Source organism: Artibeus jamaicensis, unplaced genomic scaffold (assembly GCF_021234435.1).
Source record: "Artibeus jamaicensis isolate MK-2021 breed Jamaican fruit bat unplaced genomic scaffold, CSHL_Jam_final scaffold_2172, whole genome shotgun sequence".
Taxonomy (NCBI): Eukaryota; Metazoa; Chordata; class Mammalia; order Chiroptera; family Phyllostomidae; genus Artibeus; species Artibeus jamaicensis.
The window spans coordinates 3,656,758-3,728,846 of NW_026522031.1; the positions used below are offsets into that span (position 1 = coordinate 3,656,758).

The window sequence follows — 72,089 nt, forward strand, 5'->3', positions numbered from 1 at the left end:
TACAGGAGGCAACCAATGGATGTTTCTCAAATTTATGTTTCTCTGCCTCTCTCCCTCCTGTCCCCTCTCTCTAAAACTTCAACAAGCATGTCCCTGGATGAGGTTTAAAAATAAAATCAATAGTTCAGATGTCCCAATTGGGTTAAAAAAGTTTTTAAATGGATACCAGATGCTGGGGGCTCAAGATTATCAATAAAGAACAAACTTCACATCACTCATACTGAGAGTTTATTAAGAGACAGAACCAAGAATTACTTGAAAAACACTAATGGGAAGGTGAGGTTTAAATGTGATGCACAAAGAAGTTTGCTGATTCCTTACCTTGAAGCAAACGTGCTAGCTACTCACAGGTAGCACTGTGAGCCACAGGCCTTCCCTCTGAGGTCCAGTCTGTGCCACACTGACAGTGCAGATGCAGAGGAAAACGTGTGCTGCTCACTAAGGGTGGATGACGAGAGGGAAGGAAAGCTTGACAGTGAAAGCGACTCAGTAAAAGTCGGATGTTTGCTACTTGCTGGTATGTGCATGCATGAAAAAGACTGATAATGGGACATTCTTCCTGGATTGGTTAGAATGGCTGGATAAGACGTTGCGTGTTGAGTGCTATTGATGTGTAGTGCACAGAACTGGGGGAGGAATTGACAAATATGGTACCTGTTCTGATAAAAGCCCATCTGAGCTTCATATTCAGTGAGCTCTGCTGGCAACAGCAGCTAAGTAAGAGTTGGGTGGCTTTTTAAAAATAATCTCTTATGCTATAGTATTTAAAATAAAGGCAGAAATAAAATTTAAGAGTTTTCTCAATTCTCATAAACTTCAGTAGCTAAATTTACTCCCATTTTTAAATTTTCATATATATTTTAATTTAAGTATAGTTGGTGTATTAACTCATACAGGTTAGATTATTTCAGGTGTAAACATAGTGATCTGACAACTTCAAACTTTCCTACCGCACAAAACACAGTTTTAAAAAGTTAAAAACAGCCATCATCCTACCATGCTACAACCAATACTATACTACTGTATGTCATAGATTTTGCTATTTACTGCATATATGTGTACCATAATTGCAATTACATAACATTTGCAATTATTGGCTCACATTTTTCCTTTAAATCTTATAGTAACTCTTTCCTATGTATCTATAAAATCTACACAGTCATCATTTTAATGACTGTATAAATAGCTCATTGAGTTACAGTGGTAAAATTGATCAATTTATCATTTTGTTAAATATGAGTTTACAACTTTCATATTAAAAATAATTTTAGTGGGGAAAAAGAGAGTTGCACTGAGTAATCATTACTCCCCAAGTGAAGGGCACACACTTACTCTTCTGATCTAGTCTCCTGTTCACTCTCAGTGTCAGATAGAGAAAATCTCTAGAAGTAAGTGGCCACCCTCACCTTGAAGCAGGTTACAAGGTACACTTTATGGTAACATCCTCAGAAGCCACCTAGATGTGTGGGACGCATCCCCCACCACTGAATCTGAGAAGTAGAAGGAATCAGTAAAAGTCAATCTGCCACCAAGGCAGAAAAGCCAGCTATATCCTACTAGTCACCTACAGCTTCTGGTAAAATATCCTACTAGTCACCTACAGCTTCTGGTAAAATGTCCAGAATAAGCATTCTCATGAAAGAAATGACACAGACCTCGACTAACCAGGGTGCAAGTGCTGGTGAAAGACACTGGAGAACATGTAAACAGTCTGTACATCTACATAATTCACAGCTCAAAGTTTCTGGGCACCATATGTGGCCCAAATTGTTTCTCTGAGACCCAATGCCCAGCTACTGGCTCAGCAGTTTGCCCCCAAGGTTGTAAACAGTGAGCTCGGCTCCTGCACTGTCTGCAGGTTTCTCCTTCTCCCCTTTCTCCTACACACCGTGTATTAATTTTGTTCCTTCACTCAGCCTGCTCATTCACTAGGCAATAGGACTCCTTATTTTTCATAGGAAATATCTCTCCAACATGTAACACAACAAACCTGAGCTCCATGAGATGGACTTTAAGTGGCAAGTACAATCTGGGAGAATGGACAAGCAGCCCTTGTCCATTCTCCCAGATTGTACTTGCCACTTAAATGTCCTACCGCTGCAGCTTTTTCTTGCTTCCCAAATTCTGAGTTTACACAGTTAGGATACACAGGGAGAAAGACTGTATTCAACCTTTGACACCAAGAATAGGAATTAATATAATTTAAGTTCACAGATATTCAATTCAATGAGCAATAAAAATATATATAACTGATTTAAATAAATCAGTGAGTATAAACTATGGAAAACTTCCTTCAGAAGAAGAAGGAAAGCCTAATGTCACATCATGAAGGACCAGGAGGTGCAACAAATTTATTTATTTCACATTCTGTTGCAATAAATAAGTTATCACACTCACTAGGCATTGTGACTATATTGATAATAAGTAAATGCATAATTTACACAATAACAAACATGTTAACTGTCCTGAAATGGAAACTCACTCCATAATATACCCCACTGTAATTTCTTTTGGCTAGGGAAATTACTCCATCTAATTCATAAAAATGAAACTTCTTCTTTTATCTTTTCCAAGTAAATCTTTTCACATGAGTGATTCTTCAATTATCCAATAAATTGGATCATTTTATTATTCTATAAAAATTAACCAAATCTTAAATACCTTTAAATAATTGGTGTAGCAAATGTACACCTAGTTTTCCCCTGAAACTATTCATATGAATTGTGAATGATGAGCATGTATGTTTAACATTAATGGGAAGTATTTTTTCCAATACTTAAATGAAAAGAGGCAGTAACAGAGGGAGAGTCAACAGAGAACACGGTGTTACAACCCATGGAATAAATGGTAAAATAAAAGAAGACAACCTAGTTAGAATAGTAAATTCTTTTCTAGGAGCTGGTAGAATTAGATGGTTCTCACATAGAAAGACATGAAGGATAAATTGTGTAACAGCTTCCTCCATTTTAAAAGGAGGCAAGAGTATTAGATGGCTTTTATTCCCCTCTCAGATTGCTACCATGAGACAGGGGCATGTAGTGGAACAAGGCCCTCCTCATAAATGTGACCAGGGATGGGTTTTAACTAAGAAGAGTGAGAAACCTAGGCTCTGACAGCTGGGGTGTCATATTTTACTCTGAGCACCCCCACCCACCAGCATAATGCAAGAAAAGGGTCTTCAGAAAGGTGTCTTTCTCTTCATTCTAGCCCTGAGGACTTCGGCCAACCTTTTGTCCTGCTCTTCTGTTAGTCATTAACCAGTTTATATATAATGCTGTATAGGTTGGAGGGTACAGTTTACAGTATTTCCCTCAAATTGGATAGGAATGCACAGGGAGAGGAAAGGTTGGAGCTGAAGCACTTACTGCTTGAGGTGTGTTTCCTTGGCGATGAGTCACAGATGCCCTTTTTGTCCAGACCACGAGGACAGGACACAGGGGAGCTCAGGAGGCTTCTACATGAGAGGGCTATACTCTCTGCCTACCTATAGCCCACCCATTCCCCAGACACATACCTGTGGAGTCCAGGGAACAAATTACAAAGTGTCTTCCCAACATTCCATGTCTTCCCTACTGAACAGAACAAACCTGACCTTCTGTTCTCAACTCCAGCTTTGTTATCAGAGGGTGTGAGTGCATGTGAGTGTGTGAGTGACTGTATCTGTGGTACTAGTAGAGAAGTGAGAACTCAGGAGAAATGTCAGGGTGGTCCTACTCAGCAGGATCTTGGCATGAAAATGTAACAGGTAGACAAGTCAGATGTTACAGGATGTGTCACAGCACAGTCTCCACATCCTCAAGTATCTGAATTCTGAAGAGCTGATCTGATGTGAAGCCTGCCTCCATACCCAGGAGGAGAATGGTTTAAGCTTCATGATGTGGTGTGTGTGGCCCCCATAGAGCTTGTTAAGGTGAGCACCTCAAAGGACTGGTTCCTCCCAAGGGAGTGAATCATTCTTGTCTGCTGAAAGTGCTATTTTTACTAGGAAACCCATGGATATTGAAGCCTATTTCCTTATATTTAGGGCTCTTTCAGTGACTTCGAGGACACTGAGTTTGCTAACCTGAGGTTGGATACAGTGGGCACTGGTGTTCACACTGATGTGCAATAATAACCAGTGATCTCAAACACTGCAGTTTGGGAAGAGGCCTGGCATGAGAGATTAAGTTCATGTTCTAGGAGCATACAAAATACATTAAGTCACAGGGAGTGATGAGGTCCCATAGAAAGTGCTTGTTCAGGGGAGATGCACAAAACCTCCATAATCTTTAGAGGAGTATAACATAATAGACAACAGTGGAATTCCAGATATATAACAGGCAATAAAAGAAACAAATAAAGACTTCAACATAAACAAAATGAAAGATAAAAATCACATGATCATATCAACAGATGCTGAAAAAGCATTTGATAATGTACAGTACCCATTTATGATAAAAACACACAGCAAAGTGGGAATAGAGGGAGCATACCTCAACATAATAAAGGCCACATATGAAAAATCTATATCCTACGCCACACTCAATGGGCAAAATCTATAAGTTTTCTTCCTAAGATCAACAACAAGACAAAGGTGTCCACTTTCACCAGTTTTATTCAACATATCACGAGTTCAAGACGCAGCGATCAGACAACAAAAAGAAATAACCAGCATCCAAATTAGAAAGGAGGAACTAAAAATGTCATTGTTTGCAGATGACATGATAGTGTACATAGAAAATCCTATAGGCTCCACCAAAAAATACTCAGCCTAATAAGTAAATTTGCAAAATAGCACGATGCAAAGTCAATATTCAGATTAAAAGCATTTTTGTACATCAACAGTGAAATATCAGAAACAAAAACTAGAAAAGAAATCCCCGTGACTATAGCCACAGGAAGAACAAAGTACGTAGGAATAAACAAAACCAAGGCGGTAAAAAAACCTGTCCTCAGAAAACTACACAACACTGAAGAAAGAAATTAAGGAAGATACAAATAAATGGAAGCATATATGGTGTTCATGGATTGGGAGAATTTACATCATTAAAATGTCCACACTACCTGAAGCAAGACATAGATCCAATGCAATCTCTATTAACATACCAATGACATATTTCACAGATTTAAAACAAACATTTCAAAAATATATGTGGAAGCAAACACAACCCCAAAGAGTCTCAGCAATCTTGAGAAAGAGGACCAAGTAGGAAGGATCATAATACCTCATATCAAACTATACTATATGGCTACAGTAATCAAAAAAAGTTTGCATTCACATAAAATGATACATACATCAGTGAAACAGAAGAGAGAGCCTACAAGTTAACCCACGTCGCTTTGGTCAACAATATTTGACAAAGGGGGCAGAAGCATAAAATGGAGTGAAAATAGCCTCTTCAACAAATAGCGTTGGGAGAACTAGAATGTTACATGTAAAAAAAAAAAAAAAGAAAGAAATTAGACCACTAACATAAAACATACACTAGAATTAACTCAAAATGGACCAAACACTGAAAACATAAGCTGTAACATCATAGAAGTCCTAGAGGAAAATGTAGGCAGTAAAACTTCACATATCTATGCAGTAATATTTTTGTCGATATATCCCTTAAGCCTAAAGAAATAAAGGAGAGAATAAACAAATGGCACTACATCAAATTAAAAAGCTTCCGCATGGCTAAAGAAAATATCATCAAAGTGAAAAGGAAACCAACCATATGGGAAAACATAGTTGCCAATACCTGAGACAAGGCTTTGATCACCAAAATATATAAAGAACTCACAGGACTCACCACCAGGAAGGCAAACAATCCAATTAAAACATGGGCAGAGACACGAACAGTAAACAAAAATTCCGCCAAGAGGGAGGCATAGGTAGAGATTCCACTGCCCTTCTCGCACAACCAAGTTTAGAGACAACTAAAGCTATTAGCAACAGAAAACACAGCCAGAACACAGAAAATTGAACTATTCGGAAGTCTGACAACAACGAACCCTTCAGCCAGACCGGTAAGAGGGGCAAAACCACCAGCTGGCGGAGCAGGGTAGCACAGGAAATACTCGGTCAGATGAACTCAGGCACGGGAACCCAGGCGCAGCACCTGGGTGGATCCCAGGTGTGGAGTAGCGAGCGGACCCACTGAGGGAAGCAGGGACACTGAGGCTGACCATGGTCGCACATTTGTGTGCGAATAAACCGAGAGAGTGGGCATTGGACGGACCCAGTGGGCCCCACGGGAGTGGCAGCGGAGGGCACCACCATTTCCCTGCTCTGACCCCACCCCCACATACAGCATCACAAACCAGCGACCTGGGTAGCCCCACCCTGGTGAACACCTAAGGCTCCGCTCCTCATCCTCATCCATAACAGGTGCGAACAGAGCAAAACATAATGGCTCAAGAACTCAAAGCCCCAGAGCCCATAACTCTAAGCGTCAAAGAAGTAGCCAAACTTTCAGATACACGGTTCAAAACACTGGTGATCAGGATGCTCACAGAACTGGTTGATTTTAGTCACAAATTAGAGGAACATACGAAGGCTAAACTAATTGAAATGAAAGGAATTGCATAGGAAACCAATAGTGATGGAAAGGAAACTGGGACTCAAATCAATGGAGTGGACCAGAAGAAAGAAAATAATGGCCAAACAGAAAAGAGTGAAGAAGCAAGAATTCAAAAAAAATGAGGAGAGGCTTAGGAACCTCCAGGACATCTTTAAACGCTCCAACATCCGAATTATAGGGGTACCAGAAGGGGGAAAGGAACAGCCACCAGTGGAAAACTTATTTGAACAAATAATAAAGGAGAATTTCCCCAAGCTGGCAAAGGAAAATAGACTTCCAGGAAATCCAGGAAGCTCAGAGAGTCCCAAAAGTGACCCAAGAAGGAACACACCAAGACACATCATCATTACATTAACCAAGATTAAAATGAAGGAGAGAATCCTAGAAGCAGCAAGAGATAAGGGGACAGTCACCTACAAAGGAGTGCCCATAAGACTGTCAGGAGATTTCTCAAAAGAGACCTTACAGGCAAGAAGGGGCTGGAAAGAGGTATTCCAAGTCATGAAATCCAAAGACCTACAACCAAGATTGCTCTATCCAGCAAAACTTTCATTTAGAATGGAAGGACAGATAAAGTGCTTCTCAAATAAAATCAAATTCAAGGAGTTCATCATCACCAAGCCCTTATTATATGAAATGTTAAAGGGACTTACCTAAGAAAAAGAAGATAAGAAAGATGAACAGTGAAAGGACAGCAAACTCACAGTTATTAAGAACCACACCTAAAACAAAAGCAAACTAAGAGGACAGCTAGATCAGGAGCGGAAACATAGAAATGAAGATCTCAAGGAGGGTTAGCAACAGGGGAGTGGGAGGAGAAGGGGGGAAAAGGTACAGAAAATAAGTAGCATAGACAGTAGATAGAAAATAAGGGGGGTAGATAGAAAAGGGGGGTAGACAGTAGATAGAAAATAAGATAGAGTAAGGGGGGTCAAGAATAGTATGGGAAATATAGAATCTAAAGAACTTGTGACACATGGACATGAACTAAAGGGGGGGAATGGGAGGGGAGTGGGTGTGCAGGGTGGAGGGGAATGAAGGGGGGAAATGGGACAACTGTAATGGCATAATCAATAAAAAATATATATATAATATGGGCAAAGGACCTGAACAGACACTCTCCAAGAACAGAGGGCCTATAGTCATATGAAAGGTATTAAACATCACTAGAAAAGAAATGCAACTTATAACCACTGAAAGATACCACCTCACATCATTCAGAATGGTCATAATTAATAAATCAAAAAATAGAAAGTCCTGGCAAAGATGCGGTGAAAAGGGAACTCTGTAGTACACTGTTGGTAAGAATGCAAATTTGTGTACCTCCTGTGGAAAACAGTATGGAATTTCTTCAAAACATTAAAAAGGAAACTGTCTTTTTATCCAGTGATTCCACTGCTGGGACTATACCCCCAAAATCCTGAAACACCAATTCAAAAGAAGATACGCACCCCAATGTTCATAGCAGCATTATTTGCAATAGCCATGTGCTACAAACAGCCTACTGCCCATCAGTAAATGAGTAGATCAAAAAACTGTGACATTTACATAATGGTATATGATTTAGCTTAAAGAAAGAACAAACTCCTCCTTTTTATGACAACGTGGATGGAACAGAAGACTATTATGCTAACTGAAATAAGCCAGGCAGTGAAAGGCAAATACCATGTGATCTCACCTCCGAAGGGAACCTAAAGAACAAAACAAACGAACAAGCAAATAGAACCAAAGAATGACAACAAGGACCAGACTGACAGGGACAAGAGAGGAAGTGGGAAGGTGATAAGAAGGGAAGGAGGGAAAAGGTCAAGTCAAGGAACAGGTATAAATGACCCATAGACATGGACACCAGGGTGGGGATTGACTGTGGGAGCGACAGGGGTAAACTGAGACAACTCAAATAGAATATCAGTAAAATAAGACTTTAAATAACTGTAGTTTATGTCAAAAAAGGAAACAAAGTTATAAAGAATGAAAATCAAATATTTCAACGAAGTATTAGAATCTACATAAAAATAATTACTCATTTTGAAATGGCAATATGTAATCACTTCAATTAAGAAAACACCAAATACAACACATGGCTACGCCTAACACAGAGCAGGACCAATGAACTCAAACAAAAATTAAGAGAAAATTATCAAATACAGGCATAAAATGAAAAACTGGAGTTGAGTTAGAAACACATCTTTCTGACTAACTGTGCTAAAAAGTGTTCTAACATATACTCAAGAGGAAAGGAAAATTAAATGGGGAAAAAGCAAATTTTGGGGATGTTATTTCTGAAAATTTACCAACTGTGATGAAGGATATGATCTCATGAGAAGAGAAATCTCAGCAAATTACAAGTAGGACACATTTACAACATCACAATCCTGCAATATTATAGTGACATTGCTGAAAACCAACAATAAAGTAAAATATTCTCAAAACTCATACACAATATTTATTCATTACCCATTAATTACCAACAGGAATCATTGCTTTAGCTGGAAAAAAAGACATCCTTTAGTGTCTTTTGCATGCAGCCCTGTTGGCAATGAAAAGCTGGGTTTGGTTGGTTTGGTTGGCTTGGTTGTTTTTTTCTTGACTTGTGTCTCTGTTTGAAAACATGTTTGTTTCATCTTAATTTTGGAAGCATATTTTCCTGTATGTAGACTTTTGAATTGACAGTTGTTTTTTCAACACTTGGCAGGTACTGCTCATTGACCTCTGCCCTCCATAGTTCCCACTGAGCAGTCAGAAATTATTATTATTGCTGTATCCCTCATGATACTACAGGGAGGACTCGGTTCCATTGAGGCACTTGTACTCTAATTCCCAGCCTTGCATAAGGAAAGGCCTGGTCTCATAGGCCATTGCCATCATTTCAACCTGGGACCTTAGGGACAGAAAGTGACTTTAAGCCAGTGCTGGCTTCAGATCTCCTCATTCATTTGCTGATTCTGCCTCATTTTTGTCCGTTGAGAGTTTTACTTACCCTATTCGAAGCCCAGTTATACATTTCAGAGTTATGGTTTTTAAAATGTTCTACCCAGTAGTTTCAGGTGCTTTCTCCTAACATGGTTTTCCGGATGGCCACTCTGCTGTACTGACACTGTTTCTATTCTAGAAATCCCATAAGTAACCTACCTGGGGAGGAAGTCAGACACCTGATACTTCCGTTCACAAATGAGTACTTGATACAAACAGAACTACACTATAAGGATCCAAGCTCTCTTCTCATTACCTGCCCAGAAAAACCAGTTATTCATGTGACACATGTTCTTTACACTTGCCCCTACTTTCCATTCCAATTTCTAGCTTCTGTTATTTCATGGGATGCTTATCACTTCCCTTTTCCAAATGTTTTGTCTTCATCTTTAATGCATGCCTCGATTCCTATTTTCCTCAATTCTCCACTATTCTGTTCCATAGTCTTTTCCTGTCTGTACATGCTCAGATTTATAAACCTCTACTTGTTTCACAGGTTCTCCAGGGAGGAATCTTTGCCCACATAATTATTTTCTTAGATATATTCTTGAAATGGGAATTACTGGATCAAAACTTACTTTCAGTGTTCATCTCTGCTATTATGTACCAGGTTGTCCTGGGCAACAAGAGCACTGTGGGGATTATCTATGTTCTCACACCTTCACCATAGAATAGAAACAAGACTCACAGATAGAGAGCACACTGACCGGTGTCCGAGGAGACGGGGTTAGGGAGCTGGGTGAAAAAGTTGATGGGATTAAGCAAAAATCAATAAATAGATCAAAGCCATAGACACAGACACCAGAATAGTGATTACCAGAGAGAGAGGAGTGAAGGAAGGTAGAAGGGGGTAAAGTGGGAATAAGTGGTGATGAAATGAGACTTGACTCAGCGTGGTGAACACACAATACAATACATGGATGATGTATTACAGAACTGTACAGCTGAAACCTATATAATTTATTTTTTAAATTTATTATTTATTTCTTTTTAGACAGAGGGGAAGGGAGGGAGAAAGAGAGGGACAGAAACATCAATGTGTGGTTCCCTCTCACGTGCCCCCTACTGGAGACCTAACCTGCAAACCAGGAATGTGCCCTGACTGGAAATTGAACCAGTGACCTTTTGGTTCTCAGGCCAGCACTCAATCCACTTAGTCACATCAGCCAGGGCTGAATCCTATATAATTTTATTAACCAATTGTATCTTCTTTTTATTTTAATATGTACTATTATGTTTGTCCTGATAATTCAGGGAATTATTTTTAAAGTGTATGAGAATGCTTACAAAGAACATAAATGTTGTCTTCTGATCATGCTTAGTCTTTTTTTTTTTTCTTTAAACTCTTATAACACTTCAGGAAAAAACTAAGTTGTTAAATACTTCATTCAGAGGAGATATCTAGTTAGAAATGGGAGGCTTAATAAAGAATACTGGACAACAGCTAAGGGGAGTGAAAATGGGGGGGAAGTGGGGAGGTGGACTAGGAGGGGAGTAAAAGACAGAAAACTGTACTTGAAAAAGAAATAAATTTAAAAAAAAGAACACTGAAAGGTGACTGGACTAGCAGTCTTCTTTCTCAGAAAGGTCTCTCTTCCAGTTCCCCACTGTGAATATATCACCAGGTGGTCTTACAGAGCTGATTTGCTACTGGAGCTGGCACTGACTTTCTCTGTGTTTTAAGGCAAACCTACTTATGTACATGGACCAATGTGCATGATGCATCAATAAGTGAATGAGCTAAGTTGCATAACTGTGAATACTTTGACCCCTGAATCACCATATTTACACCTTTGAGTGATCCCATGACTAGAGAACTGTTTTTGCAACTGATTTGGAAAATGAACATGAATTCCTCTGAACACATCTTTTTTAACATTTTTTATTGTTTTTCAAGTACAATTTTCTGCCTTTCCCGCCCCACCCCTCCCCATCACCCCAGCCCTCCCTACTGCCTTCCCCTGTTTTCAACTCCCTTGTTATTGTCCATGTGTCCTTTACAATTGTTCCAGTAAATCCTTTACCCTTTTCCCCCATTATCCTCTCCCCTCACCCCTCGGATGATTATCAGCCTGTTCTCAATTTCAGCGTCTTTGGTTATATTTTGCTTGCTTCTCTTCATTTTGTTGATTAGGTTCCAGATAAAGGTGAGATCATATGGTATTTGTCTTCTACCACCTGCCTTATTTCACTTAGCATAATGCTTTCCAGTTCCATCCATGTTGTCACAAAGGGTAGGAGCTCCTTCTCTCTTTAGGCTGCATAAAATTCCATTGTGTGGCTATATCATAGTTTTTTTATTCATTCATTTACACATGGGCACTTAGGTTGCTTCCAGCATTTGGCTATTGTACATTTTGATGAAATCAATCAACAAAGTTCATATGGAGTCATTTCAATTTCATATCTAAATACTATAGCATGTTATATTTTAAAAAATGACCAGCTTGCAGCAGAGTCCTTCAATCACTCTATGTCTGCTTCTCACAGCTAACATGGAGTTTTTGGGTCCAACCCTCCATATAAGTCATAAGATTCAAACTGTGTCTAAGGAAAGATTTCTACATTCATCATGTTTCTTGAATGCATCAAGACCTATTTTTCTGGGACTTAACCCTTAGGGCAGACACCTCTCCCTCACTTTCTCAGGCCTCATAGTCTCTGAAACCTCTCTGGGGCCAGATGATTACTGCACTTTAGCCTCCTCACTCAAGTCACTTCACACGCCTCTTGCTTCCTGACACAATGTTTCCTTTCTCCCCTGGGGAAAGTATCTCTGGATTACTTGGTGGCCACAGTGTACATACAATTGTCCTATGGGACAATTATCACCATGTGGAATGACACACACCATGTACAGATAAAAAGTAACAGTAAGCTATTAAGTTGTTCACATTATTATTTTTTAGAGAGGGGCAAGGAGTGAGAAAAAGAGGGAGAGAAACATCAATGTGAGAGAGAAACATTGATTAGCTACCTATTGTACATGCCCCAAGCAGGGACAGAACCTACAACTGAGGCACCTTTTCAGGCTAGAAATTGAACCAGTACCTTTTGCTTTGTTGGACAAATACTGAACCACCTGTGCCACACAGCCAGGGCCTAAGTTCTTCCCTTTACTCTTCCCAGTAGTAACTGCCTTAAGGTGCATGTTGCTTAAGGCCTCTAAAAAGGGAATCCTATGAGGTAGAACAGTTCATTGTTTCTACCACCACACAGTGAGCAGCCTCAGTAAGTCGCCCTTGAACCTGCTTTCCCTACTCTTCTGTCATTCCACTTTTTCCTCATTTATGATTAATTGTTGGTACATGAGCTTTTATTCGGGTTTTATTTTGGGAGAACCCAGGTGAAAGAAACCACTGACCTTGCCAATAGCTAGTGGTAGAGAGAACCCAGCCTGAGATGTAAGGGCACTCTCTGCCAATATGGAAAGGTAAAATTTTGTTTCTCTGGTCCCAGTGAAGTGTAAGGGAAAAGGAAGACAGGTAAGAAAGGTAGGTGGTCAGATGCATGTACATGCTGTGTTACCTGCTGTGGTCTGAAAAGACAGAGATGGGTTGGTTAGGTCTGATGAGAATGACCCTGAAAAGCATATGAGTATTTCTCTATATCTCCCTCTGCATGGAGACCCATGTGCAGATCAAGTACATAAAACATCACTGGCCGGGGAGCAAGGAAAGACAAGTGCTGCAGAACTAAGTTGTCTAGACAGACACACCCGAAGTGGTTCTCCTGGCCTCTTGCTGCCTCCATAGTTTCTGGAAGGAAATCAGATAATTCTGCACATCCCCAGTAGTGGTGGTGGATGAAATATTTGAGAAGTAGGGTGACCACTTCCACAGGGAATCACCATGGTGCCAAGGAAATAACCTTGGACCCGAGGGCATCAGGGTGGTCCAATGATGCCTGAAATCAAAAGGAAAGGGCTGGATGAATTTCCCAGAGGTTCCCAGCACCAGGGAAGGGGTAAGTAAGGTGGGGATGACACACCAAGGACATCTAACTGACACTGACTCAATATACAAGAAAATAACTTCCCAAAGCCCATACTTCAGGGTCAGAGACAAGACAGGTCCTGGGACTCTTCCTGAGAGGCCAGATCTCAGCAGGTTACAGCTGCCCTCACCAAGGAACTCAAGTCCACAGAGAGACCGACGTGTGGACAAGAATCACATGCTGGAAATGAGGCTCTTTAAACCAGGCCAGGAAGCCTGAGAGAGCTTCAACAGAAACGTCTACAAAGTCACGTAGTCCTGACACACATACAGAGCTTCATTTTCCCTACTCCCAAAATCAAGGCTGCTAATTAAGAATTAAAGTAATTATAATAGAATAAATGCATTTCTGACTGTTGGTTCAACTATATAGAAGAAAAGCAAAATACACTTGTGACCCAGTAACATACTTATATATACAATATGTTAGAGTAATGCCAATCTCTCTACATATAGATGGACTCTAAACCCACCAGTCAGTAGGTAGAAATTTCATTTACAATTGACCATGAGAAATGAAGGGGTTAGGGGAACCCACCTATATGCAGATGCTAGGGGAATCGACCCCCCATGAATTAAAAAATATGGGACTTCCTAAAAACACAATTACTAATAGCCTAATGTTGGCCTTAGGCTTACCCATGACATAGTCAAAGAATACCCACAAGGACAGAAGACAAACAAACATGGAGTTATCTTCTGGAGGGTGGGCCCCTTATGGTACAGGTTTCCCCCACTAGGTCAGGGTTCTAGAAATTCATCTGTATCAGGGTAACAGCTGGCATGGTTGTGAGAGGCTGCATTCAGCTGCTGTGATTTTTTTCCGGAGACTATTTGCACACATTTGCCCATTACATGATGGCTGATTTCCCAGTGCAACAGCCCACTCGACACTGAGTGTTCAGTTGTTTTTGACCCATCCTCATTATTCACCCAGTCTTGCCCCAAGTGAAATTTTATTTCTTTCCCTAAATGTAAAAGTCCTCAAAAGGTAATGTTTTGCCAATGTAGAAGAGGTGAAAAAAAAGAGGCAGAAGCACTAAAGGGAATGATAATCAATGAGTTAAGATTTTGAGCAGTGGAAAAAATGTCTCAATAAGTGTACTCCATCAGACAGAGAGTACTTCAAACATGATGATGTTTAAGCACATAAGAATAAATGCACAATTTTTATCAATAAATTTCAGGGGTTTGGGAGTCCCTTTCATATTTTTATATGTATTATACACTGTACTTTTACAATAAAGCAATAGACAAATGTTAAGAAAATCATGAGTATAACAAAATACATTTATGATATTTATTGAAAAAAATCTACATAAAAGTGAGCCCATTCAGTCAGTTCCAGCCTGCATTGTTCAAGGTCAGCTGTATTTATTCATTACTGTCTCACCAACGTCCAGCTCAGTGTGAGGAACAGTGTAAATGCTGAGTAAAAAGTAATAATCACGATACCAACAGCCTATTGAATGTTCAAGCCAAAGCAGATCCAAGTCCAGGACATTTGTGACCCAGAATTTGCCTGAGTACGTCTTCAACAGAAATGATCACATATGGTCCCCAAAGCACCTGGGTAATAACATCCATGGACAAATTCTATGTTACAGCCAGAATTGGAGACAACCAGACATGTACCACCAGAAGTATCATCCATGAACTGTGATAGATTTGTAGAATGTAATGCTATAAAACAATTAATTTAATGAAATAGAGCTACCTGTAGCAACCTAACAAATATCATGAACAGTATTGAGTCAAAAAAGAAAAGTAAGAAAGAATGCACATTTTGGGTGTAGACACATACAGATATAAATTTTTGCAATTCTGAATTGTATTTACCCATGTACTTTTAAATATTATTTCTTTAGGGAACAGAGATTCCTAGGAAAGAGTCTATGACTCATATACATCACATGTTAGTTGAAATCTTGGCATTTTGCATCTCAGAAGGGCTACACCGTGTAATATTGGTACTTTTCTCTAGTATAAGAGCAAATTTCTTTCCACATTCTCTTATTTTTAAGTCACAGTCCTTGATATTTAAAAATGATAAATGTATCTAGGCTATGATGTTAAAAATGACAATTTATTGATCTCTTATTAAAATTTGTGGATTCTGCTAAACATTTTGTGTATAGTATTTCCTCTTTAAAAACCTGTGAACTTAATAAACTTATGGCATATAACAAATGTAAATTCCAAATATTTAAGTATAATGAATCAGTATCCTCATCTAGCAACAAGCAGAAGTTGGTAAAATCCCAGCTATATCTAAATCCAAAATCAGTGTCTTTGTTTTTTTTCTGCTAAATAAAATTTTTAAAAAATCCAAAATCATTGATTTCAACCTCTTTCTTTTTTTGGTAGTATAGTAATGTCTATGTACATAGCAGACTTCCTTCTAAAGGAATGCTTTGTAAGAAAGAAATCCTTATTTTTCCTCTTTAAAAACTCTTGAAACACATATTCACACACAAACATTTTAAAAGTAAATATTTCCCTTTGTTCCATTTTAAGTGTTCAGGTTGAAATTCATATATAAGTTGAGGACAGTTTTGAAAAAGTCTCCTTATACATAATTTCCCAAAACCTCTTAAACCGTGTTCTACATTGCATACTTGTGTTGAATTTCATGTTTGACTAATATGGTTATTTAACTCACCTCACATCTCTTACTTTAAAGAGCAAATTATTATTAATAATTTATAGTATCATATCATTGGTCAAACAGTCATCACAGCAATTACACAGTCTGCTCTTATTTGTGAGAATGATCTAAGTTTTGGTCATTTCCCATGGGAGACAAGTGACCAAACCAATGGGAGAAAATGTTAATTTTGCCAAGGACCCTCAGCTATATACATTCTGCCTTCTTCCACTCGTCCCCACCATCCTGGATCTCCACCTACACTGCAAAGGCAGAGAAACACAGTGGCACAGAATATTCCAATGTGTGTGTGTTTCAGCCTCACATTCTTCAGGGTTCTCTCCCTGTTGTTACTTCCATCAGAGTTACAGCCTTAATACTCTTTCCCTTGAAGTCCCTGCTCATGCTCTTCCTAATTTAAGTTCTTGATGCCTGAGGAAACATCACTGTCACAGACATATGCAGAAAAACAACCAAATATTTTAAATGTAGACCAGTTTTTTAAGATGACAGTTGTTAAATTTAATATATTTCAATAATTACTATGTAATCAGTCTCAACTCCTATACTTTACATATTCTGTCAATACCTTGGTTTATTTAATAAAATTTTGTCTACAAATCCTGATTACAGAATATATACATTTATTTCATCTTATTCAGAATATCTCTCATGACAATATCACAAGTGTGTACACCACGCTGAGAGCTGGAAGAAGGGTTCGTTTCCTTGTGCAGCATCCTCAGAGGGAGGGACAAGAATGGGCTTTCTCCAGAAGTAGTAACAGGAGAAGTTCAAGAACAGGCAAAGGATGCCCTAGGCCTAGAGAATCTTTCTGTATCCTGTGTATGTCTCAGGTGAGGTGACTTCTCAGGTCCCTGTAAGCTCAGTTACTTTTTGACTGTGAGGCTCTCAAGAAGCTCTCTACTTTTCCAGCCTCCTTCTAAGAGCAGTTTTTACTTCTCTGTTTCTCAGACTGTAGATCAGGGGATTCAGCATGGGATTGAAAACGCTGTGAAACAGGAGGAGGTATTTATTCCGCTCCTGGGGGTCCCCATGTTGGGGTCCAACATACATGATAATGGCTGTGCCATAAAAGAGCCCCACCACGCACAGGTGGGAGGAGCAGGTGGAGAAAGCTTTCTGGCGTCCCTCTGCTGACTGGATCTTCAGGACAGCACATAGAATATGACCGTAGGAGACCAGAATTGCAGACACTGGTCCCACCAGCCCAAATGTTGCCACAGCTACAACAACAACCTTGTTAAAGTGAATATCTGCACAGGCGAGTTTGAGAACAGCTAGAATTTCACAGAAAAAGTGATTCACTTTCTGGGGCCCACAGAAGGGCAATGGTAAAAGTAACACCATATCTACTAGGGTCAGGAGGACTCCTAAAGTCCAGGATGTCACTGCCAGGGTGAGGCAGACTCTCCAGCTCATGATGGTAGAATACCGAAGGGGCAGGCAGATGGCCACATACCTGTCATAGGACATCACCACCAGGAGAAGACATTCAGTGAGAGCAAAAGTCAAGAAGAAAAAGGTCTGTGTCATGCATCCAGCAAAGGAGATGGGCTGGGCTGGCCTCAGGAGGTTGACCAGCATCTGGGGCACTGTGTTGCAGGCATAGGCTATGTCCACAGTGGCCAGGTTGGAGAGGAAGAAGTACATGGGGGTGTGCAGTCTGGAGTCAAGTGAGATGAGCCCCAGGATGACCCCGTTGCCCAGCAGGGTGAAGGCATAGAACACGGAGAAGAGCCCAAACAACAGCATCTGCATCCTTGGGCTGAGTGGGAATCCCACTAGGAGGAACTCTGTGACAGAAGTCTGGTTGCCTCCCATTTTCCTGGGAAAGAACAAAGGAAAGAGCTCAAGTCTGAGTGCCTGAGGGACATGTTTAACATGGTAGACCTGTGTGTGTCTCCATTTCTTCCCTGAGAAAACATCCTCAGTGACACTTCTGTCCTGTTTGTCAGTTACTAAGTGAATCCTATGCACTGCAAATGACACAGAAGGAAATTCTTTCACCTTAATAAATTAAATGCCAGTGTTCCATTATAGTGTTAAATAAACCTTACATTTACTTCCAAACTTCCACCACAGTTCCTAACGCGTTAACACACCTACTGCCTCCCTAACAATGGACACTCTCCTCAGTCAGCAGGACTGCTTTGGGGGCCTGCCTGGGAGGAGTACCGACCCCCAGTGCACACACAGTCACCGTGGGGAGGGGCCTGTGGGCCTGAGCCTGCACCCAAACACAAGGGTGCAAAGGAGGACCAGGAGCCTGTGGGAGATGCTGCTATGAGGGAATCTCACAGATTTGTGCCTTCATTCGATGACTTAGTGGTTTGCCATTTAATTTTTACTGGCAGCATTATCCTGAATTAAGTAGAGAGCATGGCAGGCAGACTGCCACTTTAGCTGGATTTAGGGAGAGAACTTTGTCTTTTGACTTTTGTACCCACAGATGTTCTGCTCTCATCATGCTGCTTCATGATCGGATATTACCTGTCACACATTCATCCCTATATGAATATTAATATTCCATTCGTGTATGTGTGGATAAAATGTATGTTATGTGTATAGTAACATACATGCATACATGCACACGTGCACTTGAATCCTTATTGCCATGTATGTGTGTATCATGTGAATATTATGTGCATATAAGCACACATTATGTAAATATAATCATTATTATATTCTTATCCCTATATATTTATATTCCATGTCAGTATGTTTGTAGAGAATTTATATGTTAGTGTATAGTTATACACACACATGCACTTGATTCCTTATTATGTACAATACTAGTTGCTACTTTCTGTATTGTTTTCTACTCTGTTTCACTAGTAAAATGCTGGTTGAATGGTTTCTTGATGGATCTTGGCCTGGGACTTAAAACTACTGATCAATATCCAAGGCAAGAGCTAAAGCTCTAACTATATACTCATACCATTACAACATTTAACATATTTTACAGCTTAACTCTAACATGGAAATATTATTCATCATGAATCCTTACTCTCTGTGGTTTATCAATCTTTAGAAAAGGACTTGTCCCAGGGTGGGAATTCTGAGGTTTCACTTGAAACTATCAAACCACTGCTTCTGTTTCCTTGTCTCTCTGACTCCATACCCTTCTTCAGTCCAGCATCCATCTGAATTTCACTAAAATAAGAATCTCACAAAAACTCATAATTGTGGTTCCATATCAATTCTCCCTTCAAATGTCCTCATAAGTTAATATTTGCAAGGTGTTAGAAGCAAAAGTGTGAAGGTTTCACCCTGCTTCAAAGGAATAATCAGAATTCACAGCAGAAATACTGGCAGATGATTTTATCTTGGTCTAAGAAATAATTTCATAACAGATGGAATCACCTTCATGAAGAAAGCTGGTTGTTTTAGTAGGACTGAGCTTTATGCCAGTGAATGATTTAACTTAGAAATTTGGATTCCCCTGTTATGGGAGAAGACCAAGAAAAATGCTCAGGTCTCTTCCAACTATAGGATTCATTGGCCCTAAATGTATAGGGAAGTGTTAGTCATTTTTGTTTCAGTTTGTTTCCACATTTGGGGAGAAAGAACACAGAATGGTATTTCTAAAATGTCCTATGATGAAGAACACAATAAATTAAAGCAGAAGGACAACTCACTGTCATCTCATCTTCCTCCTCTCTGCTGAAGTAGCTAAAACACAAAACAAAAACCCACGGGCATTTACTGAACATATTCTATGTTCATCCACACATCTTGACTGAGAACAGATAAGAAAACTCCTATCTGCTGGTGTACAGAACCTGCTTGGAGTGACAGGTCTGTTAGAAGGACTCAAAAGATGATAATTCTCATATTCAAATAACTCACCAAGTGAAAGTTCACTTCCCAAAACAAAACTTTCAAGACACTCTACTGTAATAAAGTCCTTTTGTGGTCAATTATGTCATGAAAACATGACTGACTTTCATGGGACAATAGAAACACTTTCAAGAAGCTCTCTCAAACAGCTAATGTATCTTGTAATCTAAACAAGGAATTTTACACTAAATGTATCAATGTAAATGACTCACACTAGGTGTCTCTAAATGACCTGGTGACTGAAATTATCCCATTAGCTAAGTCTATAAACAGCAGCACCTGACACTGACAGACAATAACTATTCCATTCTGCACTGAGATTTTTCATCAGAGCCTGCCTGAATTTGAATAGCGAGTAAAGACTGGACAACATAAGAAACTTACCACAGACTTTACAGCTACACACAAAAAGACCAGCTGAATATGACTTGGGTTAAGCAAAAAGACACTAATATAGAGAAAAGTATCTGTGAGTTAGTGTTGAAATTGCCGTCTCATAAAGATCTCATAGGACAAGAGGTGCCTGAACAAGAACAGATGATTTATTCTTTGCTCCACTCCACCACCTCTCAATATACTTCTGAGTGTTTGGTGTAGGGAGGGATAAAGACCCACCAGGCACACTGCCATCAGCTTCCTTCCAGGGGAAAGGGGCTCTCCAGAGACTAATCTCTGGTGTTGTCCACAGGGACACCTGTGACAAGACATTGGCTATGATGGTTCCTTCACTCACTGTAGGGTGCATGTTCATCCATTTAGAAACTCTAGAATGATTTCTGGACTCCTTCACACATTACAATGACCACACCTTGCATTCATCATGGCTCAATAACTCAATTTCCTCGCCTACTAACCTTCCAAATAGAGTAGGTGCTACGAAGGGCAGCTGGGGCCCATAGACTTTTCCCATCCTCTAGCCTAGGCTGAGTTTTATCTCACACCTGATCTCAACATGTATCCCCTGTACTTTTTCATCAAGTCACCACAAGGAACACAACTCATAAGTAATACCAGAGACCAAAGACGAGGTAGCAGGACCTGTAGAAGGGGTCAGGAAGAGGAGAAGGCATCCCAAGGGGACTTGTTAAATTCTGTTTGGTAGGATTTAACTGCAGTGCCAAAAGGGAAGGAAACTTTCACCAGGAAACAATCTCTATCTTATCACCTCCAGAGATACTGTGTCAAGGGGGAATAAGATAGGTTTCCCCTCTGACTCTAACTACTACTGTTTCCTCTCCTTCCTGAAATAAAAACTGACCTCCTTTTTGAGTTCTGGCCAATGCAACTGAGACAATCTGGTGGTACCTTGGTGATTAAAATTTTTCTTTTCTTCTCTTATCTACCTCTATCCTTACACTGGATTATAAAGGTGGTAGAAATGATCATTTCCCAAAGTTACTTCAGTGTACAAGCCAACCTATAAGGAAACAATAGAGGGACTATTTCAACTGCCAGAGCATCACTTGCAGTAGCTCTGAGATGGGCTTTCTGCCCTTAAACCTGTCTAGTGGGAGGCTCATCGGTGATGGGAGTCCAACACTACCCTCATATATTGCAGAGATAAGGTGCCCTCATACTGATATTGTCATTTCAAAATCTCTACTTTTTGGTCATATAAATTTTTGTTCCTGACATTATTTCATACATACCATTCCCCTTCTTTTGTCTTCAGTTCAATCTATTTTACTGGCATTTGTAAAAACACCTAGGTTTATATTTTAATGATCTTCATAATTTTTTGGCAATAACATTTGCTCTTATATAAATTATATCATATCTGTATTTTTATTCTTGATCATGGTATCCCCGAGTTAAATATTTTACCTCTTAAGCTTATCTTGATTTGTTAATAAATATAATTTGGACACTAAACTTGCTTTTTATTGACCACTTTGGCTGTACATTTCAAGACTGATACTCAGAATTTTCACCATCAACACCATCAGCAAAATACAAATTATGTTGAAGTGCATTTTTAGGTTTCCAATTATTTTTATTATCTTTATTGTTTATTTTTAATTTATAATCACTGTGGTGTAAAGTAATGAATCCTTGGGGTATTAATTCTTTGAAAAATCTGAGGACTTTTATTGCTTTGTATATAGTCAATTTTGCTATTTTTATATTAATTTCCACATAGCATATTCTCTATTTCTCAGGCATAGGATTCTCTATACATTTTTTACAGCAAGGTTGTTAATCTTGTTATTCTGAGCTTGGATATCCAATTTTTTTCTGTATTATCAATTTGTTTCTGAAGGCATTTTACTCAATTCCCCACTATAAAATAAGATTTACAAATCTTTTCAATAGACTTTCCTGGTGATTTTTCCTAATTCTATATTGTGACTATGTTATTACAGCTATACATATTAATGACTGTTACATCTTCTTTGTAGACTGTTACCTTTATTATTATCTCATATCTCTCGTTATACCAATTCTTTTTGCCTTAGATAAATGTAAATACAAATATCTGCCTCTTATTCTTTTGTTATATCAACTAGTTACATATTTACAGAGGATATGTTCTTCATGGCCATTGCGCCAGACTGTCTTTGCAATTGTGATTTTGTTGCTCTTATCAACTATATAGCTGTATTTTATGGTTTTATAAAAATCAATGTGAAAATAAGACAATCAAATCTTTTTTTACTTAATGTAAATTTTGAGACATTTAGACCTTTAGCACTTGGGTTTTCTGGGTAGCATCTTTTCCTTGGCTTTTATGCTTCTTTCCTCTGACAGCTTTATAAACAAATGCTATTGCCCATTGTCTGGCCTGGCTCCCCCTTAATTTTACCTCTGATGTTTTGCCCTTCATTGGAGACCATACTTCTGAATTTTGGGGGTATTTTCACTCAGGGAACAAGTAATACACATGCATACACCACAATAACGGGATCATTATGAAAAGCACCAGGTAACTTTAGAAATATTTTATACTAGTTTTTTGCTCTTCCACTCTCATTCCTGCTCAGACATTTTTGTTTGCATTATTTGTGTAAGTGTCTTCATTTCAGAGTGTTTTCTCACTTCTCTTTGAATCAGATGGGATAAAACAGGGAAGAGAAACTGTGCTGGTGTCGTAAAATAGTAGACAGACTTTCATACAACACAATGGGTACAAGGATACTGAGGAACTACAACAGTAAACACAGAGCTCTCAGATGAAATAGCAGAAGTGTGTGAAGTTGCCATCCCTAGGGTTCAGGGGCATAGAGCAGAGGCCAGATGATTAGAATCCAGAAGGCAGAGGAGTAGGGTTCAGACTTAACACTGTGAAGAGAAGGGGCCCCATGGTGGCACTGTGGCCACACCAAGGAATGATAAGGCTGGCTCTGGGATGCTGAGTAACTAAGGCTGGGGAGGGGGCCTCTGCTGCCACTGCCAAGAGCTTTTGGGCAAGGCTGACAAGAGAGGCAGGCAGACAAGAATGATCAAGGTCCTTTCCCCTGCTCCAGGCTCCAGTCTGCTTTAGAGCTCCCTACCTACACAACATAAGCAACTGGAAGCCACTAAAATCAATAATCTGCCGTGGCTGGTGTGGCTCATTAGGTTGAAGGATTTTTCCATAAACTGAAAGTTCATGGGTTTGGGTCCTGTTCAGGGCCCATATATTCCTAGTTTGCAGGTTTGGTTCCTGTTGGCACACATATTTCTTACATTTATGTTTCTCTGCCTCTCTCTCTCTCTCTCCCATCCCCTCTAACTAAATATTCAATACAGATGTCCTTTTGTGAGGATTAAAAATAAAAATCAATAGTCTGAATGTCCCAATTTGGTTAAGAAAAGTTGTAAACTGGATACCAGATGCTGGGGTCTCAAGTTTATCAATAAAGAACAGCCTCCACATCACTCATACTGAGAGTTCATTAAGGGACAGACACAAAAATTACTTTAAAACATTAACAGGAAAGTTTAGATGGGATGGACAAAGAGTTTTGCTGAATCCTTACCTTGAAGCAAACATGCTAGCTATTCACAGGCAGCACTGTGAGCCAGAGGCCTTCCCTCTGAGGTCCAGTTTACACCACACTGACAGCGCAGACCTAGAGGAGAATCTGTGCTGCTCCCTAATGGTGGACGACCAGAGGGAAGGAGGGCTCAGCAGTGACAGCAACTCGGTAAAAGTCAGATGTTTGCTAGTTTCTGGTACGTGCACTCATAAAACAGACTGATAATGGGATGTTCTTCCTCAACTGGTTAGGATGGCTGGATGAGGCATTACGTGTTAAGTGCTATTGATGTGTTGCACACAGCACTGGGTGAGGGATGGACAAATACATTAGCTGTTCTGATAAGAGCCCATCAGATTTTCATATTAAGTGAGCTCTGCTGCCCACAGGGGGTAAGCAAGAGTTTGCTGGCTTTTTAAAATGATCTTTTATGTTATAGTATTTACAATAAAGGTAGAGATAAAATTTAAGAGTATTTTTTAATTCTTGTGAACTTCAGTAGCTAAATTTATTTCCATTTTTAAAATTTTCATATATATCTTAATTTAAGCACAGTTGGTGTACAAGCTCATAGTGGATAGTTTCAGGTGTAAACACAGTGATTGGACATCTCCAAACCTTCTTACAGCACAAAGCATAATTTTTAAAAGTTATAAACAGTCATCATCCTATCACCCTACAACCAACACTATACTACTATGTCATAGATATTGCTCTTTACTGCATATATGTGTACCATACTTGCAATTACATAATATTGCAGTTATTGGTTCACATTTTTCCTTTAAATCTTATAATAACTCTTTCCTATGTATTTATAAAATCTATACAGTCATCATTTTAATAATTGTATAAATAGCTCATTGAGTTAAAGTGGTATAATAGATCAATTTATTACTTTGTTAAATATTTGTTTACAAATTTCATATTAAAGATAATTTTAGTGGGGAAAAGAGAGTTGCACTGAGTAATCATTACTCCCCAAGTGAAGGGCACACACCTACTCTTCTGAGTAAGTCTCCTACTCAATCTTGGTGTGAGATAAAGACTCTGGAAGCAAGTGGCCAACCTCACCTCAAAGAGGGTTAGAAGGTACACTCTATGGTAACACCCTCAGAGGCCACCTAAAGTCTGTGGGACACACCCCTGACCACTGTGTTTGAAAAGTGGAAGGAATCAGTAAAAAGTCAATCTACCACCAAGGCAGAAGAGCCATCTACACTCTACTAGTCACCTACAGTGTCTGGTAAAATGTGCTGTGTCAGAATAAGCATTCTCATGAGGGAAATGACACAGACCTGGACTAACATGGGCGAAAGTGCTGGTGAAAGACATTGGAGAACATGGGAACAGTCTGCACAACTACATAATTCACAGCTCAATGCTCAGAATGTCTTGTGGACCATACACAGTGCAAATTGTTTCTCTGAGACCCAATGCCCAGCTCTGCCCTTTGCTAGCTATTGACTCAGCTGCCTGCCCCCCAAGGTTGTAAACAGCGAGCTTAGCTCCCACACTGTCTGCAAGTTTCTTCTTCTTCTCTTTCTCTTACACACCCTGTATTTTGTTTCTTCACTCAACCACTAGTTTACTCCCCAATAGGGGTCTGTAATTTGCATAAGAAATATCTCTCTATCACACAACACAACAAACTTGAGCTCCATGAGATGGACTTTAAGTGGCAAGTACAATCTGGGAGAACGGACAAGTGGTGTTTTGGGTTCACAGGACCAAGTCCTTCCAATGCAGCTTTTTCATTCTTCCCCAAATCCCACGACATATGCAGTTACTGAGTTTAAACAGTTAGGGTACAGATGAAGAAAGACTGTATTCAACCTTTGGGACACAGAATAAGAATTAATATTTTTAAGTTTATGAATATTCAATTCACTGAGCAATAAAAGAAAATATTACATCTGATCTAAGAAAAATCATTGAGTGTAATCAATGGAAAGTTTCCTTTAGAGGAAGAGGGAAGGCCTGATCTCCCATCATGAAGAACCACGGCAGAAGGAAGCAGTGAGCTTCTATAGATTCAGGTGGTAGCTGAGCACATAGGGTGGGGATTCAAAGGTCACTGCAATTAGAAATGACTCTCCCCCCATAGTGCTCTCTCTCCAAATGGCACTCTTGATATCTGCATTCCTCAGGCTGCACATGAGCGGGTTCACCTTGGGGTTGAAAAGGGTCAGAACAGGAAAAGGGTCTACTGCTGCTCCTCAGGATGGTGTGATGTTTGGGAGCCATGCACATGAGGATGGCACTGCCAAAACAGAGCCTAACCATGCCCAGTTTGGGGGAGCAAGTGAAGAAGACCTTCCTGGAGCCCTCCCCGACTGGATCCTCAGGATGGCAAAGGGGATGCACATGGAGGACACCAGCACCAAGCACAGGGGCCCCACTAAAACAAACATGGAGACACAGACAACAAGTTCATTGAGCCTAGTGTCAGCACAAGCCAATTTGAACACTGACAGGATTTCACAAAGGTGGTTGATTTTTTGAGGTCCATAAAAGGGCAGCCTCAGGATGAGAGTAATGTAGACCAGAGCCAGGAGGAAGCTAAAACCCAGGATGTGGTGGCCAGGACCATGCACACTCTGCAGCTCATGATGACAGTGTATTGGAGTGGGTGGCAGATGGACACCTACCGATCATAGGACATCACCACTAACACATGCACTATGTGAAAGCAAATGCCAAATACAGGAAAGTCTGAAGGATGCATGGACCAAAGGCAATGATTTTCTTCTGCGTCAGCAGATTTGCCAGCATTTTAGGAACAATGCTTGATGCATACAACGTGTCAACGATGGCCAGGTTTCAGAGGAAGAAGTACATGAGGGTGTGCAGTTGGGAGTCCAGGCACATGAGCCCCAGGATGACCCCACTGCCCAGCAGGGTGATACTGTAGAATAGCAGGAAGAATCCAAAGAGGAAAACTTCAAGTTCTGGGTCAACCTGGAAGCCCAGCAGGATAACTTCTTGATCCATGTCTGACCATTTCCCATTTTATTTTGACTGATGGATACAAAGTTGCACTTAGGCAGAAACTCACAGCTGAGAAATAGAAAAGAAAAAAAGAAATTGTGTGCTCATATAAACTGAGAATTTACAACAAAAGCAATAAATCAGTAAGTCATGGATTCAATCCCACCCATAGTCCTGGGATGCTGATCTACAAATTTGGCTTTAGAGATATTCAGAAACTTTACATGTTAGCCAATACTAAAAATTGACTGATTTCACATAAAAATTAGGGTCTCTGGCTTCCATTAAATAAATAGCAGATTTGATACTCACCGGAATATACTGTAAGCAATAATCAGCTGAAGCTCATGGAGACAAACAGATTCCTTCTCACTCACCACAACTTCTATGAATCTCCGTTTTCTCCCAGAAATTGAAGGTGAGTGGCACTTAATTTTATCATGGCACTTACATGATTCATTGTTTTCCACAGTTTTAAGAAAAGATTGATGCTCAAAGTGAGAGTTGTTTAGTTCTCCTCTACTTGAAACCTATGAACATGACAGATCACAATATAAAATGCAAACCCCCAACTACACAGCCAGTGTTTAAAAAGGGGCAATTCTTTCATATACCAGAAATGAATCAGACACACGGCATGCTCCTTCATGAAAGCAGAGTGTCACACCTGAAACTCAGCCCTCGTGGAGTCCAGAAAAGTTTTAGGAGACAGAGCACCAACACTGTTCCTCAAACCCGAGCACCTGGGCTGGGGCTCACACAGACACAAGGATACACTTTTGAAAGTGCACTTTAGAGACACAAATACTAGATTGAGAGACTAAACGTAGATATTATAAAATTTTGAGAGCAAAAGATAAAGAGAATGGTAAAGAAACATGGTGAAGAGACTTAACCAAAAACATTACAAAATTGAAACCAGAATAAAGTCCTTAATTTGCAAAAAATTCTTTCTGCTTAATGAGTGCAATAAAGAAAGATAAATGTATACTCAAAACTTTTTATAACTAAAGATGACATAAATCTTTAAATAAAAATGTACTCTGAGGATGGAATAGCACAAATAAAAAATAAATTCTCAATGAATGGAATTTCTTAACAATGATCTCTTTGACTATCGTCTGTCTTCCATTCCCTACATTTCACTGTGTCCACACCTGCTAGAATGCCTATTCAAACAGCGGTGCAGGCAATGAACCTATCTTATGTCTCTTTTTAATTACCCTTTCAGATTGTTTTCTCTTTTGCTGTTTTCAGCCTGGGCTAGACATTTTGCAACTATATTCTAATTACACACTTATTCTATGACTGACACCTGGTTGACATTTGTCTCATCTGCCTAGCTTACAAAACATTTTAAAATAACTTTATTTTTGCTTTCTAAGACTTTAAAGGGAATTCTGTCTACGTCTATTGCTTTGTTTGATCCCTTAGGAATCCCTTTAGTGTTTCATCAGTGTTATGGTATTTCATAGAAGCTGCAATTTAATTTGCCTCTTAAGCAGTCTGTGTTCAACTATTTTATACAATCTATATTTTGCAGGATTAAGAGGAAAATTAAAAGTTACCAAAAGTAAAATACAATTACATTTACAGGAACAACCATCCAGCTGATGGTGACTTTTCTCAATAGGAAACGGTCTGAAAGCAATCAGCTACTACCTTCAGTGTTCCAAGAAGGGGTAAGCTGCTCTTGCACAGTTTGGTACTGTCAAGAATAATCCTGAGTGTATGAGAGCAAAGTGAGGCATTATCAAATATGCAAATGTGGAGATATGAGGACATACACATCCTCCATGAACAAATAAAGTGTATTCTTCAATATGAATCCCAGTGAACCCACAGGTAAAGCAATACATGAAAACAACATAGAAACATAATTTAAAAATTATCTTGGAAAACTTTCTACCTATTGACTTAAAGTAATTACTGTGGTATTTTAAAAGGATAAAATTAAATCTTTTGGAATTAATAAGTAAATAGAGGAAGAGATGTTTGATCAGTAAAGACTGCTAAGATTCTTGATGAGAACTGGAACCCCAAGTGACTTTAAATTTGTTAGCATAATTCCTCAATTGGGATGTTAACATTTAATATACCTCATCGAAATAGACATAGAAAATACAGTTTTCAAAACTACATGACAAGTGAAAGACACTAAATGCATGATTAAGGCAAAAGCAGGCAGAAAGCAAAAAAAGGAGAAATAAAGAGGCAACTAAATTTTCCAATAGAGAACACAATAGAGCTGGTATTAATAAATCTGTGTATGTTGATTACCACAATAATGTAATAAAACAGAGATAATTGCAATAGGAGAAAAAGGCAAGGTACAAAATCTTTACAAAAAGGACCCCTATAATACCTATATTCCCCTTCTTTCATCCTCTCTCCCTCCTTCTCTCTCTCTCTCACCCAAAAGTTAAAGATGAAATTATGAAAAAAACATGTGTAGTCATAAGAAATCTGGTACTAGCATAACCAATATCACTTCAAAGCATTTTTAGGCATATGGGAGCTATGACACAATAATAATAAAAGGAACAATCTCACAAAAAGGAAATTCAGGATCTAGCCCCAAAGATTTTTAACTATAAATTGACTCTTTTAGTTTGAGAAAGAGTGTGTCTCGAACCTTCAGAAACATTGTATTTAAAGGTAAAATATTAAAAGCCTTTTCTCTGAGTCAGAAAATGTACTCCACTAACACAATATCTATTGAATGTTAACTCAATAACTAGTCAGCAAGAAGACAACACAAAAACAAGAAGTAAAGGGCAAAGGAATTGAAATGGAGAATATAAAATGTCATTATTCACAAAACACAAGTGCCTACATAGAAAAAGCTTCTCCAAGTGAACTACTGAAATTCATAAGCAAATTTATAAAAACTCTGAATTCAAAGTCAATGTACAGAATGGAAAATGTACATATGACAAAGGAGTTGGAAATTCATAAAGATTCAAAATCTCTCCAAACTGGCCTATACACTCAATGAAATTCAAGTCAGAATCCTAGCAGTTGTTTTTATCATGTGGAAATTATTCTTTTTCTAAATATCACATAGGGAAATGCAAAAACTCAAGGATTACCAAAAGACCTTGGGAAGAAGGAATAAAGGAAGAGGACTTAAACTACGGACTACTAACATTTATCACAAAACCAACATAAATAAATCACTGGGGAACTGGGGCAAAGATAAACCAATACAGCAATGCAGCAGCTGGGTGACTCAGAAGTTCAGACACACAAAGGCAGTGCCAGTGATTTCTGTGAAGACTGTGCAGTCCATCAGCTACCCATGGAGAACACTCTAACCTGGCCACCACACATGAGGCCCCAGATAAATTTCAGGAGGGCTTTCATTCTAAATATGAAGGATAAACACACCTTCCAGGTGTGGGGGGATACAGAGGGGCAGCATTTCTCAAATAGATCCAAATAGAATAGACCGTCTCATGATAACCTCGCACTCACAGGCTGGCTCCTCTATCATTTGTTTCAATAGTTTTTAAATTTAAGAACAACACATCTTCACTTCAGCATGATTAGTTTTTAACACCATTGCTCAAAGTGACTTCAAAACTAAAGAGAGTAAGAATGCATTTACATTTACAATCTTGTATAGAACACGTTTTCATGCATTACTATGCAAGGTACAAAAGTGAAGCAGCGAAGCTGTTTTCCTAGTAGAACCATTTTACAGTACTCTGCCAGGTACTGCTTTTACTAAATTCTGATGAGTGGCAATGGCAGCCACATAATCCCATTCTAGGATCTGACAATGGGTCTCCCTGGGATCAGGGCAGCCATCCATGGACAGGAAACCTGAAATACTGAACCAGGAAAAGTGAATCCACCTCTACCAGCTTCACCACCTCTACCAGCTTCACTAACACAAGAAAAATACAATGGGAGTTTTTATCGAATTCCTATAAAATATTCTTGTTGCTATGTATTAGCACCTCTGTACAGGGCAGCAAAGAAAAGGAAGCTCTTTCTAGGAGGTGGTAGAAGCAGATGGTTCTCACATAGGAAGACATAAAGGAGAAATTGTGTAAAAGCTCCAGCTTCACTTTCCACTACAAAAGGAGGCAAGGGTATTAGATAGTTTTGTTTGTTTGTTTTAAAGTTCTTTGTTCTTTTTTAAATTTATTTTGAGAGAGAAAGGAAGGGATAGAGAAAGAGAGAGAAAGAGAAACATCAATGTGTGGTTGCCTCTAACATAGCCCTTATTGGGGACATGGCCCACAACCCAGACATATGTCCTAACTGGGAATCAGACCCTCAACCCTTTGGTTCACAGCCCACGCTCAATCCACTGAGCTACACCAGCCAGGGCTATTAGATGCCTTTTATGCCCCTTTCAGGTTGCTACCACGAGACAGGGACATGTCTCTGTGGAACCAGAGACATGCTATCTCCACAAATGTGACCAGGGAAGGGTTTTAACTAAGAGGAGTGAGAAACCTAGGCTTTGATAGCTGGTGTATCAGATGCTACTCCCAAAGCCCCCATTCTGTCATAGTGCAGGAAAAAGGTCTTCAGAAATCTGTCTTTCTCTTCATTCTAACCCTGAGGACTAGAGTCAACCTTTTGTCCTGCTATTCTGTTAGTCATTAACCAGGTTATATATAATGATGTGTAGGTACCAGAGCACTGTGTATGGTATTTTCCTCATAGTGGGTTTGAATGCACAGGAAGAGGAGATCTCGGAGCTGAAGCACCTACTGCTTGAGGTGGGTTCCCAGGGTGATGAGTCACAGAGGCCCCTCTGTCCAGACCAGGAGGACAGGACACAGGGGAGCTCAGGAGGCTTCTACATGAGAGGGCTTCACACTCTGACCTCCTAAAGCCCACCATTCCCCAGACAAATACCTGTGGAGTCCAGGGAACAAATTACAAAGTGTCTTCCCACCATTCCATGTCTTCCCTACTGAACAAAACAAACCTGACCTTCTGTTCTCAACTCCAGCTTTGTTATTTGAGTGTGTCAGTGCATGTGAGTGTGGGAGTGTCTGTGTATGAGATACTAGTAGAAAAGTGAGAACTCAGGAGAAATGTCAGGGTGGTCCTACTCAGCAGATTCCTGGCATGAAAATGTAACAGGTAGACGAGTCAGATGGTACAGGATGTGTCACAGCACAATCTCCACAGTCCCCAAGTATCTGAATTCTGAGCAGCTGATCTGATGTGTATCCCACCTCCATACCCAGGAGGAGAATGATTTAAGCTTCATGATGTGGTGTGTGTGCCCCTATGGAACTTGTTAAGGTGAGCACCTCCAAGGATTGGTTGCTGCCAAGGAAATGAATAATTTTTGTCTTCAAAAAGATGATTTTGCTGAAAAGTGCTATTTTTATTAGGAAACTCATAGATATCAAAGCCCATTTCCTTATGTTTAGGGCTCTTTGAGAGACTTCAAGGACACAGAGTTTGCTATCATGAGTTTGGATTCAGTGGGCATTGCTGTTCACATTCACCTGCAGTAGTAAACATTGATCTCAAACACTGCAGTTTGGGAAGAGGCCTGGTGTGAGATATTCATTGATGTCTAGGAGCATACAAAATACATTAAGTCGCTGGGAGTGATGAGGTCCCACAGAAAGCGCTTGTTCAGGGAACATGCACAAAACCTCAATAGTTTTTATAGAAATATAACATAATAGGCAAGATTGTGAGTCTAGATATAACACAGGCAATCAAAGGAACAAGCAAAGACTTCAACATAAAAAAAATGAAATATAAAATTTACATGACCATATCAATAGATGCTGAAAAAGCATCTCCTAAAATACAGTACCCATTTATTATGAAAAATGTAGTGGGAATAGAGGAAGCATGCCTCAACATAATAAAGGCCATATAAGAGAAACCTAAAGCCTACACCATACTCAATGGAAAAAAATTTACAAGCTTTCTTCCTAAGGATCAAGAACAAGACAAAAGTGTCCACTTCTACCACTTTTATTCAACATATATTGGGAACTTCAAGACACACAAATCAAACAAAAAAAAAGAAATAAAAGGCATCCAAATTAGAAAGGAGGAAGTAAAATTGTCATTGTTTGCAGATGACATGATGGTGTACATAGAAAACCCTATAGGATCCACCATAAAACTGCTCAATCTAATAAGTCAATTTGCAAAATAGTGCGATGCAAAGTCAATATTCAGGTTGAAAGCATTTCTGTACACCAACAATGAAATATCAGAAACAGAAACTAGGGGACAAAATCCTCTTTATTATAGCAACAAGAAAAACAAAGTACCTAGGAATAAACTGAACCAAGGAGGTAAAGAGCATGTACTCAGAATACTACACAACACTGAAGAAAGAAATTAAGGAAGATACAAATAAATGGAAGCATATATGGTACTGATGGATTAGGAGAATTTACCCTATTAAAATGTCCACACTACTTAAAGCAAGACATACATTCAATGCAATCTCCATTAACAAACATACCAATGATATAGTTCACAGATTTGAAACAAATATTTCAAAAATGTATATGAAACAAAAAAATAACCCCAGATAGTCTCAGCAATCTTGAGAAAGAAGAACAAAGTGGGAGGAATCATAATATCTCATATCAAACTATATTACAAGGCCACTGTAATCAAAAGAGTCTGGCATTGGCATAAGAACAGATATATACTTCAATGAAACAGGAGAAAGACCCCACGAATAAATCCATGTCTCTATGTCAACAATATCTGACAAAGGGGGAAGGAGCATAAAATGGACTAAAAATAGCCTCTTCAAGAAATAGTGTCGGGGGAACTGGAATGTTACATGAAAAAAAAGTAAAACTAGACCACGAAGGTAAACCATATACCAGAATTCACTCAAAATGGACAAAAGATTTAAACACAAGCTGTGACATCATAAGATTCCTAGAGGAAAATAGATGCAGTAAAATTTCACGTATCCAGACAACAATATTTTTGCTGATATATCCTTCTAACCAAAGAAAATAAAGAAAAGAATAAACAAATGTGACTACATCAAAATAAGAAGCTTCTGTGTGGCTAAAGAAAACATCATAAAAATGAAATGGGAACCAATCATATGGGAAAACATACTTGCCAATGATACCTGAGACAAGGGTTTGAGCTCCAAAATATACAAAGAACACACAGGACTCACCACCTGGAAGGCAAACAATCCAATTAAAACATAGGCAAAGGACCTGAACAGACACTTCTCCATGAAGAACAAACAGAGGGCCTATAGGCATATGAAAGGATGCTCAACATCAGTAGACATCAGAGAGATGCAAATTAAAACCACAAGGAGATACTTCCTCTCACCATTTAGAATGGCCATCATTAACAAATCAACAAGCAGAAAGTCCTGGTGAGGATATACTGATAATGGAACCCTAGTGCACTGTTGGTAAGAATGCAACCTTGCGGGAATGAAACCTTGTGCAGCACCTGTGGAAAACAGTATGGAATTTCTTCAGAACATTAAAAAATGGAACTATCTTTTGATATAGTCATTCCACTGCTGCAATTACACTCTAAGAAGCATAAAACACCAATTCGACAGAAACTATGTTCCTCAATGTTCATAGCAGCATTATTTGCAATAGCCATATGCTACAAACAGCCTACTGCACATGAGTAAATGAGTAGATTAAAAAACTGTGACATTTACATAACAGAATACTATTTAGCTTAAAGAAAGAACAAACTCCTCCCTTTTATGACAACATGGATGGAACTGAAGAGCATTATGCTAAGTGAAATAAGCCAGGCAGTGAAAGGCAGATACCATATGATCTCACCTGCAAGGGGAACCTAATGATCAAAACAAACAAACAAACAAACAAACAAGCAAATAGAACCAAAGAATAACAACAAGGACCAGACCGACAGTGACAAGAGAAGAAGTGGGAAGGCAATAAGAAGCGAAGGAGGGAAAAGGTCAAGTCAAGGAACAGGTATAAATGACCCATAGACATGGACACCAGGGTGGGGATTGACTGTAGAAGAAACAGGGGTAAATTGAGACAAGTCAAATAGAACACCAGTAAAAAAAAAGACTTCAAATAAATGTAATTTATGTCAAAAAGGGAAGCAAAGTTATAAAGAATGAAAATAAAATATTTCATTGAAGTATTACAATCTAAAAGAAAACAATTATTCATTCTAAAATGGCAATATATAATGGCTTCAATGAAGAAAACATCAAATACAACACATGGCTATGCCCAACACAAAGGAGGATTAGTGAACTCAAATGAAAATTAAAAGTATAAAACACGGGCATAAAATGAAAAACTGGAGTTAAGTCAGAAAGATGTGTTTGAAAGTGCTAAAGAGTGTACTAACATATACTCAAGAAGAAAAAAAATTAAATGGGGGAAAAAAACCTTCTGAAGATGTTATTTCTGAGAATTGCCCAGCGGTGATGAAGGATATGCTCCCATGAGAAGAGAAATCTCAGCAAATCACAAGTAGGACACATTTACATACAACACCACCATCCTACAATATTATAGTGAAATTTCTGAAAACCAACAATAAAGTGAATATTCTCAAAACTCAGAAAAATATTTATTCATTACCCATTACCAATAGGAATCATTGCTTTAGCTGGAAAAAGACACATCCTTTAGTATCTTTTGCATGCCGCCCTATTGGCAATGAAAACATGGATTTGGTTGGTTTGCTTATTTTTTTCTTGACTTGTGTTTCTGTTTGAAAATATGTTCATTTCATCTAAATTTTTGAAGCATATTTTCCTGTTTGTAACCTTTTGAATTGACAGTTGTCTTCTCAACACTTTGCAAGTACTGCTCATTGCCTTCTGACCTCCACAGTTCCCACTGAGCAGTCAGAAATTATTATTATTGCTGCATCCCTCATGGTTCTACAGGGAGGACCCAGTTCCATGAAGGCACCTGTACTCTAATTCCCCACCTTGCATAAGGGAAGGCCTGGTCTCATAGGCCATTGCCATCATGTAACCTGGGACCTTAGGGACTGAAAGTGACTTTAAGCCACTGCTGGCTTCAGATCTCCCCATTCAGTTGCTGAACCTGCCTCATTTTTCTCCTTTGAGAGTTTTACTTATCCTCTTTAAAGCCTAGTTATACAGTTCAGAGTTATGGTTTTTAAAATGTTCTACCCAGCAGTTTTAGGTGCTTTCTCCTAACACGGTTTTCAGGATGGCCACTCTGCTCTATTGCCATTATTTCTATTCTAGAAATCCCAGAAGTAACCTACCTGGGGACGGAGTTAAATACCTGCTCTTTCCCTTCACAAATGAGTACTTGATGCAAACAGAGCTGCACTACAAGGATGCAAGGTCCCTTCTCATTACCTCCCCCCCTAAACAGTTATTTTTGTGATGCATGTTCTTCACTGTGCCCCTTCCTCCTGTTCCACTTTCTGGCTTGTGTTATTTTGTGGAAAGCTTATCACCTCCCTTTTCCAAATGTCTTGTCTTCTTTAATGTATATCTCAATTCCTATTTTCTTGGATTCTCCACTATTATAGTTCATAATCTTTTCTTGTCCATACATGCTCAGATTTATAAACCTCTATTTGTTTCATATTTTTCTGCTTTTAAACTAAAATTTTAAAACTTTTAAACTTGTCAAATATACAATACATTATATATATACATATACATGTATATATGTGTGTGTGTGTGTGTGTGTGTGTGTTATAGAGACAATTCATCAAAGTTGGATTTCAAAAATCAAATATGCCCATAGGAGAAAAACATTTTCTTTATTACCCTGTGAGTTTTCCCTCAATAATTGCATATTATACATATGACATTAGTAATTTTCTTTTTTCATGTACTATGAATTGTAAATATTTGCAAGTCAATAAATACACAACAAAACCTGTCTTTTAAGAAGATATTCTTTAATATGCATATTCCTTATAAATATTAGTTTTACATGTCTCCTACTATTGGAAATCTTGGATGTTTTCAATATTTACCTACTATAAACTAACACTACAAAAGAAGACTCTTTGCTCACATAATTATTTCCTTGGATAAATTCTTTAAATGGGAATTACTGGATCACAACTCACTTGCAATATTCATCTCTGCTATCATGTACCAAGCTGTCCTGGTAAACAAAAGCACAGTGTGGTATTACCTATTTTCTCAAAGCTTTACCATGAAATACAAAGAAGACTCATAGATAGAGAACAGACTGTCAGGTATCAGAGGAGAGGGAGTTAATGGGCTGGGTAAAAAAGTTGATGGGATTAAGCGAAAATAAATAAATACATCGAAGCCATATACACAGACAACAATATGGTGATTACCAGAGGCAGAGAGGAGAAGAGGGAGGTAGAAGAGGGTAAAGGGGCAGTAAATGGTGATGGAATGAGACTTGACTCAGCGTGGTGAACACACATTATAATATACAGATGATGTATTACAGAATTGTACAGCTGAAACCTAAATAATTTTTTTCTTTAAATTTATGTATTTATTTTTAGACAGAAAGGAAGGGAGGGAAAAAGAGAGGGAGAGACACATCAATGTGTGGTTCCCTCTCATGCGTCCCCTATTGGGGACCTAACCCACAACTCAGGCATGTGTCCAGACTGGGGATTGAACCAGTGACCCTTTGGTTCTCAGGCCAGCATTCAATCCACTTACTCACATCGGCCAGGGTTGAAACCTACAAATTTTATTAGCCAATTGTATCTTCTTTTTATTCTAATATGTACTATTATATTTCTCCTGATAATTTAGGGGATTATTTTTAAAGTGTCTGAGAATGTTTACAAAGACACTTAAATGTTTTGGTCCTATCATGTTTGGTCTTTTTTTTTTTTCTTTAAACTTTTGAAACACTTTGGGAAACAGACTAAGTTGTTAAAACACTTCATTCAGAGGAGACTTCTAGTTAGAAACTGGGGGATTAATAAAGAACACTGAAAGGTGACAGGACTAGCAGTCTTCCTTCTCAGAAAGGTCTCTCTTCCAGTTCCCCACTGTGAATACATCTCCAGGTGGCCTTACAGAGCTGATTTGCTGCTGGAGCTGGCGCTGACTTTCTCTGTGTTCTAAGGCAAACCTACTTACATGTACATGGACCAATGTGCATGGTGCATCAATAAGTGAATGACCAAAGTTGCATAGCTTCTTCTACTGTGGCCCCCAAATCATACTCACACCTTTGAGTGATCTCCTCCTCATGACTAGAGAACTGTTTTTGCAACTAATTTGGAAAATGAACATGAATTCTTGTAAACATGTTTTTCTAAGCACTTTTCTTATTGTTGTTCAAGTAGAGTTCTCTGCCTTTTCCCACAAAGCCTCTCCATCAGCCCAGTCCTCCCAACCCCCTTCCCGTGTTTCTACATCCCAATGTTATTGTTCATGTGTCTTTTATAATTGTTCCTGTAAGCCCTTCATCCTTTTCTCCCATTATCCCCTCCCTTCTTTCCTCTGGTCATTGTCAGCCTGTTCTCAGTTTTAATGTCTTTGGTTGTGTTTTACTTGCTTCTTTATTTTGTTCATTAGGTTCCCGTTAAAGGTGACATCATACAGTATTTGTCTTTCACCACCTGGCTTATTTCACTTAGCATAATTCTTTCCAGTTCCATCCATGCTGTCACAGAGGGTAGGAGCACCTTCATTTTTTTTCTGCTGCATGGAATTCCATTGTGTGAATGTACCACAATTTTTTGATCCATTCATTTACACATGGACACTTAGGTTGCTTCCAACACTTGGCTAATGTAAATTGTGCTGAAATCAATCAACGAAGTTCATATGGATTCATTTCAATTTCATGTCTAAACACTAAAGCATGTTCTATTGCAAAAACTCACCAGCTTGCAGCACACTTCCTCCATCACTCTTTATCTGCTTCTCATAACTAATATGGAGCTTTTGGGTCCAATCCAATATATGTCACATCATTCAGGCTTTGTCTAAAGAAACTTCTCTACATTCATGATATTTCATGAATGCATCAAGACCTCTTAAATGAAATTATTTTATGTGTAGTAAATGTAAATTCCAAAGAATTAAAGTATAATGGATCAGTTTGCACATCTATCAATAGCAGAACTTGGTAAAAATCCCAGCTTTATCTAAATTCAAAATCATGGATTTCAAACTCTTTTTTCTTTTCAGTAGTAGATGTCTATGTACATAGCAGACTTCCTGATAAAACAAAAGCTTTGTAAGAAAGAAATTCTTATTTTGTACTGTTTAAAAACTCTTCACACAAACACACAATTTTAAAATTAGTATTACCCTTTGTCCCATTTTAAGTGTTGAGGTTGAATTTCATATATAAGTAGAGGACAGTTTTGAAAAAGTCTCTTCATACATCATTTCCCATGACCTCTTACACTGTGTTCTATCACTGCATGATTGTGTTGGATTTCACATTTGACTACTATGATTATTTAACTCACCTCACATCTCTTACTTTAAAGAGCAAATTATTACTGATAATTTATAGTCTCGTATAATTGGTCAAATAGTCATCACAGCAATTAACACATTCTGCTCTTATCTGTGAAAATGTTCTAAGTTTTGGTCATTTCCCATAGGAAAAGTGACTGAACGAATAAAAGAAAATGTTAATTCTGCCAAGGACTCAGCTACATCCATTCTGCCTTCTTTCTCTCATTCCCACCATCCCAGATCTCCACCTGCACTGCAAAAGCAAGACACACAGTGGCAGAGAAACTTCCAGTGTGGGCTCTCTTCTTGCTGTTAGTTCCATCAGAGTTACAGCCTTAATCTTCTTTCCCTTGAAAGCCTGGCACATGCTCTTCCTAACTGAATTTGTTGATGCCACAGAAAACATCACTCTCAGACATATTCAGAAAAACAACCAAATATTTTAAATGTAGACCGATTTTTTAAGATGACAGTTATTAAATTTAATATATTTCAATAATTACTATGTAATCAGTCTCAACTCCTATATTTTACACATTCTGTCAATAACTTGGGTTATCCAATTAAATTTTGTCTTTATATCCTGATTATGGAATATATAAATTAATTTCATCTTATTCATAATATCCCTCATTACCATATCACAAGTGTGCACACCATGCAGAGACCTGGCACAGGGGCTCATTTCCTTGTGCAGCATCTTCAGAGGGAGGGACAAGAATGGGCTTTCTCCAAAGGTAGTAAGAGGAGAACATCAAGAACATGCAAAGGATGCCCTGGCACAAGAATATCCCTATGTATCCTGTGTATGTCTTGTGGGAGACGACTTCTCGGGTCCTTGTAAGCTCAGTTACTTTTTGACTGTGAGGCTCTCACAGGGGTCTCACCTTTTCAGCCTCCTCCTTAGAGCAGCTTTGACTTCTCTATTCCTCAGACTGTAGATCAGGGGATTCAGCATGGGATTGAAAACACTGTGAAACAGGAGGAGGTATTTATTCCGCTCCTGGGGATCCCCATGTTGGGGTCCAACATACATGATAATGGCTGTGCCATAAAAGAGCCCCACCACGCAGAGGTGGGAAGAGCAGGTGGAGAAAGCTTTCCGGCGCCCCTCCACTGACTGGATCTTCAGGGCCGTCCACACAATGTGAGCATAGGAGACCACAATTGCAGACAGTGGTCCCACTAGCACCGATGCTGCCACAGCCAAAACAACAAACTTTTCAAAGTGTGTATCTGCACAGGCGAGTTTGAGAACAGCTACAATTTCACAGAAAAAGTGATTCACTTTCTGGGGCCCACAGAAGGGCAACAGTAACAGGAACACCATATCTACTAGGGACAGGAGGATTCCAAAAATCCAGGAAGTCACTGCCAGGGTGATGGAGACTCTCCAGCTCATGATGGTAGAATACCGAAGGGGCAGGCAGATGGCCACGTACCTGTCGTAGGACATCATCATCAGCAGGATACATTCAGTGTGAGCAAAAACCATGAAGAGAAAGGTCTGTGTCATGCATCCAGCAAAGGAGATGGGCTGGGCTGGGCTCAGGAGGTTGACCAGCATCTGGGGCACTGTGTTGCAGGCATAGGCTATGTCCACAGTGGCCAGGAGGGACAGAAAGAAGTACATGGGTGTATGCAGTCGGGAGTCGAGTGTGATGAGCCCCAGGATGACCCCATTGCCCAGCAGGGTGAAGGCATAGAACATGGAGAAGAGCCCAAACAGGAGCACCTGCATTCTTGGGCTGAGTGGGAATCCCACTAGGAGGAACTCTGTGACAGAAGTCTGGTTGCCTCCCATTTTCCTGGGAGAAAACAAGAGAGAGAGCTCAGCACCTCTGAGTGCCTGAGGGACATGTTTAACATGGTAGACCTGTGTGTCACCGTTTCCCCCCTCAGAAAACATCCTCAGTGACACTTCTGTGCTATTTGTCAGCTACTAAGTAAATCCTATACACAGCAAATGATGCAGAAAAAATTTTTTCACCTTATAAATTAAATGCCAGTGTTATATTACACTGTTCAGTGAATCTTACCTTTATTTCCAAACTTCCACCACAGTTCCTAACATGATAACACACCTACCGCCCCCCTAACAGTGGACATTCTTCTCAATCAGCAGGACTGCTTTGGGGTCCTGCCTGGTAGGAGTCCCGACTCCCAGTGCACACACGGACATCATGTGGATGGGGTTGTGGGCCTGGCCCTGTACCCACACACAAGTGTGGGAAGGAGGATGAGGAGCCTGTGGGAAGTCCTCCTATCAGGGGATCTCACAGATTTGTGCCTTCATTACTAGACAGGCGCTTTAACCAGCTAAGCCATGGAGCCAGCACTATTTGTGCCTTCATTAGATGCCTTGTAATTTTTACTGGTAGCATCATCTTGAATTGAGTTGAGAGAATGGCAGGCAGACTGCCCCCACTTTAGCTGGATTTAAGGGAGAGAACATTGTTTTTTCCCTTTTGTACCCACAGATGTTCTACTCTCATCAAGCTGTTTCATGGTGACATATTACCCATGCCACACTTATCCCTATATGAATATTCATACTATATGCCTGTATGTGTGGATAAAGTGTATGGTATGTATATAGTTACATACACATATCTTGCACACACATACACTTCAACAATTATTATGTGCAATTTTTCATGGTACTTGCTATTTTGATATTATTTTCTACTGCACTTCACTAGTAAAATGCTGGTTGAATGATTTCTTGAGGGGTCATGGTCTGAGATTTAAAACTACTGATCAATATCCAAGGCTAGAGCTAAAGCTATAACTATACACTCATATCCTTAGAACTTTTAACATATCTTACAGCTTAACTCTAATATGAAAACATTATTCATCATGAATTTTTAATTTCTGTGGTTTATCAATCTTTAGAAAAGGACTTGTCCCAGGGTGGGAATTCCAAGGTTTGACTTGCAACTACTAAACCACTGCTTCTGTTTCCTTGTCACTCTGACTCCATATACTTCTCAGTCCAGCACCCTTCTGAATTTCACTACAATAAGAATCTCACAAAAATTCATAATTTTCATTCAAATTTCCTAATAAGTTAATATTTGCAAGGTGTTAGAAGCAAAAGTGTGAAGGTTTCACCCTGCTTGAAAAGAAGAATCAGAATTCACAGCACAAACATTGGGAGATGATTTTGTCTTACTCCAAGAAATAATGCCATAACTGGTAGAATCACCTTTGTGAAAAACCAAAAAAGCTGGTTGTTTTTGTAGGACCAAGGTTTGTGTAAGGGAATGCTTTAACTGAGAGTTTTGGATTCCCATGTTATAGAAGAAGGCAAGCTAGGAAAATGCTCAGGTATCTTCCAACTATAGTACTCATTGGCCCTAAATGTATACAAAACTGTTAGCTGTTTTTGTTTCTGCTTTATTGCCACCTTTACAGTGAATGAAGAGGGCAGTGCTATCTCTAAAATGTCCTATGATGAAGGACACAATTAACTAAAGCAGAAGGACCAGTGACTGTCATCTCATCATCCTCCTATCTGGTGCATATAGCTAAAAAAAAACACAACAAAAATCCACAGGCATTTCCCAAACATATTCCATGTCTGTTCACATGTCTTGGCTGAGGACATACAAGACAACTCGTATCTGCTGGTGTATAAAACCTGCTTGGAGTGACAGGTCTTTCAAAAGGACTCAAAAATGATAATTACCTTATTCAAATAAATCATCAAGTGGATTTTCACTTTTAAAAATAAAATCTTCAGGACACTCTTTTGTAATAAACTCCTATTATGGTCAGTTTGGTCCATTATTTCATGAAAACATAACTGAATTTTATGGTACAATGGAAACACTTTCAGGAAAATCAAACAGCTAATATATCTTATCATTTAAACAAGGAATTTTACACTAAATGATCAACCTTAGGTGTCTCTAAATGAGATGGTGATTTAAATAATCCTGTTTGCTAAGTCTATGCATAGCAAACACCTAGCACTGACAGACAATAACAATTCTATTCTGTGCTCTCATTTTTCATCACAGCCTCTCTAAAATTGAATAGTGAACAAAGACTGGACAACATATGAAACTTACCACAAACTTACAGCTACACATGAGAAGACCAGTAGAATGTGACTTGTGTTGAGCAAAAACACATTAATGAAGAGAATACTACCTGTGAGTTAGTGTGCAAATTTCTGTCTCATAAGGATCTCTTAGGAGGAAAGGTGCCTGAACAAGAAGAGATGATTTATTCTCTGCTCCACTCCACCACCTCTCAATATACTTCTGAGTGTTTGGTGTAGGGAGGGATAAAGACCCAGCAGGCACACTGCCATCAGCTTCCTTCCAGGGGAAAGGGGCTCTCCAGGGACTAATACTTGGTGTTCTCCACAGGGACACTTGTGGAAAGATGGTGGCGTTATGGTTCCTTCACTGACTGTGGCGTACATGTTTGCTCATTTAGAAGTTCTAGAATGATTTATGGGACTCCATCACACATTACATGACCACACTCTGCATTCACTATGGCTCAAGAACTCAATTTCACCACCTCCTAACCCTCAAAATACAGTAGGTGGTACACAGGGCAGCTGGGCCCATAGGTTTTTCCCAACCTCTAGTCTTGGCTAAGTTTTATCTCATACCTGACCAGAACATGTATCCTCTGTTTTTTTCTTTTTGAACGACATGGCAACCCAATATAGAACAGAAACCGTGCTGCTGTGGTATGACAGTAGAGAGAATTTCATACACCACAATGGTTACAAGCATCCTGGGGAACTACAACAGCAAATATAGAGCTCTCAGATGAATAGGCAAAACTTCATGAAGCTGCCATCCCTAGGGCTCAGGGGCACAGAGCAGAGGCTTGGTGATCAGAATCCAGAAAGTCAGAGGAGTTGGGGTTCAGGCTCAACCTTGTGAAGAGAATGGGTGCCCCAGTAGTACTGTGGCCCTAGCAGGGAATGAGGAGGCTGGCTCTGGGAAGCTGAGTAACTAAGGCTGGGAAGGGGGCCTTCACTGCCACTGCCAAGAGCTGTTGGGCAAGGCTGACAAGAGAGGCAGGCAGACAGGAAGGATCAAGGTCCTTTTCCTTGCTCCAGGCTCCCAGTCTGCTTTAGAGCTCCCTACCTACACAACAAAAGCAATTGGAAGCCACTGAAAGCAGTAATCTGCCCTGGCTGGTATAGTTCACTAGGTTATAGCATCATTCTATAAACTGAAATGTCCTGCATTTGGCTCCTGGTCAGGGCCCATATTGTATTTAGGTTGAGGGTTTGGTCCCAGTTGACACACATACATGCTTCTGTGCTTCTTTCCCTCCTGTCACCCTTCTCTAAAAATTCAATAAGCATGTCCTTTCATGAGGATTAAAAATGAAAATCAATAGTCCAAATGTCCCAATTTGGTTAAGAAAAGTTGTAAAATGGACACCAGATGCTGGAGTCTCAAGCTTATCAATGAAGAACAACCTCCACACCACTCATACTGAGAGTTCATTAAGGGACAGATACAAGGATTACTTAAAAAACACTAACAGGAAAGTAAAGTTTAGATGGCATGCACAAAGAGTTTTGCTGATTCCTTACCTTGAAGGGAATGTGCTAGCTAATCACAGGCAGTACTGTGAGCCACAGGCCCTCCCTCTGAAATCCAGTCTACACCACACTGACAGCACAGACACAGAGGAGAATGGGTGCTGCTCCCTAATGGTGGACGACCAGAGGAAAGGAGGTCTCAGCAGTGACAGCAACCCAGTAAAAGTTGGATGTTTCTAGTTTCTGGTATGTGCACTCATAAAACGGACTGATAATGGGACATTCTTCCTAGACTGGTTTAAGATGGTCAGATGAGACATTGCATGTTAAGTGCTATCCATGTGTAGTGCACAGCACTGGGTGAGGAGTTGACAAATAAGGTAGCTGTTCTGATAAGAGCCCATCTGATCTTCATATTCAGTGAGCTCTGCTGCCCACAGAGGTAAGTAAGAGTTGGGTGGCTTTTCAAAATGATCTTTTATGCTATAGTATTTATAATAAAGGTAGAGATAAAATTTAAGGTTTTTTATAACTGACAAACTTTAGTAGCTAAATTTACTTCCATTTAAAAAAAATTTCATGTATATCTTAATTTAAGCATAGTTGGTGTACAAGCTCATACTGGTTAGATTATTTCAGGTGTAAAAATAGTGATCTGACATCTCTAAACCTTTCTACAGCACAAAGCACAATTTTTAAGTTATAAACAGTCATCATCCTACCACCCTACAACCAATACTATACTACCGTATGTCATAGATTTTGTTCTTTACTGCATATATGTGTACCATAATTGCACTTACATAACATTTGCAATTATTGGCTCACATTTTCCCTTTAAATTTTATAACTCTTTCCTATATATATATATATATAAAATCTATACAGTCATCATTTTAATGACTGTATAAATAGCTCACAGTTAAAGTGGTATAATTAATTTATCATTTTGTTAAATATTTGTTTACAACTTTCATATTAAAGATAACTTTAGTGGTGAAAAAGAGAGTTGCACTAAGTAATCATTACTCCCCAAGTGAAGACCACACACCTACTCTTCTGATTAAGTCTCCTGTTCACTCTCAGTGTGAGATTGAGAACAATTTTGGTAGCAAGTGGCCAACCTCACCTCATAATGCGTTAGAAGGTACACTTTATGGTAACTACCTCAGAGGCAACCTAAAGTCTATGGAACACATCCCCAACCACTGGTGCTTGAAAAGTAGAAGGAATCAGTAAAAGTCAATCTGACACCAAGGCAGAAGAGCCAGCCACACTCGACTAGTCACCTGAAGTGTCTAGTAAAATGTCCTGTGTCAGAATAAGCTTTCTCATGAGGGAAATGACACAGATTTGGACTAACCAGGGTGAATGTGCTGGTGAAAGACACTTGAGAACATGTAAACAGTCTGTACATCTACATAATTTACAGCTCAATGCCCAAAGTTTCTGGGCACCATATATGGCCCAAATTGTTTCTCTGAGACCCAATTCCCAGCTCTGCCCTTTGCTAGCTACTGGTTCAGCAGTTTTTACCCAAGGTAGTAAACAGGGAGCTCAGCTCCCACACTGTTTGCAGGTTTCTCCTCCCCTTTCTCCTACATACCCTGTATTAATTTTGTTCCTTCCCTCAGCCTGTTAGCTCACTCCCCAGTACAGCTCCATAATTTTCATGTGAAATATCTCTGCATTGCCACTAGAGATCCCTGAGATGGCCTTTAAGTGGAAAGTACAATCTGGGACAGTGGACAAGCAGCCCTGTGCGTTTGCAGGACCACTTCCTTATACTGCAGCTTTTTCATTCTTCCCAAATTCTATGACATAGGATGGGGATTCACATGTCATTTCAATTAGAAGTGACTCTCTGCCTACAGTGCTCTTCACAGGGCACTTCTGACCTCTGCATTCCTCAGACTGCAGATCAGTGGGTCAGAATTGGTTTGAAAAGGCTGTAAAAGCAGGAACTGATGTCCTGTTGCTCATTGGACAAGAGATTTGGGGGCCATACACATGACAATGGCACTGCGAAAGCAGACCCCATCCATGCAGAGGTGGGAGGAGCAGGTGCAGAAGGCCTTCCTGCGGCCCTCCCTAGACTGGATCTTCAGGATGGCAAAGGAGATGCACATGGAGGACAGCAGCACCAAGCACCGAGGTCCCACAAAGACAAAAGTTCAGGGAAAGTTGACCAGTTGGCCTACAGATGCTAGTCACCTGGATGTCTTCAGTCTGGATGGATGGCCACAGTGACTAGTAATCCAGGAAAACCTCTGATTAGATCCAGTAACACCAGTAAAAAAAAGTATATAAATAACTGTAATTTATGTCAAAAAGAAAAACAAAGTTATAAAGAATGAAAAATAAAATATTTCAATGAAGTATAGAATCTAAAACACAACAATTATTCATTTTGAAGCAGCAATATATAATGACTTCAATTAAGAAAACATCAAATACAACACATGGCTATGCCCAACAGACAGCAGGACCAAGGAACTCAAGTGAAAATTAATATTAAAGTATCAAATACAGGCACAAAACGAAAAACTAGAGTTGAGTCAGAAAGATGTCTTTCAAAGTGATAAAAAGTGTACTAACATATACTCAAGAAGAAAAGAAAATTAAATGGGGAAAAAACAACTTTTGAGGATGTTATTTCTGAGAATTTCCCAACCGTGATGAAGGATATGCTCCCATGAGAAGAGAAATCTCAGAAAATCACAAGTAGGACACATTTATATACAACATCACGATCCTGCAATAATATAATGACATTTCAGAAAACCAATGATAAAGTAGAATTCTCAAGACTCAGAAAAAATATTTATTCATTACCCATTACCAACAGGAATTGTTGCTTTAGCTGGAAAAAGACACATCCTTTAATGTCTTTTGTATGCGGCCCTGTTGGCAAAGAAAACCTGGGTTTAGTTGGTTTGCTTGTTTTTTTTTTGACTTGTGTTTCTGTTTGAAAACATGTTCATTTCATCTTAATTTTAGAAGCATATTTTCCTGTATGTAAACTTTTGAATTGACAGTTCTTTTTTCAGCCCTTCTCAGATACTGCTCATTGACCTCTGACCTCTGTAGTTCCCACTTCAGCAGTCAGAAATTATTATTATTGCTGTATCCCTCATGGTACTACAGGGAGGACCCAGTTCCATGGAGGCACCTGTACTCTAATTCCTGCCTCACAGAAGGGAAGGCTGGTCTCATAGGCCATTGCCATCAATTCAACCTGTTACCTTAGGGACTGAAAGTGACTTTAAGCCAGTGCTGGCTTCAGATCTCCCCATTCAGTTGCTGATTCTGCCTTATTTTTATCCTTTGAGAATTTTACTTACTCTCTTTCACGCTCAGTTATACATTTCAGACCTTTGGTTTTTTAAATATTCCGTCCAATAGTTTTCTCCTAACATGATTTTCAGGACGACCACTCTGCTGTATTACCATTGTTTCTATTCTAGAAACCCCATAAGTAACCTACCTGGGGAGGGAGTCAAATACCTGCTATTTCCCTTCATGAATGAGTACGTGATGCAAACAGAGCTGCACGATAAGGATGCAAGTTCACGTCTCTGCACCTGCCCACAAAAAATGTGTTATTCCTGTGACGCATGTTCCTTACCCTTGCCCCTACCTCCGGTTCCAGTTTCCAGTTTTGTGTTATTTCATGGGACACTTATCACCTCCCTTTTCCAAATGTCTTGTCTTCTTCTTTAATGCATGCCTCCATTCTAATTTTCTTATATTCTCCCTTATTCTAGTCCATAGTATTTTCTTGTCTGTACATGCTCAGATTTATAAACCTCTAGTTATTTCACAGATTTTCCACTTTAAGCTATAATGTTCAAAATTTTTATATCTATTATATAGACAATACATTATATATGTATATTTGTCATGGAGACAATTCATCATAGTTGGATTTGAAAATTCAGATAAGCACATAGAAGAAATTTTTTTCTTATCATAACTGTGAGTTTTCTGTCAACAATCCCATATTATACATATGGCATTAGTAATCTTACTTTTTTCATTTATTTTTTTATATAAAGACATGAGTTTGTTTTAGAAGAAAAAACCAACACAACAATACAATTTAAAGATTCAATTTTTTCATTACAAATGGCAATTCTATTAAGTGTCAATGCTTAAAGAAAGATCTTCAAACTATGGAATTTTTCAAAATCAATTAGGACATAAAGGTCACTAAGTAATGTCTCAAAAAGGCATGAATACCATTTCAACCCAGTGAGTTGCAACAACTTTTTTCATTTAATATGAAATGTAAATATATTGCAAGCCAGTAAATCCACAACAAACCTGACTTTGATGAAGATACTATTTAATTTGCATGTTCCATATACATATGTATCTTACCTGTTTTATAGTATTGGAAATCTTGAGTTTTTTCAAAATTTAGCTACTACAAACTAACAATACTGGGAGGAATCTTTGCTCACATACTTATTTCCTTGGATAAATTCTTTAAATGGGAATTACTGGATCAAAACTAAATTGCAGTGTTCATTCCTGCTATTATGCACCAAAGTGTCCTGGGCAAGATAAGCACTGTGTGGTATTACCTATTTTCTCAAAGCTTTACCATAAAATAGAAAGAAGACTCATAGATAGAGAACAGACTGACAGGTGTCAGAGGAGAGAGGATTAGAGGGCTAGGTGGAAAAGTTGAAGAGATTAAGTAAATATAAATAAAAAGTTCAAAGCCATAGACACAGACAACAGTATGGTGATTACCAGAGGGACAGGGGTGTGGGGAGGTAGAAGAGGGTAAAGGTGGGATAAATGATGATGGAAAGGATTTGAATTGACACGGTGAACACACACTACAATATACAGATGATATAATATGGAAATGTAAACCTGAAACCTATTAAATTTTATTTATTTTTTGAAGATTTTATTTATTTGTTTTTAGACAGAGGGGAAGGGAGGGAGAAAGAGAGGGAGAGAAATATCTATGTGTAGTTCCCTCTCCCACAGCCTCTACTGGGGACCTGGTCTGCAACCCAGCCATGTGCCCCGATTGGGAATTGAACCAGTGATCCTCTGGTTCACAGGCCAGCACTCTGTCCTCTGAGCCACACCAGCCAGGGCTGAAATCTTTATAATTTTATTAACCAATACATCCCAATCAATTAAATAAAAATTTTTTAAATAATAAAAATTTTAAAGTTATTGACTTTAATTACAGACAACTGTATCTTCTTTTTATTCTAATATTTATTTTATATTTGTCCTGATAATTTGGGAAATTTTTAACATTCTCAAAATACTTAAAAAGATACTTATATTTTGTGTTCTGATCATGCTTGGTCTTTGTTGTTTTTCTTTAAATGCTTAAAACACTTTGGAAAGAAACCAAGTTGTTAAAATACTTCATTCAGAGGAGACATCCTCCACTTAGAAACTGGGGGCTTAATAAAGATTACTGACAGGTGACTGGACTAGCAGTCTTCTTTCTCAGAAAGGTCTCTTTTCCAGTTCACCACTGTGAATATATCACCAGGTGGTCTTACAGAGCTGATTTGCTACTGGAGCAGGTGCTAACTTTCTCTGTGTTTTAAGGCAAACCTACTTACATTAACATGGACCAATATGCACAGTACATCAATAAGTGAATGAGCTAACCTGCATAACTACATCTACTGTGACCTCCAAATCACCATACTCATACCTTTGAGTGATCCCTTCCTCATGACTAGAGAACTGTTTTTGCAACTGATTTGGAAAGTGAACATGAATTCCTCTAGAAAGTTCTAAGGTTAATAAATAAATCAACATACTTTATATTCAGTCATTTCAATTTTGTATCTGAATACTCAAGTATGTTCTATTAAAAAAACTGACCAGCCTGAGGCAAACTTCCTCAATCACTCTATGTCTGCTTCTGACAGCTAACATGGAGTTTTGGGATGCACATCTATCTACAAGTCATTGTAGTAGACCGCTCTGCCTGACTTTAGGAATTGTATCTCTACCCCTTGTGGCTAAGGGTGAGAGATGACCTTTGGAATGCCAGCCACAGGAGACAAAGCCTGTCTCTGGTAGCAAACGCTGCCTCAGTTCCTCTCCCTGCCCCCAGAGCTTGGTCGGAAGTCAATGACGAGTAAGACCCCTCACAGCAGGGGGGGGCAACCTAAGCCAGACTCGATCACCTGGGAGGCCTTCATGGAAGGACTCAGGGGGCTGCAACAAAGAGCAATAGACTCTTGCACCCCCGGCTTTGACATAGCCCAAGTCCCCATGTTCTCTTGGAGAAGTGCTTCCTGACTCTAATCCCCTTAAGCCTGAATACCTGATGGGGAGAGGTGCAGCTCCTTGCCTTACCAGAGCGTGCCCTGGGGAAAAATCTGGCACCACAAAGACTTGCTGATAAACCTGTGAAATCTGCTCTGCTAAGAGTGCTTTCATTCATATGATAAGGGTCCAAGAGGAAATGAGTATGTCTCCCAAAGTTTCTGCAACTCTCTTCCTGACAGACACTCACTCAGACTGAAACCCTCAGACCTCTTTGAAATGTTGTCTACTGTTTGATCCTTGCCGCCCTGTATTCCTGTGTATTACAACCCAATAAAAAGCTATGGAAGAGGGCACTTGGGGTCTTTTTCTCCTTGGAGAAACTATCTGCTGCTGGCCTCCTTCTCCCCAGAGAAACTGGCCACTCCTCCATCCCCAAACAGATCTCATCTTGTCTCGGCCTTATTTACTCACTCACGCGTGTCCGTGGTACCGGGGGTCGCCCCACAAGTCATAACACTTCAAGTAGAAATTTCATGCACAGCTGACTGTGGACAATGAGGGGTTAGGGGAACCCACCTATATGCAGAAGATAGGGGAATTGATCCCCCATGCATTAAAAAATATGTATACAAATTTGACTTCATAAAAACTTCATTACTAATGGCCTAATGTTGACCCAATGTTATTCATAATGTATAGTCTCACATGATGGGTCAAACAGTCATCACAGCAATTACACAGTCTGTTTTTATTTCAGAGAATGTTCTAAGTTTGGTCATTTCCCATAGAAGACAATGGACCAAGCCAATGAGAGAAAATGGTAATTCTGCCAAGGACTCTTAGCTACATCTATTATGCCTTCTTTTGCTCGTCCCACCATCCAGGATCTCCACCTACGCTCCAAAAGCAGAAACCCAGCAGCACAGAAAGTTCCAATATGTCTGTGTGTTTCAGCCTGACATCCTTCAAGGTTCTCTTCTTACTGTTAGTTCCATCAGAGTTACACTCTTAATCCTCTTTCCCTTGTAGTCCTGGCTCATGCTCTTCCTAATTTAAGTTCTTGATGCCTCGGAAAACATCACTGTCATACACACATGCAGGAAAATAACCAAATATTTTAAATGTTGACCCACTTTTTGAGGATGACAATTGCTAAATTTAAAATATTTCAGTAATTACTATGTAATAAGTCTCAACTCTTGTATTTAAAATATTCTTCCAATTCCTTATTTTCTTCAATAAAATTTTGTCAACAACTCCTGATTATGGAATATATGAGTTAATTTCCTGTATTCAGTATCCCTCAAGACCATATTACGAGTGCTTGCACCATGTAGAGACTGGGAGAGGGGCTCATTCCTTGTGCAGCATCCTCAGAGGAGAGAGCAAAATGGGCTTTCTCGGGAGGTAGTCACAGGAGAAGTTCAAAAACATAAAAAGGATTCCCTAGGCAGGCATGTCTAATGTTTTGGCAACTGTGGGCCACACTGGAACAAATAGACTTGTCTTGAGCAACACAATAAATACACAGTAACAAAAACTGAAGAGCAAAACAAGAGGTTTGAAGTAAATGTATGATTTTGTGTCAGGCCCCGTTCATAGCTCTCCTGGGCTGCATGCGGCCCAGGGCTGTGGATCAGACACCCCTGCAAACAGGTCTCTGAATCCTGTGTAGGTCTTGAATGAAGTGACTCCTTGGGTCTCTCTATGCTCAGTTATCTTTTATCAGTGACACTCTCATGAAGGTCTCTCCTTTTCAAGCCTCCTTCTCAGAGCAGCATTGACTTCTCTGTTCCTCAGACTGTAGATCAGGGGATTCAGCATAGGATTAAAAAGGCTGTGAAACAGGAGGAGGTATTTCTTCCGCTCCTGGGGGTCCCCATGTTGGGGTCCAACATACATGATAATGGCTGTGCCATAAAAGAGCCCCACCACGCAGAGGTGAGAGGAGCAGGTGGAGAAAGCTTTCTGGCGTCCCTCTGCTGATTGGATCTTCAGGACCGAACGCAGAATGTGACTGTAGGAGACCACAATTGCAGACACTGGTCCCACGAGCACCGACACTGCCCCAGCCAAAACCATAACCTCATTAAGGTGGGTATCTGCACAGGCGAGTTTCAGAACAGCTAGAATCTCACAGAAGAAGTGATTCACTTTCTGGGACCCACAGAAGGGCAATGGTAGGAGTAACATTAGATGTACTAGGGCCAGGAGGACTCCTACAGTCCAGGAAGTCACTGCCAGGGTGAGGCAGACTCTCCAGCTCATGATGGTAGAATACCGAAGGGGCAGGCAGATGGCCACATACCTGTCGTAGGACATCACCACCAGGAGAAGACATTCAGTGTGAGCAAAAGTCAAGAAGAGAAAGGTCTGTGTCATGCATCCAGCAAAGGAGATGGGCTGGGCTGGGCTCAGGAGGTTGACCAGCATCTGGGGCACTGTGTTGCAGGCATAGGCTATGTCCACAGTGGCCAGGTGGGAGAGGAAGAAGTACATGGGGGTGTGCAGTCGGGAGTCAAGTGAGACGAGCCCCAGGATGACCCCATTGCCCAGCAGGGTGAAGGCATAGAACATGCAGAAGACCCCAAACAGGAGTACCCGCATCCTTGGGCTGAGTGGGAATCCCACTAGGAGGAACTCTGTGACAGAAGTCTGGTTGCCCCCCATTTTCCTGGGAAAGAACAAAGGAAAGAGCTCAAGTCTGAGTGCCTGAGGGACATGTTTAACATGGTAGACCTGTGTGTGTCACCATTTCTTCCCTCAGAAAACATCCTCAGTGACACTTCTGTCCTGTTTGTCAGTTACTAAGTGAATCCTATGCACTGCAAATGATACAGAAGGAATTTTTTCACCTTAATAAATTAAATGCTCCCTGACTGGTGTAGCTCAGTGGATTGAGCACAGGCCTGCGAACCAAAAGATCGTAGTTCAATTCCCTGCCAGGGCACATGCCTGGGTTGCAGGCCAGTTCCCAGCAGGGGATGCACCAGAAGCAACCATACATTGATATTTCTCTCCTTCTCTCCTTCCCTTCCCTTCTAAAGATAAATAAATAAATAAAAATAAAAATAAATAAATTAAATGCCAGTGTTCTATTACACTGTTTGGGAAATCTTACCTTTATTTACAAGGTTCCACCACAGTTCCTAACACATTAACATGCTTATTCTGGACACTTTCAAAGTGGCCACTTTCCTCAGTCAGCACAACTGCTTCAGAGGCCTTCCTGAGAGGAGTTCTGACCCCCAATGCACACACAGCCACCATGGGGAGGGGGCTGTGGGCCTGCATCTGCACACACACACACATATGGGGGTGGGAGGGAGGACCGGGAGCCTGTGGGAGTTCCTCCTATCAGGGGATCTCACAGATTTGTGCCTTCATTAGATGACTTACTGGTCAGCCTTGTAATTTTTACTGGCAGCATCATCTTGAGTTAAGTTTAGAACATGGCAGACAGACTGCCACAACTTTAGCTGGATTTAAGAAAGAGAACTTTGTCTTTTCACTTTTGTACCCACATTCTACTCTCATCATGGTGTTTCATGGTGAGATATTACCCATCACACACTTATCCCTATATTCATACTCTATGCCTGTATGTGTAGATAAAGTACATAGTATACATATATAGTTACATACATAGTTATGTGCACACGCATATACTTGTACTATTATTATGTGCAAGTGTGTTGTTACTTTCTATATTATTTTCTACTCTATTTTACTAGTAAAATGCTGGTTGAATGATTTCTTGATGGGTCATGGTCTGGGATTTAATACTACTGATCAATAGCCAAGGCTAGAGCTAAAGCTATAACTATACACTCGTATCCCTAGAATCTTTAACATATTTTACAGCTTAACCCTAACAGAAAAATATTATTCATCATGAAACTTTACTTTCTGTGGTTTATCAATCTTTATAAAAGTATTTCTACTAGGGTGGGTATTTCGAGGTTGACTTGTAACTATTAAACCACTGCTTCTGTTTCCTTGTCTGTCTGACTCCATATCCTTCTTCAGTCCAGCACCTATCTGAATTTCACTAAAATAACAATCTCACAAAAACTCACAATTGTGATCCTATAGCAATTCTCCATTCAAATTTCTTCATAAGTTAATAGTTACAAGGTTTGATAAGCAAAAGTATGAAGGTTTCACCCTGCTTCAAAGGAAGAATCAGAATTCACAGCAGAAACACTGGGAGATGACATTGTCTTAGTCCCAGAGATAATATCATAACAGTTGGAATCACCTTAGTGAAGAAAGCTGGTTGTTTTAGTAGAACCAAGCTTTATGTCCGTGAGTGCTTTAACTCAGAGATTTGGATTCCTATGTTACAGAAGAAGTGGAGCAAGAAAAATGCTGAAGTCTCTTCTAAGTATAGGACTCATTGGCCTTAAGTGTATAGAAAACCGTTAGCCATTTTTGTTTCAGTTTGTTGCCTCATTTGGTGTGAATGAAGACAGCAGTGCTATTTTTAAAGAGTCCTATGATGAAGGACAGAATAAACTAAAGCAGAAGGACCAGTGACTGTCATCTCATCCTTCTCCTATCTGCTGCAAGTAGCTAAAACACAAAACAAAAATCCACACACATTTACCAAATATATTCAATGTTCATCCACACATCTTGGCTGAGGGCATACAAGACAACTCCTATCTGCTGGTGTATAGAACCTGCTTGGAGTGATAGGTCTGTTAAAAGGACTCAAATAATGATTATTCTCATATTCAAATAACTCACCAAATGGAAGTTCACTTTCAAAAATAAAACCTTCAGGATGCTCTTCAGTAACAAACTTCTATTATGGTCAATTTGGTCCATTATTTCATAGAAACATCACTTAATTTCATGGGACAATGGAAACACTTTCAAGCGAATCTCTCAAACACCTAATGTATCTTATCATTTAAACAAGAAATTTTACACTAAATGTATCAAAGTAAATGATCCACACTAGGTGCCTCTAAACCAGATGGTGACTTAAATGATCCTATTAGCTAAGTCTGTACATAGCAAACACCTGGCAATGAGAGAAAATAACAATTCTGTTCTGCACTAAAATTTTTCATCACAGCCTGCCTGAATTTGAATAGTGAACAAAGACTGGACAACATAAGAAACTTACCACAGACTTACAGCTAAAATGGTGAATGTGACTGGGGTTAAGCAAAAAACACAACAATAAAGAGAAATTATCTGTGAGTTAGTGTTGAAGTTGCCGTCTCATAAGGATCTCTTAGGACAAGAGGTGCCTGAACAAGAAGAGATGATTTATTCTCTGCTCCACTCCACCACCTCTTCTTCTGAGTGTTTGGTGTAGGGAGGGATAAAGACCCACCAGGGACACTGCCCTCAGCTCCCTTCCAGGAGAAAGGGGCTCTCCAGGGACTCTGGTGTTCTCCACAGGGACACCAGTGACAAGACATTGGCTATAATGGTTCCTTCTCTCACTGTGGGGTGCATGTTCATCCATTTAGAAGCCCTAAAATGATTTCTGAGACTCCTTCACACACTACAATGACCACACCTTGCATTCATTATGGCTCAAGAACTTAATTTCCCTGCCTACTAACCCTCCAAATAGAGCAGGTGGTACACAGGGCTTCTGGGGCCCATAGATTTTTCCCATCCTCTAGCCTAGGCTGAGTTTTTATCTCACACCTGACCTCAACATGTATCCTCTGTATTTTTTTCATCAATTCACCACAAGGAACACAATTCATAAAGTAAGACCAGAAACCAAAGACCAGGTAGCAGGACCTGTAGAAGGTGTCAGGAAGAGGAGAAGGCATCCCAAGGGGACTTGTTAAATCCTGTTTCATAGGATTTAACTGCAGTGCCAAAAGGGAAGAAAAACTCTTACCAGGAAACAATCTCCATCCTATCACCTCCAGAGACTGAGTCAAGGGGGAAAGAGACAGGTTTCCCCTTGGACTCTAACTACTACTGTTTCCTCTCCTTCCTGAAATGGAACTGACCTTCTTTTACAACTTTGGGGGAATCACCCAGCAAATGAGGTAATGTGGTGGTGCCTTGGTGATTTAAATTTCTCTTTTATTCTCTTATCTACCTCTGTCCTTACACTGGAATACAAAGGTGGTGGAAGATCATTTCCCAAAGTTATTTCAATGTGCATGCCAACCTATAAGGAAACAATAGAGGGACTATTTCAACTGCCAGAGCATCACCTGCAGTAGGTCTGAGATGTGCTTTCACTGTTAAACCTGTCCAGTGAGAGGTCCATTGGTGATGGGAGTCCAGACACCACCCTCACATATTGCAGAGATACGGTGCCCTCATACTGATATTGTCATTTTAAAATCTCTACTTCTTGGTCATATGACTTTTTATTCCCGACATTATTTCATATATACCTTTCCCCCTTTTTTTGTCATCAGTTGTATATATTTTACTGGTGTTTGTAAAAAGACCTAGGTTTATATTTTAATGATCTTCATAATTTTTGAATTTTTGGCAATAAAATTTGCTCTTACATAAATTATATATGTATTTTCATTCTTGATCATGGTATCTTCCTGAGTTAAATATTTAACTCTTTAAATTTGTCTTGTTTTTCCCTGGCTGGTTTAGCTCAATTGATCGAGTGCAGGCTGGGAACCAAAGTGTCACCTGTCCGATTCCCAAGTGGGCCACATGCCTGGGTTGTGGGCCAGGTCCCCAGTAGAGGGCATGTAAGAGGCAACCACACATTGATGTTTCTCTCCCTCTCTTTCTTCTTCCCTTCCCTTCTCTCTAAAGATAAATAAATAAAATCTTTTTAAAAATTGTCTCGTTTTGTTAATAAATATAATTTGGACTCTAAATTTGCTTTCTAATTTGCCATTTTCACTGCACATCTCAAGTCTGATACTCAGAATTTTCACCATTAATGCCATCAGTAAAATGCAAATTATGTAGAAGTGCACTTTTAGGTTTCCAAATATTTTTATTATCTTTATTGTTTATTTTAAATTTATAATCACTGTGTTGTAAAGGAATGAATCCTTGAGATATTGATTCTTTGAAAAATCTAAGGACTTTTATTGCTTTGTATATAGTCAATTTTGAAATTTTTATATTAATTTCCACATAACATTCTCTATTTCTCAGGCATAGAATTCTTTATATATTTATTAGGGCAAGCTTGTTCATCTTGTTATTCAGAGCTTGGATATCCTTTTTTTTTCTGTATTATCAATTTGTTTCTCAAAACATTTTGCTAACTTCCCCACTATAAAGGCAGATTTACAAATCTTTTTTTTATTTAATTATTTTTCAAGTACAGATTTCTGTCTATTACTCCCATCCCAGCCCACCCCGCCCTGTGTTCCCCACCTCCCTCCCATTTCCATCCCCCTTAGTTGTTGTCCCTGTGTCCTTTATACTTGTTCCTCTAAATCCCTCCCCTATTTCCCGTGAAATTCCCTCCCCTCTCTCCTCTGGTTGCTTTCCCCTGTTCTCTATTTCAGTGTCTTTGTTTTTATTTTGCTTGCTTGTTTGTTTTTTAGCTTCCTGTTAAAGGTGATATCATATGGTATTTGTCTTTCAACACCTGGCTTATTTCACTCAGCATAATGCTTTCTAGTTCCATCGATGCTGTTGCAAAGGGTAGGAGCTCCTTCTTTCTTTCTGCTGCATACAATTCCATTGTGTATATGTACCATAATTTTTTGATCCATTCATTTACTGATGGGCACCTAGGTTGTTTCCAGCTCTTGGCTATTGTAAACTGTGCTGCTATGAACATTGGGGTGCATAGGTTCTTTAGGATTGGTGCTTTAGGGTTCTTAGGATATAATCCTAGCAGTGGAATTGCTGGGTCAAAAGACAAGTCAATTTTTATTTTTCTGAGAAAATTCCATACTGTTTTCCATAATGGTTGTACCAATCTGCAATCCCACCAACAGTGAACAAGAGATCCCTTTTCCCCACAACATCTCCAACATTTGTTGTTTGTTGCTTTGTTTATGATAGCCATCCTGACTGGTGTAAAGTGGTATCTCATCGTGGTTTTAATTTACATCTCTCTGATGGCTAGTGATATTGAGCTTCTTTTCATGTGTCTCTAGATCCTCTGTATGTCCTCCTTGGAGCAGTGTGTGTTCAAGTCCTTTGCCCATTTTTTGATTGGGTTGCTTGTCTTCTTAAAGTGGAGTCGTGTGAGTTCTTTGTATATTTTGGAGATTAAACCTTTGTCTGAGGTATCATTTGCCACACAGAAGTTTTTATTTTGATCAGATCCCATTTGTTTATTCTTTTCTTTATATTAATTGCTCTAGGAGACATATCAGTGAAAATGTTGCTGCATGAAATATCTGAGATTTTCTTGCTGATGTTCTCCCCTAGAATTTTAATGGTGTCATGGCTTATATTTAAGTCTTTTATCCACCTTGAATTTATTTTGGTGTATGGTGTAAGTCAATGCTCAAGTTTCATTTTCTTGCATGTAACTGTTCAGTTCTCCCAACACCATTTGTTGAAGAGGTTATCTTTACTCCATTTTATGTTACTGCCCCATTTGTTAAATATTAATTGACTGTAGAGAGTTGGGTTTATTTCTGGGCTCTCTGTTCTGTTTCATTGGTCTATGTGCCTGTTTTTATGCCAATAACAGGCTGTTTTGATTACAGTAGCCTTGTAATAGTTTGATATCAGGTATTGTGATCCCTCCTACTTTGTTCTTCTTTCTCAAAATAGCAGCTGCTATTCAGGGTCATTTATGGTTCCATATAAATTTTTGAAGTGTTTGTTCTATGTCTGTGAAATATGGCATTGGTACTTTAATAGGTATTGCATTGAATCTGTATATTGCTTTGGGTAGTATGGACATTTTGATGATGTTCATTCTTCCAATCCATGAACATGGTTTATGTTTCCATTTGTTTGTGTCTTTTTTTATTTCTTTCTTCAGTGTTGTGTAGTTTTCTGCATACAGATCTTTTACCTTCTTGGTTAGGTTTATTCCCAGATATTTTATTTTTGTTTTTGCTATATCAAATGGGATTTTTTCCTTGATTTCTGCTTCTGCTGATTTATTGTTAGTATACAAGAATACCTTTGATTTCTGAATATTGACTTTGTAACCAGCTGTTTTGCAAAATTCATTTATTAATCCAAGCAGTTTTTTGGTAGAGTCTATAAGATTTTCCATGTACACTATCATGTCATATGCAAACAGTGACAGTTTTGCTTCCTCCTTTCTGATTTGGATGCCTCTTATTTTCTTTTCTTGTCCAATCACTGTGGCTAAAACATCCAATACTATATTGAATAGAAGTGGTGAAAGTGGACAACTTTGTCTTGTTCCTGATCTTAGTGGAAAAAATTTTAGTTTTTGGCCATTGAGTATGATGTTGGCTGTAGGTCTCTCATATATGGCCTTTATTATATTGAGGAATGCTCCCTCTATTCTCACTTTGCTGAGTGCCTTTAGTATAAATGGGTGTTGTACCTTATCAAAAGCTTTTTCACATCTATTGATATGATCATGTGGTTTTTGTCTTTGCTTTTGTTTATGTGATGTATTACATTTACTGATTTGCAAATATTGAACCACCCTTGCATCCCTGGGATGAATCCTACTTGGTCATGGTGTATGATCTTTTTGATATATTATTGGATGCGATTTGCCAATATTTTGTTGAGGATTTTAGCGTCTATGTTCATCAGCGATATTGGCCTGAAATTTTCTTTCTCTGTTGTGTCTCTATCTGGTTTTGGGATTATGGTGATGCTGGCTTGATCAGAAGAGTTTGCGAGTCTTCCATCATTTGGGATTTTTTGGAATAGTCTGTGAAGAATAGGGGTTAGATCTTCCTTAAATGCTTTGTAGAATTCTCCTCTGAAACCATCTGGTCCAGGAGTTTCTTGTGTGACAGGAGTTTTTTTATTACTCCTTTAATTTAATCTGCTGTTATTGGTCTATTCAGGTTTTCTACTTCTTCTTCATTCAGTTTTGGAAGATTATATTTTTCTAGAAGTTTGTCCCTTTCACTTGGGTTTTCAAATTTCTTGGCATACAGTTCTTCATAGTAATTTCTTACAATCTCTTCTATTTCTGTGGTATCAGTTGTAATCTCTCCTTTTTCATTTCTGATTGTGTTTATTTGTGTCCTCTCTCTTCTTTTCTTGATGAGCCTTCTTAAAGGCTTGTCTATTTTGTTTATCTTCTCAAAGAACCAACTCCTGGATTCATTGATCCTTAGAATTGTGCTTTTGGTCTTTATGTCATTTAGTTCTACTCTGATCTTGGTTCTTTCCTTCCTTCTACTTGCTCTGGGCTGTCTTTGTTGTTGTTCCTTGACTTCTTGTAGGCCTAGGGTTAGGTTGTTTGTTTGAAATGTTTCTATCTTCTTTAGGTAAGCCTGTATTGCTATAAACTTCCCTCTCAGGACTGCCTTGGCTGTGTCCTGTAAGTTTGGGGTTGTTGTGAGATCATTTTCATTTGTTTCCAGAAACGTTTTTGATTTATTTCCTAATTTCATTCTTGACCCATTTGTTGTTTAATAGCATACCATTCAGTCTCCATGTTTTGGGTGTTTTGGGTTTTTTCCTTTGTGGTTGGTTTCCAATTTCAGTCCCTTGTGGTCAGAGAAAATGCTTGGTATAATTTCAATTTTCTTGAATTTGTTGAGGCTCGTTTTGTGTCTTATCATGGAGCCTATCTTTGAAAATGTTCCATGTGCATTTGAAAAGAATGTGTACTTAGCTTCTTTGGGACGAAGGGCTCTCTATATATCAGTTAAGTCCATTTCATCTAGGGCATTGTTCAATGCCACAATATCTTTGTTGATATTTTGTTTGGAAGAACTGTCCATTTTTGATAGTGGGGTGTTAAAATCCCCTACTATAATTGTGTTGCCGTCAATATCTTTCTTGAAGTCCTCTAAGATTTTCTTGATATATTTGGGTGCTCCTATGTTGGGTGCATATAAATTTACAATGTTAATGTCTTCTTGGTGGATTCTTCCCTTGAGTATTATGAAGTGGACTTCTGGGTCTCTCTTTATGGCACTTTTTTAAAGCCTATTTTGTCTTATATGAGAATTGCTACCCCAGCTTTTTTTCTCTTGTCCTTTTGCTTGGAAAATTTGTTTTCAGCCTTTCACTTTTAGTCTGTGATGGTCTTTTGTCCTGAGGTGGGTTTCTTGTAGGCAGCATATGTGTGGGTCATGCTTTCTTATCCATTGAGCTATTCTGTGTGTTTTGATTGGAGCATTTAATCCATTTACGTTTAAGGTTATTATTGATAGGTACTTATTCATTGTCATTTTTGTACCTGTGTTCCTCTCTGTCTCCCTCTTTTCCTTCCTTTCCTTAAAGCAGTCCTTTTAGTATTTCTTGTAGGGCTGGTTTGGTGGAGGCATATTCTTTTAGACTTCTGTTGTCTTGGAAGCTCTTTATTTGGTCTTCTATCTTAATTAAGAGCCTTGCTGGGTAAAGTAGCCTTGGTTGTAGGTCTCTGGTTCTCATTACTTGGAATATTTCTTGCCATTCTCGTCTTGCTTGGAGTGTTTCCATTGAGCAGTCAGTAGTTAACCTTATTGGGGCTCCCTTGTATGTTACTTTCTGTTTCTCCCTTACTGCCTTTAAGATTCTCTTTTTGTCTTGGAATTTTGCCATTTTGATGATGATGTGTCTTGAAGTGGGCCTCTTTCAGTTCCTCTTGATTGGGACTCTCTGTGACTCCTGATTTGTGTGACTTTTTCTCTCATCACATTAGGGAAATTTTCTTTCATTACTCTTTTAAGTACGTTTTCTATTTCTTGTTCTTCTTCTCCTTCTGGTATTCCTATTATTCGGATATTATTACGTTTCATATTGTCTTGCATTTCTTTTATTCCCTCTTCATTCTTTCTGATCCTCTTTTCATTTTCTTGCTCTTTCTGTGAGATGCTTTCTACTTTGTCCTCCAACTCACTGATCCAATCTTCTTCCTCATTGATTCTACTTTTCATACCTTCTACTGTATTCTTCAATTCAGAAATTGTATTGTTCATTTCCTCTTGTCCCGTGCTGATAGTTTCTATTTCCTTTTTCGTGTTGATATACTTTGCAGTGAGTTCATTGTAGCTCTCCTGTAGTTTCTGGTAGCTCATTGTGAGTTCTTTGAACTTCCTGATAACCAGTGCTTTGAATTCAGTATCTGATAGTTGACTTGCCTCTCTTTCATCTAACATTCTTTCTGAGGCTTCCTCCTTTTCTTTCATTTGGGGATTGTTTCTTTGTCTTCCGATTGTTTGTGAGACTCTTCTTGTTAGCCTCAAGTTCTAAAATTGATCTATTTTGACTCCCTGAGTTTATGGTGTGAACTTATGTGGTAGAATACCTGTGAAATTCAGTGGTGCAGCCTCCTGCAGGTATCTTGATGTTCTCTGCTTCCACCTAATCCTTTTTTCATGTGTGTGTGATCAGTTGGGGGGGAGGTAAAATGGTTTATGACAGCAGAAGAGTATTTTATGATATTTACAGTCACAGCCGGTAGAGAAGAGATAGAAGATCTTTAGGCTATATATAGTGTTAACCATAATATTCAACCCAACTTGCCATTTTTACAAAAAGATGGATAAAGAAAAGCCTCTTGTTGTGGAGGGAAGGCTTGTGAGTTGGAATTAGAAAGCAGTGAGGTTGCAGACAGTCATATTTTGAGGTAAGGTGAGAGTAAAGAATAGTAAATAGCTATAGCTTGTGAGCAAATAGAGTTAATTACTCCAGTAATAGAATTCATGAACTTGTAAAGTGGGCTAAGATCTGGGAGATTTGTCATGAAGTATTTACAGTTGTATAGAACAGCTATTATTTACAATAATATTAGAGCAACATCATATGACTGACTTTATATGATCTGTCTGAATAGGAGGAGTAGAGCTTCGGGTAGTGTGCTAAAGGAAAACAAGAGGCGTGAGGTATAGAAAATTAGCAATATGCTGTGGAGGACAGAACAGAGGAAACATGTCAAATAATACGATATAACCAGTCAAGACTAAGAAGCCTATACAGAGAGAAGAGGAATACAAAGATACTATTAAAATATAAAGAAGTGAGAATAATGAAAAAAATACAAGTATGCAGCAACTTGTGTCTTCTCTGCTACAGCAAAGTGAACTTTGTCTCTCTGTCTCTACTGTTGAGATGCTCCCTCTATGGGTCCCACTCTGGGCTTTTCGCAGTTCCCAGTTGTTTGTGTCTCTCATGGGTAAAAGAAAACATAAAGCAATAATAAAATTAAAAATATATAAGAATACTAAAAAAAAAAACTTTCCGTGTTGGTTTTAAACTGTCCAAACTTTTTTTCTGGTTGCAGCAGGACCTCTCTGTGGGCTGGGGTGCAGGCTCGCACACCATCCAGGCTACCGGACTGGAGTGCAGGTGCTAGTGCACCCGCCAGGCTGCCGGGGCCCTTGGTCTCTGGCACAGTACTTCTCAGATCTATGGCGGGACTCAAATCCTTCTGCCCCTTCTCTGGGCCGCTGCCAGGCTGGGTGGGAAGCAAGCCAAGACGTGGGAGCAGAGCACCTTAGTCCACTTTCCAAAACAAAACAAAACAAAAAACCTATTCAGACAGCCTGCCTCTCAGCACAGCCCAATCCCCAGCCAGACCGGTGACAATGCGCCTCTCAGTTCTCCCAGGCTGATGACCACAGAGTCCACAGTTGAACATGGCCCTTTGTTCTTGTTATCCTGTGTAAACTCAAGCAGACAGGCCTCGGCCTGACATTGCTTAGACAGGGAGGGAGGAAGGGCACATTGGTCGCCTATTAAGGCCGCTGGGTGCCCGGGCTCCTGTGGATGACACCTCCAGCGCTGGTCACAGACGGATGCCTCTGAACCCCCACCAGCTGAGGTGGCTGAAGCACGGGGGCCACCTGGCCAAGGGCGCCGGCCCACCTCCGCTCCCGTCTCCACTCAACTCCCCGAGAACCCACTGACCTGCTGCTGAACGGCCCCTCAGAGTCCGTCACAATCACTGCTCTCCCAATTTCATAAATGCTGTGAATCTGTTAGTTGATTTCGCTGTTCCTCAGTAAATCTGCCAGGATTTTTACCCATGTGTAGGGGAGCTGGAATCCACTCTGTCCTACTCCATTGCCATCTTCCTTCCCTCCTCCTTTACAAATCTTTTCAATGGACTTCTCTGGGGTTTTTTTTCCCCTAATTCTATATTGTGACTATGTTATTATAGCTATACATGTTAATGACTGTTACATTGTCTTTGTAGGCTGTTACCTTTATTATTATCCCATATCTCTCATTATACCAATTCATTTTGCCTTAAATAAATGTAAACACGGATATCTGCCTCTTATTCTATTGTTGCATCAACTACTTAAATATTTGCAGAGGATATGTTCTTCATTGACATTACCCCAGTCTGTCTTGGTGATTATGTTTGCATACTGTATATAGCTGTATTTTATGGGTTTAAAAAATCAATGTGAAAATAAGAGAATCTAATCTCTTTGTACTTAATGTAAATATTGAGACATTTAGACCTCTAAGCACTTGGGTTTTCTGGGTACCATCTTTTCCTTGGCTTTTATGCTTCTTTCCTCTGACAGCTTTATAAAAAGAGGCTGCTGCTCATTGTCTGGCCTAGCTCCCCCTTAATTTTGCCTCTGATGTTTTGCCCTCCATTGGAGATCAAACTTCTAAATTTCTTGAGTATTTTCACCCAGGGTACAAGTAATACAGATGCATACACCACAATAACAGGATCACCCTGAAAAGCACCAGGTAACTTTAGAAATATTTTACACTGCTTTTCTGTTCTTCCACTTTCATTCCTGCTCAGATGTTTTTGTTTCCATTTCCAGGCATTTGTGTAAGAGTCTTAATTTCAGAGTGTTTTTTCTCACTTCTCTTTGAATCAGATGGGAACCCAACAGGGAACAGAAACCATGCTGGTGTTGTACGATAGTAGAGAGACTTTCATACAACACAATGGTTACAAGGATACTGGGGAACTACAACAGTAAACACAGAGCTCTAGGATGAATAAGCAGAAGTGTGTGAAGCCATCCATAGGGTTCAAGGGAACAGAAAAGAGGCTGGGTAATTAGAATACAAAAGGGCAGGAGAGTACGGGTTCAGACTTGACCCTATGAGGAGAAGGGGTGCCCCAGCAGCACTATGGCCCCAGCAGGGAAAGACAAGGCTGGCTCTGGGAAGCTGAGTAACTAAGGCTGGGCAGGGGGCCTTCACTGCTACTACTGAGAGCTGTTGGGCAAGGCTGACAAGTGCAATGAGCAGACAGGAAGGAGCAAGGTCCTTTTCCCTGGTCCAGGCTCCCAGTCTGCTTTAGAGCTTCCTACCTACACAACGTAAGCAATTGGAAGCCACTAAAAGCAGTAATCTTCCCTGGCTGGTGTGGCTCAGCAGGTTGAGGAATAGCCCCATAAACAGAAAGTCCCAGAGTTCCGTTCCTGTTCAGGGCCCATATCATATTTAGGTTGTGGGTTTCGTCCCAGTCGGCACACATACAAGAGGCAACCAATGGATGTTTCTTATTTATGTTTCTCTGCTTCTGTCCCTCCCCTCTCCTCTCTCTAAAAAGTCAATAAGCATGTCCTTTCATGAGGATTAAAAATAAAAATCGATAGTCCCAATGTCCCAATTTCGTTAAGAGAAATTGCAAAATGGACACCAGATGCTGGGCTCTCAAGTTCATCAATAAAGAACAACCTCTACATCACTCATACTCAGAGTTCATTAAGGGACAGACACAAGAATTACTTAAAAACACTAATAGGAAGGTGAGGATTAGATGTGATGCACAAAGATGTTTGCTGAATCCTTACCTTGAAGTGAACATGCTAGCTACTCACAGGCAGCACTGTGAGCCACAGGCCCTCCCTCTGAGGTGCAGTGTACCTCGCACTGACAGTGCAGACACAGAAGAGAACATGTGCTGCTCACTAATGGTGGAAGACCAGAGGGAAGGAGGGCTCTACAGTGACAGTGACTCAGCAAAAGTTGGACGTTGGTACTTTCTGATACATGCATCCATAAAGCAGAATGATAATGGGACATTCCTCCTGGACTGGTTAGGATGGCTGGATGAGATGTTGTGTGTTGAGTGCTATCCATGTGCAGTGCACAGCACTGGGTGAGGGAGCGACAAATATGGTAGCTGTTCTCATAAGACCCATCTAAACTTCATATTCAGTGAGCTCTGCTGCCCACAGGAGGTAAGCAAGAGTTGGCTGGCTTTTCAAAATGATCTTTTATGCTATAGTATGTACAATAAAGACAGAGATGAAATTAGAGAGATTTTCTTACATTTTACAAACTTGAGTATGTGAATTTATTTCTAATTTTTAAATTTTCTTGTATATTTAATTTAAGTATAGTTGGTGTACAGGCTAGTACAGGTTAGACCATTTCAGGTGTAAACATAGTGATCTGACATCTCCAATCCTTCCTACAGAATAAAGCACAATTTTTTAAAGTTATAATCAATCATCATCCTACCACCCTAAAACCATTACTATGGTATTTTATGTCATAGATTTCTCTATTTGGTGTGTATATGTACCATAATTGCAATTATACAGGATTTGCAATTATTGGTTCACATTTTTGTTTTAAATTTTATAATAACTCTTTCCTATATATCTGCAAAATCTCTCTTAGTATCATTTTAATGACTATAAACAGCTCATTGAGTTAATGTGGAATAATTGAGAATTTATCCTTTTGTTAAAATTTTGTATACGATTTGCACTATTAAAGATAATTTTAGTGAGAAAAAAAGAGCCACATTCAGTAATCATCACTCCCCAAGTGAAGGGCACACACTAACTCTTCTGACCAAGTCTCCTGTTCACTCTCAGTGTCAGATAGAAAAAATCTCTAGAAGTAAGTGGCCACCCTCACCTTGAAGCAGGTTACAAGGTACACTTTATGGTAACATCCTCAGAAGCCACCTAGATGTGTGGGACGCATCCCCAACCACTGGATTTGAGAAGTAGAAGGAATAAGAAAAAGTCAACCTGCCAGCAAGGCAGGAGAGCCAGCCACAGTCTACTAGTCATTTACAGCATCTCGTAAAATGCCCTGTGTCAGAATAACCATTCTCATGGGGGAAATGACACAGCCCTGGAGTAACCAGGGTGAATGTGCTGGTGAAAGACACTGGAGAACATGTAAACAGTCTGTACATCTACATAATTCATAGCTCAACAACTCAAAAGTTCCTGGAGACCATACACAGCCCAAATTGTTTCTCTGGGACCCAATGCCCAGCAGTTTGCCCCCAAGGTTGTAAACAGTGAGCTCGGTTCCCACACTGTCTGCAGGTTTCTCCTCCTGCCCTTTCTCCTACACACCCTGTATTAATTTTGTTCCTTCACTCAGCCTGCTCCTTCACTCCCCAGTAGGAGTCTGTAATTTTCATGTGAAATATCTCTGCATCATGCAACTAGAGCTCCCTGAGATGGACTTTAAGTGGCAAGTACAATCTGGGAGAACGGACAAGCAGCCCTGTGGGTTTGCAGGACCACATCCTTCCAATGCAGCTTTTTCTCCCTTCCCAAATCCTATGACATGCAGTTACTGAGTTTACACAGTTAGGGTACAGATGGAGAAAGACGGTATTCAACCTTTGGGACCCAGAATAGAAATTAATATAATGTTTTAAGTTCACAAATATTTAATTCAGTGAGCAATAAAAATATAGCCGATTTAAATCAATGAGTGTAAACTATGGAAAGCTTCCTTCAGAGGAGGAAGGAAGGTCTGATCTCCCATCACGAACCACTGCAGAAGAGAGCAATGAGCTTCTCTAGATTCAGGTGGTAGCTGAGCACTTAGGCTGGGGATTCAAATGTCACTGCAATTAGCACTGACTGTCCTCCCACAGTGCTCTCCAAAGGGCACTCCTGATGTCTGCATTTCTCAAGCTGCAGACCAGCGGGTTCACCTTGCGGTTGAAAAGGGTCAGAACAGGAAAAGGATCTTATGCTGCTCCTCAGTATAGTGTGATGTTTGGGGGCCATGGACACAATGATGGCACTGCCAAAACAGAGCCTAACCATGCCCAGGTGGGAGGAGCAAGTGGTGAAGGCCTTCTTGTGACCTTCCCCTGACTGGATCCTCAGGATGGCAAGGGGGATGCACGTGGAGGACACCAGCACCAAGCACAGGGTCCCCACGAAGAAAGAAGTTCAGGAGAAGCTGACCAGTTAATCCACAGATGCTAGTCAATGGGACATCTTTAGTCTAGATGGATGGCCCCAGTGACCAGTAATCCAGAGCCCTGGTCAGGAGGACCTCAGATTAGCCCCTCTGGCCCTGACTCCAGGTTCACCACTCAACCATTAGGTGATATATTATCTTTCAGGGTAGATATTTTTACAGCAAAGACCAGCACAATTCCTTGCTCATTTTGCAGTTGCATTTCCAATTTTAAGTAAATGAACACTTAGGTATTCTGGCTTATGCATCATTCCATGGTACTTTGGAGAATAAGATGCAGTCCCTGAAGAAATTTTTCAAAATGGATCTAAACAGTGAAAAACAGACTCACAACCAAGTTGACCTCATTGAAGCAAGACTCAATAACAGAAACAAATCCCTTCCCAACAGCAAGAGATGAGGAACTTTTTTTTAAATAACTATCATTGATAAACTCTCAAATCACCTGGACAAAAAACAAATCTAAAGCATGAATCAGAAACTCCTCATACAAGACATGAAGCACCCAAGCAGGTTGAAGGTGATGAGCTATGAGAAGATTTTACCATGAAAACCTGCTTCGGGAGAAAGGGCAGGATCAATAAGAAGGGGCACATTCAACATAAAATCCTATAAGGAGAAAATTAAACTGTTACTGATCATCTCAGCCTTCCTCCACCTCACTCTGCCAGCACCTAACATCTTGGTTTCTTGTCTGTACTCTCTCCATCCCCACCACAAAAAACATAGCCTCTGAGCCTCAGGAATCATACATATTCAGTGAGCACATGCTAGCCACCTGACCCTGTCCTTAATGCTATGCTCAGTGAGACACACAGGTAAGACACAGAGTTAGTTTATTTGGCTTCACATTCTGTTGTAATAAATAAGTTCTCACACTCACCAGGAATTGTGACTATATTGATAATAAGTAATACATAATTTACACAATAACAAACATGTTAATTGTCCTGAAATGAAAACTCACTCCATGATATACCCCACTATAATTTTCTTTGGCTAGGGAAATTACTCCATATATTCCATCTAATTAATAAAAATGATTTTCTTCTTTTTCTAATTTGTATTTTCCAAGTAAATCTTTTCACATGAATAATTATTCAATTATCCAATAAATTGGATCATTTTATTATCCAATAAAATTTAACCAAATCTTAAATACATTTAAATAATCAGTGTAGAAAATGTACACCTAGTTTTCCCCTGAATCTATTCATATGAATTGTGAATGATGAGCATGTATGTTTAGCATTAATGGGAAGTATTTTTTCCAATACTTAAATGAAAAGAGGCAGTAACAGAGGGACAGTCAACAAAGAACAGGGTGCTACAACCCATGGAATGGATGGTAAAATAAAAGAAGGCAACCTAGTTAGTGCCCACATTTGGACTCAGCGACCTCAGAAGGGGAAGCACCTGCAGGTTAGGCAGGGTTCTGCTTTCTAGGAGGTCCTGTGGGAGCTGCAGATCCTCTCCTTTGTTTTTGGTTGACTATGGGGCAGGATCCTCAGAAAAGGGGTTTTGGTCTCCATTGGGCTTGACCTAGTTGGCAACCCTAGGGCCTCACTGGAGGGCAGGCACTGACATGCAGTGCATGCACCCCCCACACCCCACCCCCCAGTGGAAAGGAGACAGAGTAACTCTCTTCTCCTGCTTCTTTTCTTGCCCCCACAGGATGCACAGTTAGACCCACAGACAGCCACAGAGCACTGCACTGAGATGACGCCACTCACTACAGAATCCAGATACTCAGTGATGTCTAAATGTCATGCATCACAGCACTGCCCTGGTCCCCAAATCTGGTCCCTAAACCTGGTCCAGGTGAACCCATAAGGAAGCAGAACCAGTGTGACAAGGAGTAAGTTCCTGACATTAACCTTGGTATTTAAGCTGGGTCCAATGAGTTGCAGCAGAACTGGCAGGAAAGGACCCAGGAAAACAGCAGAGTCCAAGTGAAAACTCAAATTGTTGTGCTGTAGGCAGCTGGTTATGGAGGCATCAGGTGGTGGCCTAGGGACTCCAAAGTATGGTCAAGATGTCCCCATGGGGCTTATTAGAACCTGGCTGAGGAAGGGTTTTCCAGGGCACAAAGCATTGGAGGTACCCTCTAATCTCTATCCCGAAGTGGAGAGATTCGGAGTCCAGCCCTTCCAGGGAGGGGAGGAAATACCCTCTACAAGGTGGTTTCCCCTCAAAGCTTCATGCCTCTTCTGGGACCGGGAAAGAATTTGCTACCTAAGACTCTGTCATATTTATTTGTACTCTGCTGTACTCTCATACTGAACATAATGCAGTCAAAATGTAATTTTGGAAATCTCATATCAATAAAGCATGCAGTTCACAACTAATTCATTCCTTACTGTGTGATTCCTGACTTTCTGGAATCACGACCTGAACTTGGGAAAACTGAGCAGTTAATCAAGTTTTGGGAACATGTCCACCTGTGCTCTAACTCTACATTTCCATGCCAATGAGAAGAAACACATTCAGAAACACCAAAAATGGCTTCTGATCATATGAGAAGCCTGATACATACTGGGAAATCCATAAATATTGGCACCTGTCTTCTTCCCTGTTTGTTTGATGTTACAGGTGATCTTCAGAAAATCTGAAACTGAAACACAGGTGACAAAACTAGTAGCCAACTGATCCTGTGAAAACAGTAGTTTAGGATACAGTTTTTCAAGTTTGTCATCATCTGA

At 39.6% G+C, this 72,089-nt stretch overlaps 3 protein-coding genes and 1 pseudogene across 3 annotated transcripts; all 4 read right to left on the bottom strand.

Moving 5' to 3' along the window:
• Window positions 1-17,084: 17,084 nt before the first annotated feature.
• On the bottom strand, window positions 17,085-18,068 carry LOC119052953 (olfactory receptor 2A25). Its single transcript, XM_037150366.2, has one exon. It carries the CDS (start codon window positions 18,003-18,005, stop codon window positions 17,085-17,087), a length of 921 nt encoding a protein of 306 aa, XP_037006261.1. The 5' UTR covers window positions 18,006-18,068.
• Window positions 18,069-26,010: 7,942 nt separating this feature from the next.
• LOC119052928 (olfactory receptor 2A12-like) lies at window positions 26,011-26,977 on the bottom strand (annotated as a pseudogene).
• A 13,292-nt stretch (window positions 26,978-40,269) lies between these two features.
• On the bottom strand, window positions 40,270-43,491 carry LOC119045564 (olfactory receptor 13-like). The gene is made up of 2 exons (XM_053656625.1): window positions 43,466-43,491; window positions 40,270-41,194 (listed from the first exon to the last, which is right to left on the bottom strand). Exon 2 carries the CDS (start codon window positions 41,188-41,190, stop codon window positions 40,270-40,272), a length of 921 nt encoding a protein of 306 aa, XP_053512600.1. The 5' UTR covers window positions 41,191-41,194; window positions 43,466-43,491.
• Window positions 43,492-52,917: 9,426 nt separating this feature from the next.
• On the bottom strand, window positions 52,918-56,343 carry LOC119052945 (olfactory receptor 13). The gene is made up of 2 exons (XM_037150351.2): window positions 56,318-56,343; window positions 52,918-53,854 (listed from the first exon to the last, which is right to left on the bottom strand). Exon 2 carries the CDS (start codon window positions 53,848-53,850, stop codon window positions 52,918-52,920), a length of 933 nt encoding a protein of 310 aa, XP_037006246.2. The 5' UTR covers window positions 53,851-53,854; window positions 56,318-56,343.
• Window positions 56,344-72,089: the final 15,746 nt, after the last annotated feature.

Excerpts from the sequence above, each read along its gene's own strand:
- LOC119052953 (XM_037150366.2), bottom strand. The coding sequence starts at position 18,005 with ATGGGAGGCAACCAGACTTCTGTCACAGAGTTCCTCCTAGTGGGATTC.
- LOC119045564 (XM_053656625.1), bottom strand. The coding sequence starts at position 41,190 with ATGGGAGGCAACCAGACTTCTGTCACAGAGTTCCTCCTAGTGGGATTC.
- LOC119052945 (XM_037150351.2), bottom strand. The coding sequence starts at position 53,850 with ATGGGGGGCAACCAGACTTCTGTCACAGAGTTCCTCCTAGTGGGATTC.